This window comes from Nematolebias whitei, chromosome 21 (assembly GCF_014905685.2).
Source record: "Nematolebias whitei isolate Nwh7 chromosome 21, NemWhi1, whole genome shotgun sequence".
NCBI classification, from domain to species: Eukaryota; Metazoa; Chordata; class Actinopteri; order Cyprinodontiformes; family Rivulidae; genus Nematolebias; species Nematolebias whitei.
Genome location: NC_056518.1, coordinates 18,140,602 through 18,192,929, shown reverse-complemented (window position 1 = coordinate 18,192,929; position 52,328 = coordinate 18,140,602). Strand labels below are relative to the sequence as shown.

The following is a 52,328-nucleotide window of genomic DNA, read 5'->3' as shown; positions in this document are numbered from 1 at the left end:
CTGTTTCAATTTAGTCAGCAGCTTTAGATACTTTGGCACTTAATATTCATTGTTTCTGTCATCCTCCCAATTTCTCAATGCACATTGTCGGGCGATAAAGTGCTTTATCTTTCATGTAACTCTTTTTTTCAGGCAGCCCTCTGCAAGAGAAGTTAATTTTTAAACATAATTTGAAAAGGAATTAGCAATAAATGATAGGGATAGGGTTGGTTTTACAAAGCTGTATATTACAAGGATGACAACAAGCACTGCAAGGAAAATGTTCTCGGATTTTACAAAACTTACAACAAAATTGATATTTGAGTTGGAAATGCTACTCGTCTTATAAATGTAAAAATACAGAGTGTATGGTAAAAATGATGGTGATCAGTACTATGGGGTGCCATTTGTAAAGTTACACAGTCAAAAATTTACAGCAATATTTTTGGTTTATTTAGCCTTTCATAAGAAAAAAAACTTTTTTTTCAAAGTCATATTTTCACCATGTCATTCATATATTTATAACTGTCACAGTTCCCAACATAATTAGCTCCACGCTAAATATTTAGTTTACAAATTAAATGTTTATGTGCAAGATAAATGTTTAGTTAGTGTACTAAATATTCAGATGTAAATTAAATATTTATTTTCAAAACAAAACATTTACTTTCCAAACTAAATATTTATTGTCCAAGCTAAATATTTAATTTCCAAACTAAACATTTAAGTGCTAAGCTAAACATTTAATTCCTAAACTAATATTTAATTTGCTAACTAAATGTTTAGCTCAAACCTAAACATTTATTTTCAAAGCTAAACATTGAATTTACAACATAAATATTTAATTTACTAACTAAATATTTAGCTCAGACCTAAATATTTTTTTCCAAACTAAATATTTATTTTCCAAAATAAATATTTAATTTTCTATATAAATATTAAACTTGCAAGTTAAATATTTAGTTTGTAAATTACACATTTAGCTTGGACATAAACATTTAGCTTGCAAACTAAATATCTATCTTGCTAACTAAATATTTAGCTTGCAAGTTAAGTATTTAGTATGTAAACTAAATATTTATCTTGTAAATTAAATATTTAGTTTGGAACTATGACATTTATAAATGTATGAATGACATGGTGAAAATATGACTTTGAAAAAAAAATTTTTTTTCATGTGAAAGGCTAAATAGACCAAAATATTGCTGTTAATTTTTGACTGTGCAACTTTACAAACGGCACCCCATACATATCACACAAAAATGATTTGCACATTTGCTTTTACGTTGCATTTAGTACAACGAATACTGAAATAAAAACACTGTTATCATTAATTATTTGCCTGCATCCTCTGCATGGATTTAATAGCAAACGTTTCCTGGCTGTTTATTAAGCCAAACCACATATTGTGCCTCGAGGGGGGGAGCAGACTCACACTTATCTTCGTCTCCATAGAGCCTTTGTTTCAAAATCTCACCACTTCCATTCATTTTCCAATCAGCATTGTCTAATAGAAATAATTGATTTTTGCCTCTTCTTCACAAATGAAAAACGCTTGTGATTAAACATTTTGTCTCCAAATCTAAATTCCGAGATCACCATCAATACTTGAGAAAAATAGGCAACTCATTAAAGGAAAAAATAAAGTGGAGGGAAAAAAGTAGCCAAGTTGTGAAAAGAAGAGGCAGGAAATGAAATAATGAATGGAGTCCGAGCGAGCTATCTTTCCCAGGCAGAGTGCCACTAGGGATGCAAACTCTCCGCCACCAGAAATGAGCTACCTATCTGTGAAAAGAGTGACTGCTCCATCCTATTTGATTTGGCTTTCCTATCATCTCTTAAGAAGATGTCAGCCTTGCTTCTTCTATTGCTCTGAGCCTTTATCAACCCAGAGACGATTTCTCTGCTAAATAAAAAAGAGAAAAAGAGAGGGAGCAATGGGGGGGGAGTGAGGGAGAGACACATTTCAGCGCCTTTCAGGGTGCAACTAAAGAATAAGTGTTATGCGATAAAAAGAGGGTTGTTAAATAGATCTGTCTATTTGTATGGTAATAATGATCGCTTAAAGACTCGTCTCTCTGTGACTTGTAGAACAAGGAAATAAATCTGCATTCAGGTATTGTGTTAACATGTCTCTCCGAACGACCTTGTGAAACTTTCATACGGTAAAAAATGAGTTGGATTTGAGTTTCTTTTTGCTTTCTTTGGAGCATCCGTTCAAAGAGGAGGGGTTCCCCTCAGCAAGGAGCCGAACACCGCAGCTGTTTGTTTTAAATCACCTTTTCCACACCTTTTATAAGCACATTTAGAAGCCCAACTTGCTAATAAGCCAGCTTTATATCACAAGCAATCACATGCCAAATTAAATATTGGCATGGATACATGCATACAGTTTAATAAATTGATTTTCATTGTTGCTGCATTAACAAACAGTAATATAATCCTGCAGCTGAGCGAGCAAGTTTGGTGTTTTGTTTCTTTGAATGGAGCGTATTGTTTTTATTTTGTATGAGCAAAATGAAGCAAATGCAGGTTTAAATTACCTGGCTGGCTAAAACAGAGCATTTTCCCTCTGTGATGTGAGGCAGGGTTGACGTATAGAGCTTGTATAGGCAATCAAAATTACAGTTTTCACAAAACCAGTTAAGCCTGCAGTCTCAAATCAAGTTTGAACAGCTGTGATTTTTCAGTAACTCAAGACATTTGCAGAAGTTTCGAGACAACTGCTTCATCACACCTCAGGAGCGGTGTGGTTTCTTTGTTTTGCTGCAAACTAAAAGATGTTCTTATACGGTACATTGCATTATTAGTTTAGTACACAGTATTAGTTTATACATTTGTTTTGTCGTCTTTACTGAGGAGTCCAACAGGTTGGTTGAAGCAGATGTGGTTAAAATTAGAAATATTACTGCGTGGTTCTGCTGCATCTTCACCAGTCAGTGACCTTTTGAGTTTAAGAAATCGGTCTTGTGTTGCAAATGTATTAACTGATTGGTTTATTATTACAACTCCAAATGTTTTTAAGTAACTTAGAATGAAGGTGTGTAGCATGAAGATGTGCTCTGCTTGAGTGACACCTGTGTGTAAGTGCTTTGAGCTGGAAGCCGTTTACTTCAGAGGGGAGTCATAATGTCTGTGAGATCATTTGAATATTAGCCAAATGTTTCTAAGCAGCTATTCAGAATGTAGGTGTGAGAATGGATCAGGGTGATGTAAAGTTTTAATATATACAGATGAAATGTAGTAATATTTACTGAGTTAAGTGCAAAGATATGTGAGGTAACTACTTAAGTTGTAGCTTTTAACTTCAAATGAACATTTCATCCAAACCGAGGAAATGATCTCAAGGAATTCCTGAAATTCTGCATGACTTCTCTGCATCAGGGTTCCCTCAAACTTCTCAGCTTCATATCCAGAAAACAACAGTGGCAGAAACTTGTGGCTCCATCTCTCACTGGTTAAAGTAAAAAAAAAAAAAAAATGTTAAAAGCACAATGGCTTAACCATCTATGTATGACTATTGTTTTATCTCTCACTCATAGCAATTTTCATTAAAATACAGCATTAGTGTTCAGTTTAACCCTGCTCCCTACCCAAACTCAACCTGGCTGATGTGTTCTTTGACTGTGGGAGGGAAACAGACTCAAACTACTAAAAATTAAACCTTGAAGTGGGACACTTTCAGAAATATTGAAATTAGACGCACCCCCGTTTCTTTTTAGCCCAATTCTGATCCAACTCTGAACATTCCAGTAAGGCTGCAGTAATGTTTTACCAAAGCTGACTCTAAATTCATTAATTAAGGTTTCCATTCTCAGAAGGGATTGGACAGTTCAACTTATAGCATCAGCTTATCTCAGAAAGTCACAGCAGTAAGGCAGCATACTTTGTAACCATTTCATGGAATGGGAACATTTGGTAAAAGCATTTGGTTAATAATTAATAATAACATTTATATGTCTGCTTTTACTTCACATGAAAAAAAAAAATTCTTGAAGCTTGTAGGTCTGTTTCTCAACTGAACTTGTCCCCTCACTTGTCTCTGAGGCTTGACAGTGAAGAGTTACACAGCCTAAAGCTTAATTAAACTATTTTTATAATTTAGATTGTGTGTGTGTGTGTGTGCAATGAACAAACTTACATTTCTCTAAAACATTTGGGGGTTTAATCTAAAGCAATACACATTTCTTTATTTTCTAGCAAAAGTATTACTTATGAAGGATCAGAGCACTTAAACCAAACATTTGAACTTCCTAAAGACGTTTATAAAGAATCCTTAAACACGTCAGAAAATCACATCTGCAGGTCTTTTTGTTCATCTGTCATAACAGTATTTCTATCCACTGCTGCCCAGCAGAGGAGGAGGAGGAGGAAGAGGAGGAAAGGGGAAACAAGGATGCAGACGACATGTCGCTCTCCAGGCCCAGCGTGGAAAGCATTAGAGGCAGATTGATTAGTCTGCTCCACTTGGCTGATTAATCAGGACCTGTTAGGTGGAGACGAGGACCATTTATGGCTGATTATCTTCTCCAACAGCAAAAAAAGAAACGAAAAGAAAAAAAAAAAAACATAAGAGGCAATTCACAGAGGAACTTTTCCATCAAGAGAATTTCTGACTCTTTATTACAGTTTTGATGATTCTGGTTACATGTCTGGTTTTCAGAAGAGGACTGCTTGATCTTAGAGGAAAGATTTTAAATGTTTTACCTTCTTTTTTTTAAAAAGAATAATATTCAAAGAAAGAACTGGATGTGAAAATAGAAAAAAACAATCATCTGACATTTGTTATATTTAGGGGTTCAAATTATTTTTATTTCCAATACTTTATTCCAGCATGCAAAGCTTTTTGCGTGACTTTTTAAAGGTTAAAACACGCTATTTAGAATTTATTTTAAATTGTAATCATTTATATATATGTATATATATAATAGGTCTAAATGTTTGTAAAATATATCTACTTCCGCCCAAAGTACAAAAAAAAAGTTAAGTTTTGAAGTGTGAAAATCTGTTGCTTTTTTAAAAGTTTTGTTTAAACAAGATTTAATATTTCAAATATTTCTTTAGAAAAAGTACACCAGCAGTCAATTAATTAAATAATCAGATCAATTTATTGAAGTATTAGCTGCAACAAGATGTAATAAACCTATAAATGATGGACAGTTTAGCTCTGAGACAAGTAGGAAAAAAGCTTGAAACTTAAAACAACTTTGACTGAACATCGTTGGATTGTATACCTGGATTATTGAGCATGGGCTTTGGTGTTTTGAACCACTTTGACATGACTGTCGACGAGGGAGGGGGCGTGCCCCAGAGGCCATGTTAGCACCAACATAATTTTTTTTTTCCACTTTGGAATAAGCTGTTGGGGAAATATCAGTTGTGTTTGGAGGTTCCTCAGTCTGATGAAGCCTTCTGGATGAAGGGTGAAACGTCTCAGCACAAAAAAAAGAAACCGTCCAGATGACCTGACTGAACATTGTTGGATTTTATACCTGGATTATTTGGTGTTTAACAAACAGGATTTGCTTCAGTTTCAAAAAGTGAAAACCATTTTGCTAATTATTTGTGATATTTTACATTTAAAGGAGCTTATATTGAAGTAATACTGAAGGCAGCTGCACTCACACTTTTCATCTTTAAATTTCACTCGAGTCAGAACATTACCATACAAGTGTCTTTATAGTTCTGCTATTTTACTACTGCAGGAGTGAGGATCGTAGGTTTACTAACAAAAATCAAATCATATAAAGCTTAAGAATGACATATTTCACTCACCTTTAGACAATAATGCAATCACTTTTGTTTGTGTTTGTTTATGAGTAAATATCTCATGAACCAGTGAACTGTAATGGAACTGTGCTGCATCATGAAAACATTCATTGGTTGACTATAAACTTTAGAATCAGCTGGATTCAAGATGGCTGCCACAGCTAATTGACCTCAGCGAACACAAAAATGGTGATAAAGCAGTCAGTTTTAGAGATGAGCTCAAATTTGTAGTAGCTGAAAGTTACTCTTAAGCAGGGGCGCCACCAAAGGGGAACCAGGACGGGCAATGACCATGCCTATAAAAATAAAACTTGTCTCGAGAGAATATATTTCTAAATATAAATTTAAAAGAAAAGAAGACAGTCATCAGTAAATTGAATAATGACTGTGCAGTTATGATCTGTAAAATAAAAAAGTAGACAAGAAGAAGATAATGCCCTGATACTGTTTTTTTTTTTAATAGCGTTTATGTATCTATGACAACATAATACAAGTTTGGATGTGCCACCCCAAGATTATTTGTAACCTCCTTCTGGCCACCCCTTTGCAAACTCTCTGAAGACGCCCCTGTTCTCAACACTATCAAACTACATGACTAAAAAAGTTTAAAACTTCATTATTTCTTAGTGGGAGGGGGTTAATCCTGCCATCAATGAAAGCTATAGCCTGTGCAGTGAAACACTAGAAACAACTTTCACTCACAAGTTTTCTTCTCAACAGTATAAAAAAAAAGAAATTTGGCGACATCAGCATCCTCATCTGTGCACTCACAGCTTTACCACCCACACCCCATGTTTTATTGTGCAGGCTTGCAGCCCACTCTCAGCCGCAGAGTGGCCTTCCCCAGCCTGGTCACCCGTTTCCGTTTATCTGCTGGGATAACTATAAAAATCTGTCAGGAGGCAGGGGTGGGCTTTTTCGCTCAGCTCGGCCCTGCTGGCAGATTGAGAGCCCCCTGTAATGCACAAGTCTGTTTTTATTATTCTTGCTGAGGGAACACTATTTCATCAACTGCATGATTCCACAGAGGAGAGGAGATAGGCCCCAGCCCGGCTGTATTTCTTCCAATCAAACATTCCAAGGGGAAAAATGAGTGGGTGCCATCAAATCCCAGAATAATGCTGCCAGATTTTATGTAAAAAGAAGGACTGATGGACAAATACAGGAAGGCAAGACAAGTTTAATGACGTGTGTTCAGGAGCTGAGATTGGAAAACTGACAGAGAAAAGCAGCCTCTTTGCTAGAATATAAATTGTTGTGCGCTGTAAAAAGGCTTTTATCTGGAGTGAATATGGGACGTAATACACAGGTCAGGGTTAAGTCATTTTCTCCGGCAAGTTAAGCGAATAATGAAGGCGAGCCTGCACGGAGAGGAGCACTGCCGCTGCCAGTTTGTCTTCATTTATTATGCCAAATCTCATGATTTTGGCGTTGGCGCGGTGAGTGCTGTGGCGCGCACCGGTGGACGACATATCGCTTAATTTACACAAGGTAATGAAAGCAGGGAATGGGAGGACAAAACAATTTACCTGCTGACACAGGAAGAAGTGATTTGCGAACATGGGAGGGGGGTTGAGGCAGAGAGAGGGCCAGGGCCACGAGGTGGCAGAGCGGTGGAGGTAGGAGGGGGTGAGGTGAGGAGAAGGGAACAATCAAAGGGGTGAAGCTGACAGACAGGCGAGTCAGTGTCTGCTCCTCAGATGATGATAATGATGATGGCTTCAATGAGGCAACAGTAACACCCCCACCACCACCACCACACTCTGCTTCGTCAGTTTCCACACACACAGACTTCACAAAAATAGACGCAATCAAACGTCGAAATTGACCTCAGATCTGGAGGGTCTGCGCTGACAAGGTCCTCATTTTACCCCTCTATCCCCCCCAGTTGTAATCACTTATCCGAGAGCCACTTCTGAGGCAGAGACTGAGGCTTCACCCGCCTTTTTTTTTGGAACCGCAACAGGTTTTCTTACACAAAGACCAAATCTTGTAGTTGCTGCCCATGTCAATGCATGTCACGAATGTCTGGCTTCTCATGTAGACGTTATCTGACCTGTTTCTTTGTGTTCTCAGTACCGTGTATTCCGGCGTATAGGTCGCAGTTTTTGCATAGATTTGCCAGTCCAAGACATATACTTTTTTTTTCCATATTCATAACAACATTTTTGATTGACGCTTTAAATGTTCAGTCATATCGACATGAACCAGCGTAAACATTACCATTTGCAGCCGCTAGACGCACGAGAGGGCCCTCTAGACTTTTGACAACTACCGGTAGGCGTATATGTTGTTCCTGTACCCCCGCAGCCCCCCCTGCCAAACATTGACCATTAAAGTGCATTTATTAAGGAAAAAGTTCAACTGAGATACACCTTTGCAATAATGTCGAGCAAACAAATAATTGTTTTTAAGTGTTAATCTTGTTAAATTTCAATGAACTGCAACAGTGAGTCCTCCCGTGTCTGCTACCATGGCCGCCAATCAATTTTTGGCAGCCACTTGATTTTTGGCCCACGTTTCTTGGGGTCAGTGGTGACGCATAATAAACACGACTTACACGCCAAAGTGACTTATATATCCCCCCCCCCCCCCCTGTTGCTTTTTTGGGGGGGGAGATGGTGTAGAGGCAGGGCAGCTGACTCGGGACCTTCTGGGCTCGATCCCCGGTCATTGCACATCTCGTGGTGTCTCTGAGCAGGACACCTTATCCCCAGTTGCTCTCGGGCAGCTTTCAATAGCTGCCCACTGCTCCACCTGGTGGTGGATGGGTTAAAATCAGAGAACCAATGTCGCCATTGTATGGGAACATACAATGATGACAATACATAACACATTATAATAATTATTATTATTATTATTTGACTGATGCGACTTCTACGCCAGAAACAATGGTAATTCCCACATTAGAATAACCAGAAATGGTTCAATGAGGTGACGGCCATTTCAGTTTAGAAGTCTTTGACTTTCGTTCTGGCTGAGACTCCCTGACAACATGGCCGGAGCAGCACTGTAATTTTCCAATCACCAGCCCTTCAGGCCCGGCCACTCCTTAGGGCAGTAAGATCAGATGAGCTTGAGTATTTTCTTTTGTAAGAGGCCAAACTCTATTTGTCTGCTCACAGGAACAAAAACAATCAGGGAGCGGAGAGAGAAAACTGGCTTTTTGGTCTCTCTGGAAACAGGCCAAAGACGGAGCAGGGGGAGGAAGAATATGGGGGGGGGGGGGGGGGGGACACTGATAACCAAATCCCTCCTTCCTCCTTTTCTTGCCCTCTCGTAGGTGATGATGAAGAGGCGAGGCGGCCCTGCGCCGGGTCCCTGCTGTCAGGCCTCTCTGCAGGACGAGACACGGAGAGGAAGTGTCGCTCTCTGCAGGCCCGCTGCTCCAACCTGGACTCTGCTGGGTCCCGCTGCTCGAGTCTTCACAACAAATCAAACACCATCACACCCACCACCCTCCCCAAACGTGGCCACACACACATAAACCTCCATCTTTGTCTGCTAGAATGCATTAGTAAACACAAGCAGCATCTAAACATTTCCCTCGATTCATTCGACAGGGATCATATGCAGCTCGAACCTCCCCGCAAGATAAAATACAGTTCCCGGGCCGCGATTGTGAAAGAGGAGGGGGTTCCAGTTTTCTCCACAGGCTTACTTCCCCTCCGAATGAGAGGTGACAGTGAACAGTGGAACTCGTCAGTGTGAATAACACGCAGTTACGCCTGGTGACACCCTCTGGTGGAGCACGACACACTCACCCACGCACAGGCGCACACACCGAGGCTCAAGGGCCCCCGTGGCAGAGTTGCTGTCAGCCTTTCCATTACGGCTTAACTGGGGACAAATTGAGCAATCTGATGGGTTAAATTTGACACGTTTGTCTGTCCGATCCATGTTTCTGCTGCAGGACAGACACTCCCCGTAGCTCGGTGTGAATAAGACATATAGTAACATCCCAACAGCTCAGGCGGGCTCACTGATGTGTTCACCTCAGCCATGCAGTGTCCTTCAGTGGCACTTTAGAAGAGGAGCCCATAACACAACCAGTGGTCAGGCTTAATTTACCCACTTCTCCATCCACTGCTCCATCAGCATATCACATAACTGCTAATGGGCTAATGGAGGAAGAAGGGAGGGGAGCGAGCGTGAGAGGAAGAAAGCGATAGTTAGGGAAGTGGAACTCAGGTTCATCCAAACATTTAATAACTTATCCAATCTGGAGCGTTCACCCCGTAGGTGGGCTAATTACATCATTTAACTGGCCTGGACGAGGGGGCCCGGTGTGGACGCTCCGTCCCACAGTGTCATCACATAATTATGACTTATGCCGATGAGTCCTGGCAAGCTGGATGAAGTCAGCTCGTCATAAATTTTAATGATCACTTAGACAATGCGAACATTTGCGGGACCCGCGGTAAAATTAAAAGGTTTGTGCTGAAGCGTGGAAACACGGGGGGGTGGGGGGGGGGTGGAAGGAGAAAAGAGGCAGCCCAAGTAAAGTGTGTGTGACATGTTTGGGAACAGCAGCTTTAGAGCCAGCAGACACAGTTTGAGTGTTCGAGATCAGATTCTGTGGTTACTGGGCTGCTGGGAGGCCAGTGTCAGGCCTGTCAGAGTGTGGACTGGTTCAATGGAAAAACAGCAGCTGACACTCAACGCTCGCTGAGCTGATCTCACTCAGCGGATAAAACTGGGACGGAGAGATGTGGAATGGTGAATCTTAATTCAGTTCAGCCGAACTTTTAATTACAAATGCTTGAATTAAAAAAAAAGGCCATAATGTTTGAAAAATAGATGGAGCTTTTTAAAATCAGCTGTAAAACGGCTAATTAGCCTTCTGTGGCTGATCATTGTGGGAGCACACATGGGGAGGTCCGAGTCTCCTGGGTAGTGGTAGTTTTCTGGTAAAATAATTTTGCCTTTCTGAAGTGATGAGGAAACATTCTGTGACCTCCAGTTTTATGAATCAGCTTTGCTTCATTAAATGTCAATAGAAATGGCCTTTATTGAAAAATAAAAAGCTTAGCTTTAAAAGCATACGTGTAAATTTACACCACAAAGTAAGAAATATTGATTTGAAGATATTCTGCTCTTAAAAAAAAAAAAAAAAGGAGAAGGGGGAGTGAGCAGGAGAGAAGCTGATCTCCTCCACACTTAATATTAATGTCTGTTTGGGGTTCTCCTGTTTCTGGAGAAGCCGGCTCCTGCGGTGGAGCGATTGAATGACAGAGATTACCTGCGTGGAAAACCCCACGAGACAGTTGATAGATAATGCATGACAAAAATGTTTTTGTTTACGCCCAGATTTGGGTTCGAGCGAGGTTTCAGTTTCTTGTGTTGTTGTTGCTTTTGTTTTCTCCTCAGAAACCTGATTCTCTGAAGTGACATGGATTGATGAGGCAGTCACCCGTTAGGAGGTCTCGATTCGGAGTCGACTGTGGCGTCTGGCTCCCTGGCACCTCTGCAACCGCAGGTCATCCACGTCATCCTACTGAGGCTGCATCGTCCTACAGGGGATATAACATGAAAACATAATCTCACACCACTACTTCATTCCTTCAGCAGCATTAGATTAGATTGAAACTTCCCTGCACACTTTCCTGGGGCTGTCAAATGAGCTGTCAGTCATGTGTCAGAGCCAGCCCCCATTCATCTGCTCTAATACATCACACGAGCTTTTATATGGATCAGTGCGAGTGGGAATCTCTGCACAGATGCCAGCAGCTCCTCGGCAGAGATGGGTAATTTCTCAGCTCTTCAAACAAATTTGCGTTTGGATATTTGGTTTGAGAAGTGATTTCTTTTCACATTTTTACACATTTTTCAAGATGATTGTATTTTAGCTCATCAATGCTGCTGAGTCCAGCTTGACATCACTTAGGTACATCCTGATCCTGGTATTTTTAATTATTTTTTTGTGTACTGGCATCCTGACTCCGCTAATGGATACTTGGCACATAGACAGCTATCCATCCCAATCCCAGTTTTACTAATCCAGTTGAGGAAACCTGCTTGGCATAAAAGAGACACATCTGTCTTTACTGTTCATTAATAAGACTCCTCCATTCACATTCCTTGGGATCGGCTCAAAACCAAGCAAACGTTGGATCTAAGCTGGGGATCCCACAAGGACGGGAGGTAGATTTCGAGCATAATCACCTCTGAGATGCATAATCACTGCTGTGAGGGGTAAAGTACGAGAAAACATGACATACAGTATCTGAAAGCAACGAGACGTGCATTTGTACAGAAACCTGCTGTTTATACATTTAAACTGAGCAAAAAAGCTTTTATTGAACTGCCTTTTCTTTTTCTGCGGCAGGATTTTTATGTCCAGACAAGGAGAGATAATAATGTTTCTAATCTTGTTAGATTATGCACAGAATTGTCTCCCTTGTTATTATTGAAGCCCCCCCCCTCCCCCACCACCACCACCTTTCCTTGGTCTACTGAGATGCTTACTTTCAGTTTGTATACTGTCATTTCCTTGCCATGAAATTGATGATCCCTCTTCCTTTTAATTAAATACATAAAATAAAACACAAAAGTTCATGCAGGTAGAGGAGCCTGCACAGCCATAAAGACCTGGCTGACACCAGCTAGAACAATCTAACGTACACCCAACAAACTCTTTTTTTATTATAAATATGTAGTTCTAATCAACTGCTTTTATCCTGTTTGGTTTCCACTGAAAACTGACCGTGTTATTAATGTCACGAGAGCCAGTGGATATTTTTCCTGGTAAATAAATAAGTAACAATCCCTGGAATCTCTCTCTCTCAGGTGGGTCTGCCCTCAGGTGCAGCTGAAGCCCGAGTCTAAGAAATGAAAGCGTAAAAATTCCCACACATTAGAAGGCGGATAATTGGATTTCCTGTGTCCTGTATGGTGGGCGGTGTGGTTCTTGCAGCTGTGACATTATCAAAGTAACATAACCTGAAGGCTGCGGTGTAACAGCACAGGCCCCGCAAGGCCTGTCCTGCAGTTCCACTTCGCTGCCTGCTTGGCTATTCATCCTGTGGACCCTGCAAATGAAATTATGGGAGGAAGAGCAAAGGACATTCTTTGGAAATTAATCCAATTTATGCCTAAACCCACTTCAGATTTTTATAGTGAGGCCCTCTTCAGACACAAGGCGCATTTACAATTAGACAAGGCCTTTGAGGGGAGATTGAAAAATATTGTTCCTTTCTTTATTTGGTGGGTAATTTGTAGAAACAAACAGAATACTGAAACACTCTGGGAAAACTAGAGGAAGGTTGATTCATTACTATTAGAATCAACATTTAGACACAAAACTATCTGACATCTAAATATTCCATTACAGCCTTTACAAGATTTGTGTACAGTTTAGTTAGATCAGATAATAAAACATTACTGTTTCTGCACTGAAATTCAATTTCTACTTATAAACAGTGGATCAGAATCAAGCAAAAAAAAAAAAAGTGTTTTAATGTTTAAAGGGAACAATTCTGTAATTTGTTCAACGAGAGCGCTGTAAAGTTGGTATTCCAGTTTTACAGTAATACATCACAATTTCTAAAGCTAATCTTTATTTTTTTATTTTATTATTATTATTATTTTAAAGGACGACAGACATAAAAGAGAATTTCATGAAATACAGAAACTAGTTTTGGTGGTTAATGTTAACGTTGATTTTGTTTTTAAGAAAATAAAAAGACATGTTACATACATTAATTATTTGAGCTAAATATAAATTGTATTAATCTCTACTAAAGCAGATGACCGTCTCATAATATTCTCTTTTGTGTATCTGTTTAAATGAATGGCACAGGAAGCACCTGACCAATTAGTGCGGCCCGCACTGCAGATAAACACTGCCCCCTAGTGGCACAACTTTAACACAACAGCTCAAAATGACCAGCATGATAGTTCATAGAAAACAAATTAAGTGAAAAAAATACATAAAATAAAATTATAACTCACTGAAACCTTTTAAAGTTCATGATTATGATGTATTTTTAACAATATCTGTTTAAAAAGAACTTTTACATTGTTTGCACTACATTTATCAGCTGTTTTATTTTACTTTATGTCATTTTAACTGTAAAAATGCAAAGTGCTTTCTTATTCCAGTCTAAGCTTATTGTCTACAGTCACAATATTCTGTAAGGTAGATGTTCTCAGAGCTTGCTCTTCCTTTATGATGCACAGGTACAAATTTATCACAAGGGTCAGGCTGATTACAGCTCCTTCACGGTCCCAGACCAGCACACACTGCAGTCTTACATTAAAGGCCCCTAACACACAAAACCCTTCCTACTTACTGTACTTACTGACACACAAACAAACATTCAGACCAATATACACACACCCATTGACTGTCTCCTCAGCAGCCGCAAAGCACAAGCAAGTCCCTGCCATTACTCCGTCCTCTACCCTAAACACGCAGTTTTAATTTCAAAGCTCTGATTAGCTGATGATTGCATGACAGCCGCCGACCAGGTTCCCTTTTCGCCCAGCTCCCAGACTGCAACTCAATCATGCCCAATTAGTGGGTCCCCAAACACACTCTCTTATTAGAGGACTCATAATCGACTCATTGTGTCCTGATTTGGCAAATAAATCACTCTGGAGGCTGCTGACTCCCCCACCTCCTTCCCCTTTTTTCTCCCCCTACCCTGCCCCAACACCACTACTTCTCCCACTTTGTCTTTCGCTGCCTACTCCCCTTCTTTCCCTTGTCCAGGGGTTCAGTGACAACGTTTTCAGGCGTGCTTTTCATTGGAGCTGACACTTTGAGCAACGCCACACTCCCCCCCCCCCCTTTTTTTTTCCTTCCATTCCCCCCGAAGAATGAAGAATAATTTAGCAGCTAAGGCTATGTAGCCAGCATGCGGGCGTCCTTGTCCTACAAGGTTAAGAATCCATTCCATCTGAGCAAGAAAGGAGTGAATTAAAATAAATGATGGTCGGATATTTATTGCGAGTTTGCAGATGAAGTCAAGTCACCCCAGTGGACCAGTGGGGCCTGGACTGCCAGTGGCTCGGTGTAGCTGGGTGACCTCTCCCTATCTGAGAAATAACACCCAATGTCGTTCTAATTTATTAAATATATATATATATATATTTATATGCCTACTTATAATTATATCTATGCCAGCCTCAGTTAGAGAGTCGGAGGTAAATAAAATTGTGGTTGGAGGATGCTAAATGATGAATTTCTGAGAGAACAGAGAAGGGGCAGGAAGCATGAGAACAAAGTTCTTCAGTTCGGACACACTAGACTAGACTTTCACAAACAGCGCATGTTTTTGTGGATAATGTGAATTATTGACCTGGTTAAATTTGCGCCACATTTTCACCTCTTTGTGGAAAATGCTGCAAACCCAAATACAAGCAGGAGACCAGTGAACTGGACTTTGTGTCACTTTCTCCCAGTCATGCGAGCTTCCTTCCCACCTCAGAAGACTTTTGACCAAACCAAGCAAGTTATTTTCACCTACACTGTCTCCTTCTACATTCTACAAGATGAGAGTGCAGCGTGTGTGTTGAGTGGTCATTAGTCTCTGTTTACAGGGGAGAAAGTCTGGCCAGCTGGCAAGTGAAGTGTGATGTGCTGTGTGGTGGTCTACCACTGTGAGACCCCCGTGGCAGAGCTGTAGAGGCCCAGCAACCCCCTTCCCCTGGCGAGCAGCGGAGATCGTGTCGAGCCCTCGGCAGATGGAGCCCCCAGCGACTCTTGTCTTCCTTCCACAAGCTGAGAAGAGGTGGAGCACACGCTGGAGGTGGGGACTGGCCCCCGGCTCCGTTCACAGATGCCAGGAGAAGGCTGAGATCCTGACGAGGTCCTGCTGGGAGGGTGCTGGGCCGGAACAGGTGCAATCTCAGCCCCTCCATCCCCTCTGTCAGCACCTCAGCGGTGGAGCCCCGCACTCTCTTCCTGTTCCTCGTTCCTTCTCATTCACACACTAGAAAGGTGTTGAGGGACTGCGCCCAGCCCCTCCCTCCACCAACGAATCCAGAAATTACAACCAGACACAGTTCAACAAGACAATGGCTAATAAATGCAACTTGTGTCTTCCCTTCCAAAAGAGCCTAAGTTCACAGACTTGCCCCTCAGAGGACAAATTACAGAGTTGTGTTGACTCAGGCGTTTTCCTTTGATAAGCTTCTCAGCTGACCCCTCCACGGCCCGGGGGCCAACACAGCCACTGCTTTTCACCAGCAGCTTCAAGACAAAGAGCTTCTGGTGTGTACCTGCAACCAGCATCCTGCATGATGGAAAAAGTTTATGACTGAGGGTTGAAAGGGAAGGTGGGGCAGTGAGGCCCAACAGGCCACCTTGACCCACCCCTGCACCGACGACCTTGGTGAACCATGTCCTGCTGCCCCCAGCCCCCACAGCAACCTGGCTACTCCAACCGCCTCTGAGTTATTATCATAATTTCCCAGGGAGGCGTCCGTGTTTTACAGAATGTTTTGTGTTTTATTGCCTTTAAGTCACTCGTAGGCCAGCAGAGAGGGGCCGCAGTGATAAGAAAAGCAGTCATGTGAAAAATGAAGGACCTTGCCTACAAGACAGAGAGGTGAAGAAGGGGCAATAATAAAATACATGACGAATGTAGAGCCTGACTGGATGTCATGTTCAAACCTTCTCGCCTTCCAACGCACCTGAAACGCAAAAGAGGGAGTAATGCTTATGGATTCAGAGCTCACTTAAACTCTTTTACTCTTTTCTGCTCTCAGTTAGCTCTTTGACAACGCAACAGCGGCGAGATGCCCAGGGGCTTTCCAAGCTGCCACCAGCCCAACCATTTTATGTCCAGGACCACCTGGGGTAAATAAAACAGGACTTAGAGCGACAGAATATTAACTAAAGTTTTTAAAAAAAAGGGGGGTGGACTAAAACCTCTTTTCAGCACGTCAAACTTTCAGTCTTAAAAAAAAAAAAGCTTTTTTATTATCTCCTTTGTGGAGTTAATTCCCCTCCTTTGCCACAATCCCCCCCTGAAGGCTTTAAAAGGTGCAGGGTAACTGATGAAAAATAAAACATCTGTTTAATCTGTACTTCAAACGCAAATTTGCTTTTGATCACAAAAATGATATTGATCTGACTGCCTTAGTTGTGTGTCGAGGAGTTCTCCTTTAAACTTGAAATATCGTGGAGTCTTTGTTGCAAATCAATACGGTGGCTGTTTGAGGTTTGTTTCAAAGCGCTCCGTTTGGGCGCATTTGCATGAATTATGCGTGGCGTCAGGTTACAAATTGACCTTGCAAATATTTACGTTGGAACTTAATGATTTGATTTTTGTTCTGCGCGTTTTTTGAACCGCTTGTCATGGCTCCTCACAGATTATTGCAGCCCTGGCCAGGTCAGTGACAGGTAACCTGTGACAGGCACGTGGCCCCCGGTGAAAATAACAGGGCCTAATATTTCTTGAGCTTTAGCGTGTCTGTCTTCACCCCTCACTCTGTGCATGAGCAGCCCCCCAACTATCTCTACATCTCCCTATTTTCTTTAATTACACCTAAGCATATTGGTTTTTGGGTCATATGGAGGAGAGATATTACGAACAGATAAGATGTATAAACTTCTGTCAACACCACAGCATATTAGGCGGACTTGGAAGCATATTATCTGTACTGTGCTTCCAATTAGTGCTCTGTATCAAAAGACTTTAAGACAAGCCTGTCAACAAAAAGCAGGAAAAAGCAATACGTAAACCGGTCCTTCGTTAAGATTTTTATTAAAACTAATACTTTCCTGAGTTAGTTTTCTTTAAAACTAAATTGAAAGACACATACTTCAAAGGATGGGTAAATTGCCAATTAAAAACTTATACTGGTCCTTACAGGGCTCATAGTTTTACGTAAATAACCTACTTTAGTGTAAATTTGCACGAGAAAACTTGTTTATCTTTGTACGCTTTTGAGTTTATGTAGTTACTGATTTATTAATGTCTTGTGTGGATTTTTGTTGTAGCAATAGCTGCATAACAATCGCCCGCCACCAAAAGGAGATGGCAGGCGATGATGTTTTTACCTGTGTCTTTATCAGATTATCTCATGAACGCAGAGAGTAATCACAGGTAGTACACCTTCAGCTGATTAACTTTTGGAGCAGATCCAATTCAAGATGACCGCCACAGCTAGATGACCTTGGCAAACACAAAATTGGCTATGATTAAGTCAGTTTTACAGATTTTGAGCTAAAGTCTGGTGTGGTAGTAGCTAAGCATATCTTCCAGCACAAGCTTGAGCACAATATACTGTGTGGTGTATTTGCTGAAAATCTTGGCATTGAACTCTGAAATCAGCCGGTTGTTAGCAGAATATCTCATGAACCACTGAATAATTTCAATGGAACTCTGAAAAAGTAATCTTTGGATGGACATCTACAACTGATTAACTTTTGGAGTCAACGCAATTCAAAATGGCCACCACAGCTATCTGTCCTCAACCTAAACGAAAAGGGCTATAGGTCAGTGAATTTTACAGAGATGGCATTTAGTTGGTAGTAACTGAGAGTCTTTCACTACACACACTTCAAAGCACTAACGCACTGTGTTGTAAAATCCCTCAAGATTCATTCATTCAACCTTTATTTAAACAGGTTAGTCTCACTGAGCCTCGAGGACTCATTTACAAGAGACCTGTTTTTTTAACAAAGAGTGATGACAACAGTGGACAGCAATGACAACAATAGACAATCATAAAAGAAAGCAAGTAAATTGAGAAGAATAAATGAAAAAAATGCAAGAAAATTGTATTAAAAATTAACAAAATCAGCTAGGTTGTAAAGCGATGTAGAAAACTAAAAACAGGAACAAGTCTGCATTGGTTTATGCCATGAACTTAGCAGATGTTTAAAGTCAGAGGTCAAGGTTGAGAGCTTCAGATCTTTTTGCAAGATATTCCAGGAAACAGGAGCAGAGTAGGAGAATGCCCTTTGGTCAAGTTCAGTCCTCACTGAGGAAACACTGCAGGTAATAATGTCCTGAGAGCGCACGCTGTAGCTGCACTCACACAGTGACATGTAGGAGGAGATGTATGAAGGCAACAGACCAAGAAGTGATTTAAAGATGAAAATGTACCAATGAGAGTTTGCGTGAAGTTAGTGATGACCAGTTAACCAGTGAATACAGGGTGTAGTGGTGGGTACAATAGTTACAGCCAGTTATGAATCTTAGTGCACCGAGATAGGCAGCGTCCAACATCTGCAGGGTGCGTGTAGGAGCATTTTTGTAAATAATGTCACTGTAGTCAATGGAGGGAAGGAAAGTAGCAGTTACAAGGTGTTTCCTAGTATTCAGAGTTAAGCCGGACCTATTTCTGAAAAAAAATAAAAAATAAAAATAATAATAATAATCTTTCAGTTTCTTTACCAAGTTTTCCATGTGAAGCTTAAAAGAGAGGTGCGAACAGACCAAGATACCCAAATACTGTATTTGTAGGAATCAACAAACCCAACAGGAATACCATTCAAAGAAAAAATTGAGGGAAGGACTGCTGGGACCGACTTCCTGTTTGAAAACAATATCCCTTTGGTTTTGTCAGCGTTTAGGACCAGTTTGAGACGGAACAAATCTGACTGGATGATGTCAAAAGCGGATTGCAAAACCTGGAAAACCTTAGCAACTGTTTTAGCTTGACAATAAACAACTGTATCATCAGCATAGAAATGTAAGGATGCATCAGGGTTGATCAGACCTACATTAGCTATTGTGAAGAGGGTGTGTCCCAGTACTGAGCCTTGTGGTACACCACTGTTAACCGTTAAATAACTGGAAGTACCGTTATGTTGAACGCATTGCCTCTGATCTGAGAGGTAGTTAGTGAACCAACCAATGGTATGATCTGAGAAACCAATTTCTGAGAGCTTATGACACAAGATGTTATGATCCACAGCGTGAAAAAGCTTTGGACAGGTCTAAGAAAAGTGCAACACAATAATCCTGAGCATCCAGTGCTTCAATGACGTAAATGAAAACATTCAGTGAAGCAGTCATTGTGCTGTGTTGTTCCCTGAAGCCAGATTGATGGGGAGGTGAAATGTTAAATGAGCCTAAATACTTTTTTTTTTATTTGAGAAGATATCACGTGAAATTGTCCATATTGTTATTTTCTTCATTTCTGAACATAAATTGGTCTTAGTCGAAACTCTGGCATGAAAGGCAGCAGGTGATATGCATTTCTTCAAGGAATGCTAGGCCTTCAATTTAAATAGTAATAGCTCCATTGTTTTTAATACCAAAAATCAATAAATGATGGCAGAAGGTCAGTGTATTAAGAATCAACAGGGCCTCAAACTCAGCTCAAGTCAGTGATGGTTTGAAAGCCACAGTCACAAAGCTTTCCCAGAACACAGCCGTCTTCCTCACAACAAATGTTGATGTTGTAGTTGTTCTGATGTGATTGAATTCACTTCACCCAGACAGTGAGAGGTCATTCTCTGCCTCGCTGCAGCATACGGATGTGCTGCAGACACGGAGAGACATGAAGAGAATAAAGGAGAAGAAGGGAGCAGCAGGCAGAGGCAGCAGAGAGGTCACTTTGAGAATCTGGATGCGAGTGTATGGCAAACAGCGTCTCTGGATCTCTTTCTCGCTCTAATCCGCTTTCTGATCCACCGACGCCTGGCCCAGTCATTTGAGGCTGTCCACAACCGCTGATCGCTGGGCCCTAATCTGAGTCCTCGGTCCGTCCACGGTCCACCTCAGACAGCACCGGCTGGCTGCCAGCAGAGGAGTGGCAGGCTTAGCCTTCTCCAGAGAGACAGCTAGAGGTTGTCTCTACATGGATGGGCACTTCGCAGCTCAGCGGGGGCAGGAGGAAGGGGCAACATAGCAGCTGCTCAGGGCATATGGGCAGAATTCATTAAGTCTGGCAAAACAAGGCAATTGTGGAGGCGGTTTAAAAAAAAAAGCTGCACGTGTATGTCTGACTGAGGCACAAAGATCATCACTGAATTTCAGTGCAGAGCTCAAATATTGTGGCGCATATAAATATTCTGAGCACAAATATCCCTTGTGATAGCTTCATCCTGAGGTATTACACTTGATGAAGTTGATTCAAGGCCCACCAAATGGGAAAAAAAATATCTGGATCTATTTGTGATGGGCAGAGATTGAGCTGTTAGATGCGTATGTCGTGTGTCCTTGAGGACTTTGCTGTGCATTTCCAAATGTCATGAGACCAATGTCTGCCACAGAAATAAACCTAATCACAATCTGTAAATGTTACAGCTGTTTCCTTAATAGACCCAGACGGACTTTGGAGGCCTGCGTTTATATTCACACACATGAACTAAAGACAAAACTGAATGCTGATACATGAGTGGATGTTCAAACCTTTGCAAACAATGCATTTTTAAAATTATTACCGGTACTAATTTAGTGCCTAAAATGTGCTATTTTCACAACAAAACATTTCTTTACATGTCCTAATTTACTCCTCACATGACAAAATTGGCTTTTTTTGGTTCCAGATTTACTTCCTCTTAATTCCGTAAAAGGGATAATGTATGCAAATCCCCCAGGTGTCAAAAGAAACTTTGTTCAATGCATTTGAGATAATAGTGAAGAAGGGGTTGCTCCTATCGAGGAGCTGCAAGATAAAGTCAATGGCAGAGTCAATAACAATAAGGTTGCAGGCTTTAATGAGGAATGTTAATTTGAACACAATCAACTGGATTTCAGCTTAGCTGATTATCAACCTTGGACTTGTATGTGGATGTTGATTATGTTGCAAGTAGGACATTTTTATCTGAAACAAGTATTTTCAGAGTGGCTTTTCGAATGAACATTTCGGTTATTTAGATTCAAATTAAAACTGAATCAAAGAGGTATTCATACATTCAGATAAAGACTTATTAAAACAACACAACTATCATTTCTATACAAAAAACACTGTGTGGAAATTTAAGAAAAAACACAAATACATTAGCAAAAATTGTATATTTTACAACAAACTAAACTTGAAATAACCAGAGTCATTGACCCTTTGGTTCCAACTCTTCACTCTCTCCTTGATCCCATTCCATCAGGAGCTCTGAGGACACCTCTGTAAACAGATGACCCCAGCTCCAGCTCTCATCATCCTGCAGAGCAAAGGAGTCACAGAAGAGAGGGAGAAAAGACGAATTAGAGACAGATACACAGCAAGAAAGGGAGCACAGGGAATAGAAGAAGCAAAGACAGAAGAATGGGAGGAGGAGAGCAGAGGGTGTTAATGTACACATCATAAATCTTGATTACCTGGGAGACAAGAGTGGCAACCTCCCCTGGTGCTCTAGAAACAGCTGGACAGGTCTGCACTGGGAGCTCACAAGCTATATTTACTAAGAATTCACTCACCTCTTGAACCTCCTGCTCTGGTGCTAAAACCTTGGTGATGAGCTTCAAGTCAATCTCTCCATCCTGAAGAGAGATTGCAGTGAAATTCCCTTAGCTTGCACAAACTGAGGTGATACTGGTCACAAACTGAACAGACCACCTTGAGGAAAAGAGGAGAAGGGGCATAGAAATATAAAAATAAACGCCCTTGACTTACTAAGGTTTGGAAAGCAGAAAAATGCTTCAGATCATTGTCTAGATCTCTGTAGGTCATCACTCGATTCACCTGGATGCTAAGAGACAGACAAGGAATAAGAAAAGGTGGAGAAAACGAAGCTTCTTGAACATTTATACAATAAAAAATAAAAAAACCACTCATATTTCAGTGAAAGATATTTCACATTACATGCAACGCAAAACTGAGAAGTGGCTTCAGATAAGTTTGAAGTTTGTGCACAATTAGGCAGTAAGACTTCAAGCAAAGACCTCAGAGAGCAGGAGATGGTTGCCAAGTGTTAAACGCCTCAAATTGAAACCCAGCTGCTTATCTGTGGGTTGGAATTAAGTGGGGGGTGGGGGGGAGGTTCTCGAAGTGGCCAGGGCCTAGCAGTGCATGCCAGTCCTACTTACTGCACATTACACGCTACATTGCCCCTGCAATGAGTTCAATGTGGATATTATCTCGCACAAAGTGCAAGCCCCTGCCTAATAACCTCCACCACTGTCACAGCCTTGCTACATAGTCGACACATGTCGCCGAGTCCCTCACTGGCCTGTAAATCAAAGAGCCAAGTCGGTATGGACTCTGGAAACAGAGTCGCGTAAATCATACCAAACTGTTACTTCTCCATTTCAGTCACATACAGGAAGGCACGGTGCTACGGGATGATCAGAGGACAGGTAACGTCAAAGTCATCAGAGCACGCTCCGGTGTCCTGTCCGTGGTCAGAGGTTACCTGTCACTCACCTGTTTGAGGGGGAAAAATCCTGGAGGGATGAGAACAAACTGGGATTTTTAAAGAGATCGCTACCTTGGTGGAACGGCAATTTGCATTGTAAGATCTTCTTCCTGCACTTCGTCTAAGTCTGGTATCACTGGAATATCTACAAACAGAAAACAGAAACCATTATATAATGTCTGAATAGGCGTAAAAACAATAAGACACTCAAATAAATCTGTCAGTTGACAACTTAAAACAAAAAACACACCACGTCCCTTGAGCATGGCTCTCAGAGGTGTGTGCGTTTGTACAACGGTGTGTGATCATATCAGTGTGGCGCTTCCTTCCCTCCCTCTTGCTGGCTACATTCTCGTAAGAGCTGCCCTGTCATAGCCATGCGGCCATGAATATTCAAAAGGCAAGGCGGCAGCTCATCCTGCTGTGAGATGGGGCGCTGGTGAGGAGCTCCCGAGAAAGCACCCCCTGCTACCTTAGCATTTGGGCCCTGTCAGCGCTGCCCACCCCTAGGACCCGCAATGGCCAGTAGGCCGACCTCCATGTCCACTCTGCCACTCCAACTGGGGCTGCACTGAGCCATGTGCAAGAGTATTTGCTTGCATGCCCATCTGTGTGAGGTCGGAAGTCACAGTGCAGCCTGGCAGGGGCCGGCGTGCCAGGAGCCACCAGCCCGTTGCTCAAACAGTGGGAACCCGCTTTAATTGGCAAAACGCAACAGGACAGAGGATGGCTCCACTCCCAAGAAGGACAGGGCAAACGTTCACAGCATTTTTCAGATTGACATGTGAAGGCACTGAAATGAAAGAGAAATAATGAGGGATGAAGAGGCACTGCTACTGAATAAAGACACAAGAAATACATCATAGGACATGAAGAAGATTAAGTTGCTGTAGATACAAACAGCAGAACACTGTGCCACAAACAGCTGAAGTGTGATACAGGTTTAACAGAGTCCTCGATTTTTTTTTTTTGTCAGAATAAATTGTTCTGAATTGGTAAGAGGCAAAATGTGCTTCTTAGCTCTACAGCTGCAAGTTGACAGAAACGGGAAGAGAGAAAGAATTGGCTGCAAGCGAGAAAAAGACTGACAAATAGAAAAGAGCTGGACTGCAAGAAGAAGGTTGTCAGTAATCTCTAACCACAGTTCTGCGCCCAGAGGGGAAAGTCAATACAGGAGCTAAATAGAGGTGAGGAGATGGAAGTCTGAATCTGATGTGAGGAAATATCTTGGCATCTTTGTCACCGTTTCTTAAAAATAACCCTCAAAGTAAACCGAGTTGACATAAACATTGATCTCTGGTGGAACAAAGAAAATACTATGATTCCAAGACATATTTCTGGGATGGAGAAAATGTTGAACAAAAAAATATATATATATATTTCAATACATAACCCATCAAGTTTTGCTCGATACCAAAGCCCCACTTTCTACTGATAACTTCTTTCTTTCTCTTTTTTAATTAAACCAAATTAAAAATGCCACGCTCGTTTAGCCGCTGACAAGATTCATCTGCGTTTCTGATATCCAAATAAATGCAGGCGTGGGTATTTCATATTCATGAGGCCCGGTGACACTTTGTCCTCTCATTTACAAAGCACAGCGTTCAGCAGAATCCGTCCCCCCTGGACTCCCAATCAAATTTAATGGTCTTAGTGCAATGACATCAAAAAGCTTTGCCGTCCGGCTCTGCAAACAGCTTTCTGGGTTGTCTATCTGCGCACACACACACACACACACTCCCTTTTTCACTTTGACCGGTAATGCGCTATTAACACACTCTGTGAGAGTCCAGTATGAAGCATGGAGGCGTATGCTGTTTATATGCAAACTCTATTATTAAGTGAAAAACAGAACAACAGTTTTAAATGGGTCTTAAATTCAACCTATTACTGGAGGTCAATGGGGGCATCGAAGCAGCTGCAAACAAGCCGGTGTTTTCTCCCGATGCAAAGGGCAACTCCATCAGGAGGAGCCTACAATGACTTCCTGCGCTCAGCTGGACATGCATCAAGGTGGCTTTTGTCTGGCAGGTCACGTGTGTCCTTATTACACGGCAGCGTCCGGCTTCCTCGCTGAAGCATGTAAATATCAAAAGGGGATAATTTGCTGTGAATGTAGACATATTCCTGACGCGTGCATGCCAGTCAGCAACTTTAACAAACAGCACGGCGCTCCACATCACTTAGGCTGCTATAATCTACGCAGGGGTCCGGTCATATGACTCTAAAGAGGCACGGATTCCTGTGAAAGGACAATATTTTACAGTTTAAAGGAAACGTGTGTTTGTGATACTGGTGCTATTTTACGTGACCAGCAGGAAGCTGTGGGGGCAGCTGATAGAGAGCTGGGAGCAGGGGACTGGGCAAGGCTTCTCTCTGTGGGACTCTCTCTGCACTTGTAGCCAGTGGACATAAGGGATAAGGGTAGGGGACATAATCAAGATTGCAGGGGCTATCTCAGTAACCCTCAGCACTGTAATTTCCACTGCCCCTGCCTCCAGCTCTGTATTAAGAGGTCTCCCTTCACAGAGCAATAATCTTTCTGGTGGCATTAACTGCAAAAGAACTAAATCTCTGTGCTCAACATTTTAGTCGAGATTTTCGCCTTTGAGCTGACGATATGTGCAAAAATATACATAAAATACTAAAAGGTCCAGAAACGTTTAGGTTACTATAGACCCAACACTTTCTGTTTGGAAGTGTTGGCAATTTATCACTACAAACTTACACATTCTTGGAAATGATTTATGTTTTTGAAGCTGCATTTTTTATTGATTCAGTATAAAATAAATAACCGAGTTAGAACATTGATAGCAGCAAATCACAAAATCTTTAGGCTGAAGTAAAAACTTCAGTTTCATTTGCTCTGTATATTACAAATGTTTAGAAAAGGAATAAAGAGGCTTTGAATTTGTTTTCCAGGATTTGAAATGTCATTATTTATTTGTAAATTGAATGTACTGTTTTCTTAGTCATCCTACTTAGAAGCTAACCTAAGAAGCTCAAAAAAACAAAAAAACAAACAAAAAAAAAAAAAAAAAAAAAATATATATATATATATATATATATATATATATACATATATATATATATATATATATATATATATATACTTTGAGACGGTCTACAGATTTTTCGTCATGGGAAGTCAGCAGTGCACATGAAAAAGATTTAATTGTGATATTTAACCACGAGGACGAGGCTGCTAAAGAATTAACTCCATGATCTCAGATCTCTGATTTTTATTTCGCACATATTTGCCACTTATTGTTTTAATGATTTCTAAAAGCCTCACTTTACTTGTTTCTTTTATTAAATTATTTTGAACACTCTTTGAACTAAAAAAAAAAAGCTTACTTTTTACAAGTTTCATAAGAATATTTAGGATTATCTATTTATAGGGAGGTGGGTAAAGAAAATGAATGGACTTAATTGATTTAATTGTTTAATTTTTTTGGACCAGCCCTGTGTGAGTGTTTATACTTGGCCGTACGATCGGTGGTCAAAGGCAGACTTCTAACATGAGTTCAGACTGAAGCGGGGAGAAATATGGTTTGAGCATCAGTGAAAAGCAATGATCTGACTGCCGGCTTATCTGCTCTACTTTCAGACGATAGATGTGCAGGAGAGGCACAGGAGGACTCTTTACCCGTGAGAAGACACAAAGAGTGGGGTACTGCAAGGGTGCTCTTACCTCCTTCATCATCTGATCCTTGGGGAGTTTGCGGTCGCAGGCGACGGCTATAGAAACAGGAAGAGGATGAATTATTTAACGCTTTCTAAACCCAGCCTGTTGGTGAGAGCATCATAAACAGAGAGTGAGCTGGCTTCAGGACTTTACTTTGATGATGAGCCTGCTTTTGTTTATTCGTCACTGTAGGTAGGAAACATCAGTTTTCCAATAGCCACTAAAGAACAGCACCTTTTCACAACGCTTCTGTCAGAGACTGTATTTATTTAAGAAGTGAACCCAGCTGGATGCTCAGCCCAAATAAGTACTAGAAGAACTGTGACAGAAGCACATCAGAAGAGACTTTCTTCAAGTTATCCTCATCAATTTCATATAAAGTATGTTTGATTACAGCCACTCAGACACCATGCATGACGGTGCGCTCCACCTGCATGTCCACAGTCCGCTCTGAGCAGGACAGCAATAAAAGGTACCACAGATCAGTCAGGCTACAATTAAGTTACCGTATTTTTCGGAGTATAAGGCGCACTGGATTATAAGGCTCATCAAGTGAAACAAAACAGTCAGATAAGTCAAACTTTATTCAACTCATTCACAATAACCACATAAAATTGGTTTGAGGTCAGTGAGCACAACTAGAATTAACATCAGATTATAAGGCTCACTGTCGATTTTTGAGAAGATTAAAAGGATTTTAAGTGCACCTTATAGTCCGAAAAATACGGTAACTGTTGTTTTTAATTTAAGTGGATTCATTCTTATTACACAGAATTCAGATTTAATGTTTTAAAAGGTCGCTTTCCATATACACAACAGTGGAAAAGGCATCAAACTTGGACTATTAACTCAAACAGGGCATTAAAGATAATTGTGGTGTCTGAGTCAACTTACTCCTCCAGGTCTTCAGGTGGTCTTCTTGAAGATCTGTAAATTAAATAAAAGAACAACTTTTTTAAATAAAACAAATAATTAGATTAAAATGTTTTTTTTTCTCCACATACTACAGTAACCTCAGAAGTTTGTCACAAACATATCCTCTTATTTTGTTTCTACTATTAGAAGTCGTGTGAAATAAAATATCTTCTGGTCTCCACTCTGCTTTTTCAGCCTTGTGTGTGTATTATGTAACTTTTCAGCCTTTTTTAAGTTCATATAGATGTGAGAAAAAATACAAAAATAGTGCTTGATTTTTGATCAAAGCTGAAAATATCTTCATATCCAGATACATATATATCTCTATGCAGACAAAACCTTCTTTTTTTACATTTTCCCAGTTTTTCTTATTAAGTACTGCCCCCTAGTGGTCATTTATTTGTGTATTAATCTTTTTCCCTTGATCTTATTTTTATTCTTTGATGCTCACATTTTAACAGACATAATTATATCAGACACAACAAGAAAAAACAAAGAATTGTACGAGACACGATGAGACTCAGATAATATTCATCCCATCTTTGTTTATCTTTTGAACGCAGTCTGACACCAGACTAAAAACTATAAATGGACTCGAGTAGAACCGGGAAAGGCAGAGATGGGCAAAGGAAGCCCACCTGCCTGCCCTTGGACAGTGTCCTGTCTGAGGGGCGGGGGTGGCGACACTTAAGACACATTACAGGCTCCTTGATTAAGACTCATGTAAGGCAAAGCGATAGACATGGTAAAACTGTCTGGAAAAAGTTGTTAGGGATAAAATATATTGTGACAACCTGGTTTCAAAGGTTCATCAATAAACTGACACATCATTTAGTGTCAATTAGAAGTGATAGATCGACAAATCCAGGGATTTCTGCGCTGGGATTAGTGGGAGGAGGGCAGTGGTGATTGAGCATGAGGGGTGACATTGAAAGGAAAAGTCCTTGTCGGTTCCAGGGGGGACCATTACTTACTTTGTTTCAGAAAGGATCAATGCACATGCAAACCCCTTTTACACCTCCTGTATTTGAATCACTCTGAGACCGAGAATCAAACGGGGGGTTACGCAAAGGCGGAGACGTAACTCCCTGACCTTCCGCGTGAAAGAAAAGATCTGTTGAAATTGCTGTTTTCCCTGCTTGCACTGATGGTGCAGCAAACGACGCAAATAAGCACAACTGACTCCGCCTGCTCATTTCATCCTCTGTGCTCTAATCTCCTCAGAGACTGAGGAAAAGGAACATAGTGACAGAAGGAAAAAAGAATTGTTCAGTCAGTCATGTGCAGTATTGCAATTTAAATTTGCTTGTTGCGAATCAGAACTTCTGGCAAACGCTTTCCATCTGTTTCTGATGTTTTATGAATTTTCCATGTTGTGCTCCCTGTGTAAATAGCACACTGCAGTGGTAAGGGGTGATGAAGTGGCTTGAACCCTGGTGATGAAGTGGCGAGCTGACTAACAGTGCCCTCCTGTGGCTGATGCATTAACCATGTCAATTACCGCCTTGCTTGCAGATGAAGACGAATGGAGAGTTGCCTGCTCAGACAGGCTCCCTCTAACCTTGTTGATTCGCAGTCTGAGTGCCAAATATGCACTGATAAATAAGCTCATTCAACAGCATGAGAGTTCATTAATAACATAACACAAGCTTGTGCACCCCCCCGACTTTCTATGTTGCCACAGGAGATTGGGAGAAAAGGCGACGATACATACTTGGCAGAACCAGGTCCAGGGTTTTCCTCTGCCCAGCCACCTTGCCGCCGGGTTGGTTTAGAAGTTGCTCCCTGGAGCAAAACAGAACTTTATCAGTAAGCAGTTTAAACGAAAGCTTTTATACCACAACAAACAGAATAGCTTAGCAGTAAATGACATTATAAATACAGGGATTTTTGTATGTATTAAATGTATTTAATCCACAAACAAGACATAAACTGAGTTTATGAGTACCCCTGCATCAGTTGTAGGCTCCAGCTGCAAAATCACGTGCCAGTTCAATAACAATATGGTAGTTATTTTATTTAAAATTAAGTGCCAGTGCATCCTTTTATTCTGTAAATTTAAAAAAAAAAAAGGTTGTCCTGTATCTTATCATGCAGCTTTGACATAAAACGTACAAATATACACCAAAATGTGGGGAGTAACTGGGAGCAGTGTGCTATGGCTTTCGGTAGTGGTACGTTACACACACGTAAACAAAAGTAACAAACATCTGAAAGTAAAAAAATGATGGAGATCAGTGGGGTTTGGATAAAACACATGCTCAGGTAAACTTCACAACATAAACACAATTCAAAGTTTAAACAATTCATAGATAGCTGGACTTCACATGACTTAACTGGTATTTTGATTCTTTACTGATTTTTTTTTTTTTTTTTTAAACAAAATCACAGTTTATGTTTGATTTTTACAGATTTTTCCAAAGGGCGTTCAACTGATAGTTGATGTCACACAGTATACTTTGAGCAAACAAGATTTGCCTTATTCTCAGATTCCTTTTTGGTACATATACAAATTATACATCAAAATGTAGGAGTATTTCTTAGATCTGACAATCTTCTCTCAAACCCCCAGGAAGCAGAATGTGCAAGGATTCATTGAACTTCAGCTATTTTTTTTAGCCCAAATTTTTCTCCTCAAAACTGGTAGTGAAGAGTTTTTTTAACTTTTTTTTACTTGTCTTATTTCCTACATAAAACACTGTATAAACATTGCATTCCACAAGAATGACCATCAGTGTCTTATGCTGCTCATGGTTCAAAAAATGTCAAAGATTTATAGTTGATGCACACTTTAATTTGAGGATTACTTTTCCATCTGTGTTTCTTCCTGCCTCTCTAATGGCAGTCTAGAGGTAACAATAGGTGTGTGCATTTACCATGTTCTCAAATTAAGTCCCCTAATGCAAATGGCAAGCTACCAAAAAGATTATTGAAAAAAAAAAAATCACCTGCATACGAGTTAAAATACAGTTTGTATTATTAGACTATTTAAATGAAAAGGAGTGTGGGAACAGTTTGACCCTGAAATAGTTTCAGACGAGGAGGGAATAAATACATGCACCTCCCATTTCTTTCACTGTAAAAAATAGCAAACTATGCATCTCGATGCTGAGACTTGAATGGATGAATTCCTTTAAAGTGCATTTGGGTGAACACTAGACAAATGAATTAGGGAAGAAGAAAAAACGACAACATTTTTCTCATTACTAAATTAGGTCTGTAGAGGACAAAGTGTTCGTGACAAATTCCCTTCATTTGTGATAAAAGAGGAAATAATCATTTATAGCTGGTTCTTTTACCAAAGCCATTTATAAACTGAATGTCACCATTAAACAGGGCAGAAAGGTGGGGGAAAAGGGGGGGGCACTTTGCTTCGCTGTATATTACCATTAAACCAGAGAGCTGAGACTAAACGAGATCCCTTAACTTTATATAATTAGTAACCGACTCTTTAATAAGAACAGAAATTATTACGGCGGCAAATGGCTTTCTAGGAATTTACAGAATTCTATCAGTTGATGTGAAACCTCTGTGCTTTGATATTTGAGGTGTCTCACAACAAAGTTTTCACGACAGACAAAATAATAAAGTGTTAGCAACATTACTTTCATTGAGCAAAGACGGAAAGGACCTTGTGTCCTGAGAAACAAAACAATTCTTGGCCCACAATTCTTCACGACCAAATATGAACCTGACAGTCGTAGTAAAATAGGCGGGGCTGTTAGGACAATTAGCTTAGCCTTCATGGTTTCTAATTTAGGATTCTGTAATGGTCTCTGGGGCAAGGAACTTGTGGTGGCCAAACCTTATGAGTCTATAAAAGCATCTGGTTTTTGCTTAAAGGGACGCCAAGAATGTGGCCAATCAGTTGGGTATTTAAGGCAGAAGAGGGCAAGAATGATAAACAACGACGGCAGAGAGGAAGAGAAAAACACTGATTTGAACGACACCACAGAAAAATGTATCGCATGCACACAGCAGGTCAGAGAGGGCGTGAGAATATCAGATCATACATTAGGGGAAGTTGTCCTAATTTGGGAAGATTAGTCTAAAGCAAAAGCACTGCTGGAATTTTTTTATATATTTTTTTTAACTTTGGAATCATTGGCTGGTTGAAGTTTGCCAAAGCAGGAGATGGGACTCATTCCAGAAATGTCAGGGAGAGCAAAATGAGCTTATTTTGAACATGTCAGAGGTGGCCTTCAATTGGACTTCTCTCATATTTTTGTCTCTTTCTAATCATTTTACAATCACAGTGTCCAGCATGTTTCTCTTTACTACAAAAACTCTTCATGGTGTTCCTTCTGTCATAAGGTACTCATATCCAATTTGGTTGCGCTTGAGAGACTTTACCCCGTGAGTGACTGATAAGTGCTCATTGTTCTGATACACTGAAAGAGTTGTAGAATGAGACACAGCAGAACCAACTAACACAAACACACAGGGAAATATTGGAGAAAAAAAAAGTAGTTTTTCTAAATATTTTAGAACATAAACTGTGTGCTTTAAAGATACTCATTGCAAAGTATGAAATCAAACAGGAAAGAGTTTACTCCACTAAACTCAACTGTTGGGCTCATGGTCCTCCATGTGAACAACTACAGTAGTTTTGGTTGTCACCAGCAGACCGGCTGATCCACTTTGAAAAGGTGCCGTTTATAAGAATGAGTTTGTTTAAGTGCCTCAGACTGAAGAAGCATTTCGGATAAAAGATGAAACGTTTGAACAAAGAAGAATCCAACCTTGTTGGATTTATCTACCTGGATTACTGAGCATGCATCAGGACATTTAGTCCACTAGTTTCCCACATATACTGATATGCAATTTTGAAATGCAGGTCCACTCTCAATGTGAACAATGCACTTGATGAATCCACTGAAAACCAGCTTGAGTCACATGATTCACCTACGTTAAGTTGGCTGTACAGTAGTTTAGATAAACAAAAAATAATAGTAAGTTTAATGTTTGACATGTTTTCTGTTACGCTTTTTCTGTATGTAATCAAACAGTTCACATCCAGTCATAAATTTGGACATAGACGGACACATTAACCAGAAACGTGAGAAAAACAGTGTTTTTTTTTTGTTTATTACTTTATATATTTTTCTTTCTCCAGCCTTCATAAATTTGCAATGACCACCTTTAAAATCTACTAAAAATGAAAAATGACAAGTGAACTATTTCATTAACCACCTAAATCTGACCACTATAGAAACCTCCATAAACCCTCTGTATGCTGGTAATTGAGAGGCAATTAATATTTTGGAAAATTGAACTTAAGTGAAGCAAACAAGTACAAACAAAAACCGTGTCAAATAGCCCCAACAACTGTAAAACGGTAAAAAAAAGTTGGAGCACATCGGAAAAAGAAGCAGCAGAATTCATGCAAAGTCAAACCACCCACCTCATAATCATCATTATCATCATCATCAACATCATCCTGTAATTCACGTATAAGACGAAAACACAATCTGCATTTATGACACTTATTGTAAAATTAAATTGTAACATGAAGATAAACATCGGTTATCAGAAGATCGCATACCTCTCCTAATGAAGCGGTGGTGGAAGACTTTCTTGTGTGGCGAGACTCTTCAAATGACTGGTCCACTGGCAGACGAGCTCTTCGTCCAGACTTGGCAACCTGGAATATGTGAAGGATTTTTGAAAAATTTAATTGTGATTAGTTAGTCAAAGCTAGAATTACTAAATACATTTTTGTTTTGCATAAAATCCTGTAATGCAACAGCATTTTTCACACAAAGTTAATCTCACTCGGCATGCATAAACCCACCAGTTAAAAAAATTATCTTTTTGAATTTGATACTAAATCAAACAATAAAGCAGAAAGTAGAAGGTTGTCGGTGCTAAAATAGTATCTTACTGAAATTCTCACACTTGGGTTTAGGTAAATGAGTAAAGGCAGGGGGACAGAATCTTTGGGAACGATTGGAAATGGGTCCAAAGCTCCTGAAAGACTGGAAATATGTAGTTCAACAATTTAGGATCTATATTTCCTAATAAAAAAAATTATACAAAAATAAAAAAGTTCCCTAATTTTCACAAATCTCTAAAAACAAGCAACAAGAAATTAATATTAATTGTGTTGATGTTCTTGCCATTAGACAGTGCACTGATTTAATCTTCCACACACAATTCAAGTCTGCTGTGCAAAACAATAAGAAATGGAACAAGATCCAGAAATTCTTATTATGTTTTGTTCATCAGACTCTTATAAGACAATAACATTGCAACATTGGTAGTTTCATGTATCAATTCAATTCAATAATATTTTATTAATCCCAAAGGGAAATTATTTGTTGTTGTAACTCGTTATCCTCATTTCATTAAGAGATGTTATAGATGCTGATGGCTGTAGACAGGAAGGATCTCTTGTAAAGGTCCATCCCACAGTGGATCCTAAGAAACTGGCTGCAGATGCCGTCTGATCCGTCCACCCAGACTCGGCTGGCATCTCGGTTCCCCTGGACTGTAGGACCGCTTGAATGCTGGGCAGAACTCCTCCCAGAGCAATGGCCTCTCCTCCCAGCAGTCTGCTGAGCTCCTCATCGCTGCGGACAGTCAACTGTAGGTGCCGAGGGACGATCCTGTCTATCCGCTGTCGTGAGCTGTGTTTCCTGCTAGTTCCAGGATCTCAGTGGTCAGGCACTCCAACACAGCTGGCAGGTAGATGAGAATGCATCCACAGAACATCTTTTTCAACTCATTTGAGATTTGGGGCTGTAGTTGAGATATTATATGAGCTTTTGAGATATTAATCAGCTGCTGTTGTTGTTGAAAACTGCCTTGTTGCCATGGTTACGCATCATAACAAATGTCCAAAACCAAAAAAATTTCAGTAAAAAATCCTTACGGCTGCACAGCGTCTGATACCAGAGGAAACACTCATCCAAAAAATGTGATTTACATCCACAAAACCAGGAATTAAAGTTTCCAAAAGCAAAATCTCAGAATGAAAGTAACAGAGCTGCTCCAACATGCAGCCACCTTGAGCGGCGCAATTCTAGAACTATTAGTATTAATTTAAAGGTGAATTCACTGGGTAAGTTTCCCTTTGGCATCAAAACACTTCTGACAAGTCAGGATAGGTTTAAAAAAACAAAAAAAACATTAAACAGCAGAATAAGCTCTGCAGTAACTTTTAGCTAGCGTGACTAACCACAAAGCTAACCTTAGCTGGACATTCAAAAACAAATCTGCTGTTCTACAAAACTGGCAAAAGATGATGTATCCTTGACGGTAGTTTATGAGTTAAACATCAATCACTATAATATAACCGAGTGTTTAAGTCTGGTGTTAGCTCTAACTTAGCTAAAGCTAACACTAGCCTCACCGAAAACACAATAATGGCGACAGCTTCTTTTACAGCAGAAAATAATAATTTTCTGTCTCCTACCGTTAACTCCCAAAACAAGACACTTACATTTTTTGCAGGTCCCCCATCTTCGAGCTGAAAGTTATCGTCGGTTTCTCTCCTCATTGCTGCAGCTTGGTTGCACCGTCTTCCGGTAACACGAGCGTTGCATAGCAACGCAGAGGACCAATGCCACTTTAAACGATTTCCTGCTTTTATTATTATTATTTTTTTTTAATAAACTTTATTTTTACACAACTTTCTCGCATTTAGACCCCCGATCAAATGAATAATAGCTTTTTCAAATAATTTTTGTCCCTCGGCTTTTATTTGTTTTAATTAAATAGATATGCAGTTACACACATTGCCCACCAGATGTCAGCATTGTGTCTGTTTTTGTTTACACGCAACGAACGTAGCAGGATGCAGCAGTGCAAGTAGCTGACACATCTCTTGTTTATCAATCCCAGTAGTTAACTTGATCTTTTATCTGCATTAAATCCTTTACTGTATCAATTTAATACAGTCTTTTCTTTTTTTTTTTTTTTTTTTTACCTAAAACGCATGTTTGTATTTTATCCAAACTTTATTTCTGTACCCAGTGAACACCAATCAATTTGCATTCCTTAAAAGATATGATAATACAACGAAACATATTCCCATATGTTTGTGTTTCACTCTTGGCATTTATACACAATCCAAGGAGTTTTCAGTTCGTAGATATTGCGAAACTCACATTGTCATTTATTAACGCAAAAAACAGATCCAACAAAAACAACTCGAACTGTTGTTTTTTTTTTAAACACATTTCGTGATGGGGCCATTGTCCGAACAAGGTTTAGAATGAGCTACCCCGCCCTCAGAAACGTCACAGGCAGTATAAAGTATGAGACTGAGCGCAGGGAGCCAGAGTGTGTCTGAGGTTGGACCACAGGGAGGAATCAGAGGCGCACTGACTCCACACAGTGGATGAAAAGAGTCCCGTGGAATGGAGGAAGCGAACCAAGGCGCAAAAACGGGCTCCTTTTGAAATATAACAACATGGAAGAGATGCGTGAATGAGACCAGAGGTGATGAAGAGTGCAATTACGGGTTAAGGTTGTTTTCCAAAATGGCACGGATTTGCGCCCATCCAAATGCGCACTTTGCAAAGATGACATAGCGCTTGAGAAAATGGGATTCTTCCAGGAAAAGAACTCACTCACGACCTGAATGAAAGTAGGATAAGGGATTCTATTCAGATCGGATTTTTGTTTTGCTCTTTTTAAAAAAATCTTTATTTACTTGACAAGCTTTGGTTGTGAGTGAACTAATAGTGAAACATGAATCTGGGCAAAGCACTTCTGTTTTTTCTCCTCTCGAGTTGTGTGACAATGACTTTCTCGCTTTCCACTTGCACCACTGTGGACATCGACCACATAAAGAAAAAGAGGGTGGAGGCGGTCCGGGGACAGATTCTGAGTAAACTACGGATGACCAGTCCGCCTCAGGCAACAGGTCCGAGCCAGGTGCCGTTTCAGGTCCTGGCCCTGTACAACAGCACCAGGGAGCTCATTGAGGAGCTTGGGAGAGACCGGCAGCAGAGTTGCGGACAGGATAACACAGAGACTGAGTATTACGCCAAAGAGATTTACAAGTTCAACATGGTCAATGGTCTACCAGAAAACAGTGAGTTTTTATCATTAAAATCCATCTTTTTTCACATCTTTGTTTACATTCTCATGGAAACTGTTCCCTTATAAATGCAGGTATTTGGAATTTTGCCATTCAACAAATGATCGTTTCCAAAAATATACAAAAGACTTGCTATATCACGTACTTCTGCTCATAAAACAAGTCCAAAATGTTGAGGAGAAGAAGAAGAAGAAGAAAAGAAGGAACCAGGTGCGCTGGAGTCCGTGCGCATTTTACGCACAGACGCGCCAGTGATCAGGGGAGCGTTGCGCAAAGGAGAGCGCAAAGTAAACAGTCTAATTGGAATGAGCACCATTCCACATCCATACCTCACACTGAAGCCATGGGAACTCCAGCTTATGTCTGACACATTCCTGAGCGCGGAAAATTCTCAGGCTGTTAAATTGAGTATTTCTTGCCAACTTTAATACCTCATTTCCATTTTCTGGCCCCAATATTTTTCATCCTCTGCAGCTCACTTCTATTTCCCCCCCTCCGGTTTTTCTTTTGAGTAGCACCGTATTATGATCTAATTCCCTTGTTCACTCATATTGGTATTTCCTGTATAAACTATGGGCCATTGATTGTTCCATAAATCAGTAGCAGGAGCTCACTGAGAGGCGGATTCTCCAGAGGGGAGGCTGTTTTAGGTGGAGCGCTTGGATTTGTGTCAATTCACGGTCAAAGGTTGGCGGGCGTAAACGCCTTCACCGTTTTAGACATCAACAGGTGTTTATGCTGTGCTGTGACACTGAGCAGAACCACAGCCTAAGCCCTGAATCAGTTCTATTTCATGGGTCCCACAAAGTGCTCCTGACAGTCAAAATACACAGTTTGGGGTTTATCCGCTGGTCAGAGGTAGCCAAAGCTCCCAAAACAAACAGAGGTCTAAAGAGTGGAATCAGAGATGGCCAGGTGCCCAGGACACATCATACTGTAGGCCATAGGTGATAAAAATATGAAGTTAACTTAAAAGTGACAACATTTTCTGCCCATAAATCAAAGAAGATATTACTCACATAAAAATATGCCTAAAAAACTAGTTGTTTTTTTTTGTCCCATTATGTAATTTTAAGGAGAGCTGGACTTGTTCAGATTGTGTGTCACCCTGATAATTTTGCAGTGTAGCTCATTTTCTAGCAGGATATAATGACTTTTACATGCACTGCTTTTTGGAAGGTGGGAGTGTTTGGGAACATGGTCAAGTTTTACTTTTCTTTCCTTTTTTTCTCTCTTTCAAGCACAGTTAAGAAGTTAAACAGAAACTTTCTTTCAAACTTCAATGCACCACTTGCTCCGGACTACTTTGCTAGAGACTATGGTCCGAGTCATCGATGAGTCGAGGCAGAATGCAGACATGGCAGTCGTTTGGGGCTGCTGTCAGAACTTGACCTTACACTGTGAACTGGATCATGCTTCAGAGAAATTTCAAGCCAATCACTGACTCGGTGTAAAAAATGGGGACTAGCGCTGAGGACAGCAGGGTGTCTGATATATGGGATAGACAAAAGATGATGTCATCTGAACAAACAGAGACAGAGGTCCTTGGCCTGCTCCCAGGGAAACAGCATCTCTCCAACCAACTCCCACACATTCACAATTTTGCTTCCTCTCGTTCAATCAAGGGGGGAAAAAAGTTGTTTTTCCTCAGAGCAAGGAGCCGTCACATTAGCTCATCCACAGCAGTCAATGTCTGACAAATGAAGAGCAATGCATTTTTTTTTTCATTTAAAGTTTGATTGCTCTATGTTAGAACATTAATTTATTTGTGAGTATAAACCAAATTGTTCCAAAAAGCTGATGCAAACTAATACAAATTCCAGATGCTGACGTTAAAGTAGGTTTAAAATTAAAATAAAAAGGCTCAAGTTAAACTCAAAAACATTTCCAAAGAGGCTGCTGCTATCTTTATGAGATCTAGCCACTTCAGCAGCTGGCTCGCACCTGCAGACTTGTGCTTCCTATTTCCTTTGTTTACCTCCTCAAAGCTCTGAAGAGACTGACATCACCTAATTCTTTGCACAAAAGGGCAAAGAGAAGTGATTCCTGGGAGCACATACCATCAGGGAGCTGCTGTGTAATAAGCAGATGAGCATTTTCTTAGGCTGTGAGTTGACAGACAGCGTCGGGGCGTGGTGACGAATGTGAGGCTTTGCATCAATTGCCTGTTCTTATCTGGGTATCTTTAATTTCTGTTTCCTCATTTAAAATCAAAATGTGTTCAAATTAGTTGAGTGATTCAATTCAGTTACAGAAACATTCACATATATTTTTTAAAAAGCCAATTGCGGTAGTAAAGTTCTCTAAGGAAGCCAGCAGACTCGTTGGATCTTCACTTTGTCGCAGTCTCCCATCCTGAGCAAGCACAGTGGCAACAGTGGAAAGGAAAAACTCTCTTTTAACAGGAAGAAACCTCCAGCAGAACCAGGGGCCATCTGCTTTGACCGGCTGGGATTGAGAGGACGGGACGGAGAGACAAACGAATACAGAATGACAGGTCCAGATGTTGGTGCAGGTGTACCTGAAAGACGAAAACACATGTTAAGATAGAAAAAATAATTACAAATACAAAACAGGTTGAGCAGAGTAAGTAAAGACAGTATATGAAGAAATGTGGTCTGTTGTCCTCCAGCAGTCTAAGTCTATAGCAGCATAACTAAGGGATAGCTCAGGAAACCCAAGCCGACCCTAACTATTAGTTTAAAACTGGACAATGTGTCGGCCTCACAGACAGAAACTGGAAGTTGCTTCCAAAAGGGAGGGGCCTGATGATGAGTGATGACACCATAAAGCATCAAAATGGTCATCTTGTTGTCCAATATCCTACATGTAGCTTTGAGTAAATGTTTTATTATAAATTCTTGAATTTGCTAATATAAATGTAATCCATCTGTGTAATTTTAGGGATGACAGTAGGCATGACTCATTACTTAAAAATGGAGTTATCAGGAAAGTTTGCCCCAGAGGAAGCTTGTTTCCAGGTTTAGCTTGTGTCAGCATCCTGATGCCCATTCTGACAATCTGCATCCTAATAATAGAAGGATGCATTAATTTTATTTTCTATTAATTACACAAGCAATTCCCTCCACACACCAAGATGGAACAAATTACCTTTCAGACTATTTGGCAAAAATAAGCCGTAATGTGAAATCCTAAAGCCGTTGCAATGGGAAAAATGAGGTCATCCAAAAGGAAACTAAAGACTTGATTAGAATTTCAAATCTCCGCTCATAGTGGGGTTTCAACCTTCTGTGGGGGAGGCCGAGCAGGAGGAAGGAGGGGGGGTGGGGGGACAGAGCGGTAAATGAAGGGAGGAAAAAAGCTACTGAGGTTTCCTCCTCACAGATTGCATGGAAACACTGGACAGATATCTGGCCGAGGATGAACACTGAAAAGGTCACCTATAAATAGGGAAAGTTGAAAAAGAAAAAAAATAACACGTGGAAACAACAGGGAATCACAGGGAGGACACTGAAATAGGATTATGGGTCAAATGAAGTACAGATACTTGGAGATGTGCGAGTTCCTTTCGCGTGACACAGAGACAGCTTCTGAGTTTCCATTCGCCTTCAAATTGCTCGAGGTGCAAATCAGCTAAAGGTGCATTGCGCCTTTCAACCAGCAGCAAATCTGAGGCCTGGTAATAAAGCTTAAGCTTGAGGTAATAAATTAGCTATAGCTTGGCTGTAAAGGACTGTTTCCACTTGCCTCATAAAAAGTTTGCTATGTGCTTGTTTTGCTTAATGCTGCATGTGCTTTGCCTGTTAAAATAATAAACTCCTTTGTGGTATAATGGAATAGAAAAAAGGGGGAAGGCTTCAGTGTAACAGGAAGCTTTTCTAATAGGATCACAAAAAAAAAACTTTATTAAGCTTAGACTGGACGCAGTGACACACACACACCTTTAAAAATGCAGAGCATCAGGCTTTCTGCCATACTCTTATTTGAGGTTGTTCTGCAACAGCACATGAGCACACAGTTTCCTGACTAAACCTCTGGGTTCAAGGAAACGTGGCTTCTGTCTGAGCTTCAGAGCACCTGTTAGGCTAAAGTGCTGCCGAGAGGAGAAGGAGGTGCACGTTGCTGTCCCACTGAAGCCTGGCCACAACCAAATGGGCCATTTGGTTCTCATTTCATGACCTCAACTTGTTGCTAAATCGTACGGCGCAAAGCATAAGCAGATGGTTGGTGATAATGGGCCCGCAGAATGAAATAGTTAAAAAGATGAGGCATTCATTTTTTTTTTCTGCAAACAATTTAAACTTATTGAAAAAGGCTCTAATAACGCCTATAATGGGACAAGAGATGAATAACAGTTTAAATAGATAGAACATTGAGAGTCCTATCTGATCAGGTTTGAAGAAATAAAGTCCAGTTGTTTTTGTATTAAACGCTTTTTGAATTCATCATGTCCTGGATGACTGAGAATCTTCACCAGCAAAAAGAAAAACAGTTTTAAAAGCACTGCTGAGTCCTTGTTTTCTCCTCTTTACCTGCAGATGACCTCCCCCACTGCACTAAGAGTATAACCTCCAAGGTATTCCGCTTCAACGTGTCAATCCTAGAAAAGAATGCCACCAACTTGTTCCGGGCCGAGTTTCGAGCCCTGAGGATCCCCAACCCCAGTGCCAAGAAAAACGAGCAAAGGATTGAGCTCTATCAGGTGCGTGAACTGACCATTCATTTCCACTGTTAGCAGAGCTTGGGGGGGGGGGGGTGTTCTGTGTCTTTGATTTCTCTCCAAAGTCCTGTGCTGGACAGAGAGAAGGTTGAAAATATTCACATCAGGGCGTCCAACGTCTTCTCTTCTTTTCATGCAGTGATCCTTACTCCATGTGCTTTTAGTTTGATGGAATCAACATTAGGACTAATTTAAAATCTGCATGGGTTTCAATCAAAAAGCTTCTGTCCGTACATGTTCGATCAAGAGAAGCTTTAATATTTGCATGTTTAAGATAATTTATGTAGACATCCGGTTGATGTGTGTGTAGGGTGGCAGGAGTGGTTTTTGTCCGCTTCCTCATTAATCTCCCATGAGAGACTGGGAGTAATGATCAGGTTCGAACGTTTCCTGCCAGTGAGACAAGCGGACTACATAGGGTCTCTGAGGCAAAGCTCTGGCCAGTGCTTGAATACAGCCTGTCAGGCCCCCAGGATTGTTTCCAGGGGTCTGGGAGGAGATAGAGGCAAGGTTACCCCTGCCCCTGGGAGTAAACGGAGCCATTCACTCGCCCCCACAATTTTCAGACTAGATCTGATTGTCAGTGCTGTGGTCCCTCATTCCCACAGGAAGGTAGATTAGATGCTGACAATGTTCAGGAACCTGGTTATCCACAGCCCTTGCTGTAGGGCCAAGGGCTCCATACCCACCACCCAAACACGTTTCTCACTCCAGATAAACACCTTTGTCCAGAGAGGTGCTGGTGCAGATACAAGTGTCTGCTCTTGTACGTTCCTCTATTGTCAGTTCTGAGCAGTTATCGCAACACAAATTCCTTCTGGGATACTTATTTTTGAACTGAGTGACACTGAATCTGAGAGGTTTCAGTCAAAGTTTGAATGGTTGATGGGAAGAACAGCCAGTTTCCCATTGGCAGGAGGGAACCACACAGGCATTAACTTGCAAAATGGGGATATCAACACTGGGAGTCACTTTTTCCATGAAGAGTAGACATTTGGCCTAAGGCATACTGGAGAGTCTGGCTCCAACAGACAGCCGTGGTTCTATGAGTATGTATATGTGTATGTGTGTGTGCAGCCAGGTCACATTTTAATTTTTCCTCACAGATCCTCCAGAAAGACGACCCCAAAGCTAAACAACGCTACATTGGGGGTAAGAATGTCCTGACCAAGGGGACACCTGAGTGGGTCTCCTTTGACGTGACGGAGACAGTGAGGGAGTGGCTGATGTACCGACGTGAGTGGGAAACTTCAGATCTTCATCTCTTCACACCTTATTACATTCCCTGGTGAAAAAAAAAGCTTTATGAAGAAATGAAAGAGAATAGCCTTAGGAAAAAAAATGTCATCCCTGTAATCTTGATTTTTCCCTCAGAGACCAATCTTGGCCTGGAGATCAGCGTGCATTGTCCCTGCCACACTTTCAGGCCTAACGGAGATATCATTGAGAACACCAACGAGGTGCTGGAAGTCAGGTTCAAAGGTAAGATCATTTTAGATGATTCACTAATGTGACAGGTTTATGTATTTTAGCATTGTTCAGCAAGCTTTCCCTCTACAACTTCTTGTGGCTCTGCTGCTTTGAGCTGGATTTATTTTGAACAAGTGGAAAATAATGTGATTTTTCAAGTAGATGTACAGTAATTATAGTTTCAGATCAGTAGCTACAACCTAACCCATAAAAAATAGATTTGATGTGGTGATATAAACTCATTAAATTATACCATCGTGCACATTGAATGTAGAGCTGAAAGTGGAGGGAAACAACATTCCAACAGCACTACTCCATCCTTATTTATTGAACGAGTACAAAAATCAAAGTGGTGATTTTAGGGTGGCTTAATGCTCAGAAAGAGTGAGCTCATAAAAATAAAATTAAAAGATTGCTGGCTTTATTGCTGGCTATAGTTTCTCATTTAGGAGGTTAATATACTGTAGGATGTAAGGAAGTACAATTTAATTAAACATTTAATAAAATGTTGACCTCACTGGCGTTGGTTTTAATTTCAGTGGTCTTATCTAACAGGTTTACATGGTAGGAAATTCAAAAACTGATTATTTTATGCATCAACTCTAGCACCTCTCATGTTGCTGCATTTTACTGGGATTCCTCCACGCACAAATCAACACCAACTGTTATTAAAGTTCATCTCAAACTCTTTTTAGTTATAAGCTTAAGGGTTGAACTAGACCATCCGATAGTTTGGGGAACTATAGATTAGGACAACTTTGAAAGATTACAAGAAACACTCTAATTTACTTTATATAGAGTCTGCATTAAAAAACACCACTCAGTCGTAATGTTGTGCATTCAGCCCGGTCTCTTGATATCTTTTCTTTTGTGATGTCCTGTCTCCACAGACAGACTGTGGTCGTCGGGTCTGCCTTTGGTCAGGATGTGTCTCTGCTTTTGATCTCAGCCTCAGAGTAAAGGGATGCCCTGCTAGTTCCAGCTCACAGTCAAACGGAGCCGGATAATGTTTCAGTTTGCTTCAGTTTTGCTTGATTTGTATAATAATCAAGATAAGCATCTCGTCCAGTTAAAGACTTTGGTTTGCTCTGATTAGCACTCTGCATTTTGTGCCAGTTCTTTGGATGACTGACATTTATGAGTTCAAGGCTGGTTTATTAAAGAATCCATTTAGGCTCTTTTTTTCTTACAAAGAAAAAATGTTTAAAAGTTTCTACATTTGCTTATTTTGGGTCTATAATTAAAGGTGTCCATAATAATTAGTGCATTTCTCTATATGTCTAATAAAATACCAATAATAAATGGTTAAAATTTTAATCTGGTATTGTCATGTTGCCAGAGAGGTCTCCAAGTTTTATTTGTAGACAAATCAGTGGATTATAGATTAAACTTAATTTGATTATGATCATTTGGATTATTCTCTGCTACTCTAAACTGGAGCCTCTGTGTCGGTGAAGCTCTAATACAATAACGCTCAACTGGTCTTAAAAAGTGACATCCTCCTTGATCATCATGTTCTTTGTGCAGAGACTCACTAAAGGTGTTTTTGTGAAGATGATGGGTTTCCTTTCCTAAAAGAAGAGACACAGGGTATGGGAATATAGTCGATCTGGTTTCTCACTTAGCACCGGGGCCCCTAGGCCCTCAGTCCTGGGAACACTCTCGACTGGCCTGGCCACAAGGAATGTGCAGCGATGGGGCTCAGACGTTTGGCCCCAAATTAAAGACGGCCGTACACATCTACCAGCATCCCTCCTGAGATATCAACTGCTTTAGCTATCAGGGACAGATTGGACAAGCAGACACAGGCCTGTTGGTGAGAATAAAGAAAAAAGGGGAAGTTAAACAGAGCAGTGTTAAATGTGGAAGGGGATAAAGAGCGAGCTAGAGTAAAAAAATGTTCCTACTCGGCTCTTCAACCAAAGATGTCTTTGAAAATGTCCTGATTTCCTCCTGCAGGTGTGGAAGGAGACTTTGACGAGCTGAGCCGTGCGAAGAAACAAAAAGAGCAGCTGTACCCTCACCTCATCCTCATGATGCTTCCTCCTCACAGACTGGACGCCCATTCCTCCTCCCGCCGCCGTAAGCGGGCACTTGACACCAATTACTGCTTCAAGTAAGACCAAATCCCTCAATCTGGAAAAGCAGCACTGCTTGCACTGATGTTTCAATTTGTGAAATATTCCTGATGGCTCGAATGCCGGTTTGAAAATGTAACGACTGGAGGAGTCTAAATGTTGGACATAAACAGCCCTTTCAAATAAATTACTATTCTTTGTAAAAGTCAAAGCAGCAAAAATGAATACGATCAACTGTCACATCTAGAAAATATGACAGGTAAGAACAGAATACAAAGAATAAGCTTGTTAATTACCCAGATAAGCATGACAGAGGTATTAGCTGATGCAAGTCAGGATCTGTCCCAGGACTAGCAAATGCCACCTCCTCTCATGCACGGTCTCCTCAGCTTTCGATTTCCTCCATCAGGCTGACAGGCGAGTACCAAATACACCTGGTCTGACTCCAAGAGAGAAAATAGGGGCACACCTAAGAGTGGAATTTCTGAACTCCTCTCTCCTCCCTGACTGAGGCCATGGGGAGGACATCTATACAACTCTTGAGCGCATGTTATGCATAAATTAAAGGCAATCTTGTTTCTTATTTCTGGTCTGCAGTAATTATGAGGAGAACTGCTGCGTGCGACCACTATATATTAATTTTCGTCAGGATTTGGGCTGGAGGTGGATCCACCAGCCTGAAGGGTACTACGCCAACTTCTGCTCTGGTCCGTGTCCCTACCTACGCAGTGCGGACACCACCCACAGCTCGGTGAGGCAAAGACTCCTGAAATCCCAGATCTGTTTAGAAATCTATAACTGACCCTCATCTCTTTTTTGCTCTTCTTTCCGCAGCTGCTGAGCCTCTACAACACTTTAAACCCCGAAGCATCCGCCTCCCCCTGCTGTGTTCCTCAGGACCTGGAGCCCCTCACCATCCTCTACTATGTTGGACGCTCTCCAAAAGTCGAGCAGCTCTCAAACATGGTCGTCAAGTCCTGCAAATGCAGCTAAACGTTAGGGACTCCAGGCCCTGATGAGACATGCGATGAGAAAGCTTGGAGCAGGAGGATGCAATTTATCTTTGACGAGAACCCCAATCACCTGCTCTCCCCCTTAAAGAAAGAAAAAGAAGTCCACCACCCCGCACACAATTATTGGCAACGTTTAACAAGACTCATCAAACCCCACTTCACCAACACTGACATAGTTATTACTCATGTTTTGTAATTTTACAACAGTTTAAAAAAGCCTGTACCTCACATGACTCAAAGCCTGTTCTCACTGAACGAGGAACAGAACATTAGCGGTCTTGAAATGACCGAGGCATTCTGAAAGATGTAAACTAATCACAATCGAGAAGAGACTGGGAACTCAGCATGCATCAAAGAGGGTAGGATAAGCGTGATCCGTTTGCTGAGAGAAATATGATCTCTTGGCCTCGAAACACAGGACACATTTCAATGTCCGAGCTGGAAGCCTGACGCTGTGGACGCCACTGCTCTCTACACTGTTAAAGATTTAATGCTGTTGAATAAAAGTGACAGGAAACAAGAAAACATGCTGGAACCCAACTTTTATCTCAACATAGTACTTCTATGGTTTATGTTTACTTCTGTTATGCAGCAGCATGGTTATTCCAGGGATTGTTTCATTTTAAAGTGAAACCTTTCTGTTGCATGAGATGTATGTCACTAAGTGAAACCAACTAGATCACAAACTGTAAATGTTTTTATTACTCTTGAAAACTCTTTTTTTTTTTTTTTATTAAAAAGATGGACAGTTGGATAGATCTGTTTAATTCTTCATTATTTCTGGACAAATACATGTGACGCGAATGTACAACATTTTAATGCTTTTATCGTTTTCTAGATACTCAGCTCAGTGTTGATGCTACAAACTGCATACATGGCTCTCAAAGTAACACTTTTTCATGCATGTATACTGTAACAATCACAAGGTAAACGTATTACAGTACAACATCAAGTATTGCGACACAGCATGCACCAGTAACTCCACAGCTTGATGTTCATTACATCTTGCAAAACACATCAAATGTATTTTGTTGCACTGCACTGGAAACTACGACGTGTGCAAAATTGCCACAATGATGATCACCAGTTGAGAGAACTCATGCAAAAAATTCAAGTATTTCAGATAAGTCATTATTAATGACAAGTTTAACTCTATAATACGCCCTGAGTGAACTCTCATCGTGGTCCCGAGTAACAAAATATCCATAAAGTTTTGATTTGCTGGTGCAGCTTTTAGACTAAGTCTAAGCAAGACCAAAATTTTTCTTTATGTTCTGCTTTGAGTTACAAAAAACCCACCAAATTGACAATTTTTGGACAATGTACACTAAGAAAATCATGTCCATTATGATTTGTTTACCTGTTAACACAAATACAACTAATTGGTCCACCCAAGGAAAATAATATTTCCATCTTAATGGTTTACAGCAAACGACAACTTCTGAGCGTAAAAACTTAACTGATATTAAAACAGAAAACAAGCTGCTCACGTTTAAACTTTTACCATCAGAATATTCAAGCTCACAACCGAAAGATGCTGCACTTTCAGTCACTTTCAGGCAATGGGCGGAGATTTGGCAACTGCACGGCTTCCAGCATGGAGTCAGGAATGTCTAGTGTTGGAAGCCACACATGAAAGGATCTTTTATGCTCAAAAACCACCACAGTAAGATGAGAAAATATGTATGAACTAAACAATAAGTGTCAAAGTCGTGAGAAGTTTCTCACTGCGCCCATTCAGGGGTTGGGAGGGGGGTGTAGCTACACACACCTCTGCCTAAGTGGAGAATTAAACACTGTACTTGTTGAAATACCAGCAGGTCTTGAGGAGCCATCTGCTGCAGGCTATCTATCAGTAAAATCTTGCTGTGGCATCAGTAGCATGGAGGGAATGAGAGCGGACAGCTGTTGGGATGTAGACTGATTGTAGCCAAGGGCAATGAAGGGAGATGGGGGGGGGACTGAAGCAACTAAACCCCAACCTGCGTCAAGGCTCGACATTCCAGGCCTGGCATATTATCCGCTTGCATGACCGTGGCTGCATCGTATAGAAATTATTAGGATGCTGCTCGATGTTTGGCAGACTTTCATCTGTTGTCCTTTCCCAGAATATAACCCTGTGAGATGTAGTTACATGCACAGACACCTGTCGGGCCTGCAGAGTGGCAGGATGTGTCCCGAGTCTCCTTCACGTCATCTGTGAGAGGAATCCTGGCCCTGGAGCGGCTTGGAAACACCTGAGAAACAACAAAAGAAACGTGTTGTTTTGTTTGTTTGTTCCAAAGATAAGTGAAAAGGGATTCACTAATAAAAACTTTTGCCAAACCAGAAAGTGTTTTTCTCCGAGGAGTTCATTAAAACTAGGTGGTGACGATGTTTCTCACTCATGGTTGAGGCTGCTACTAAGTGGTTTTCTTTGTAAGCTGACGTGTTAGTCCGATGTCTGTTTCCTCGCCTGCAGCCCCCAAATCCTTCATCTTATCGCCTGGCATTCAGCCAGGTATCCAGCAGAAAATGACATTCCAAGTCAAATTAGAGCTGCTGTGTTTGTGCTCCCCAACAGTATTCCCTTTCATTCCCTTTCTGCAAAATGTTTGTTTTGGTGCTCTTTTACACTTTGAGGTCTGACTGAGCAGGAAAATGAAAACATCTCTCTGACTTTGAATGCGATGATATGACCACGGAAGAGGGTTCCTCCAGATCAGCAAAGCAAAGAAAGAAGGGGCAGTATTAACTTTTATCCTCCAAATGACTCCAGAAGGATTGCTGCACATATCAAATACTATAAGGTGCATTTTAAAGAGAGTATTTTAGGGATTATTGAAACTTCCAGAAAATTGCATAATATATCTAAAAAAAAAAAAAAGAATATCTGTCAGTAACTATCCTTCTTTTCAAATGCTTTGCACAGACTCACTGCCAAAAACAGAAGGTGGACGATAAAGTTTTTTGTTTGTGTCTGCCTGTTAGCAAAATATTTCATGGACCAATGCACAAATTTTAATGCAACTTGCAGAAAATATTAATTTAATTGACGTCCACAGCTGATTACGTTTGTCAGTTTAGTTTAAGATGGCTGCCGCCGCCAACTGACCTTAGAAAACACGAGTTTTACAACTACTGACCTAAAACTTGAAGTGGTAGTAGCTGAGACTGATCTCTAAAATATATATATATATATTCAGCTCTAACAGATCATGGTGAAAAATTTGATCCACTAACTATTTGGAGTCAACTCTGCTCAACTCTAGGCAGAACATCTCATGAACCATCTAATTAACTTTAATGAACATTTCAGAAAGTAATTACTGAATGTACATCTAAAACGGATTAACTTGTAAAGATCTCACTCAATTCAAGATGGCCGCCACAGACAACTGACTTCAGAAAACACAAGAATGACTAATGCAGTCATTTTTACAGATACTGTATCTTGCTAAAATCTGATGTGGTATAAGTTGCTGCCTTTCAGCGAGATGGTCGCCGGACCGAATCCCGGCTGGGGGACTATTCTGGGTGGAGTTTGCATGTTCTCTCCATGTATGCATGGGTTTTCTCCAGGTACTCCACTCTCCTCACACTTAAAATCATGCATGTTAGGCTGATTGGTAATTAAATTGTCCCTAGGTGTGAGTGAGAGAGTGAATGGTTGTTTGTTTGTCTCTATGTGTCCCTGTGATGGACTGGAGACCTGTCCAGGGTGTACCCCACCTCTCGCACAGTGACTGCAGGATATGGGCACCAATGACCCTCATGACCCAAAAAGGAAGAAGCGAGTATTAGGTAAAGGATGGATGGATGGATAAGCAGAGTCATTCACACAACCCTGCTTTATCATTTTCAGCTGCCTCTTTCTGCAGGGGTCACCACGGTAAACTAACTTGCATGGAAGATTTCATAATAGTTTTATGCCAAATGCTCCTCCTGATGCAACCTGGGCTTGAACTGACAGCCTCAGGATAACAAGGCTGCTGCACTGACCACTGAACTACAGCAGCCCCTGTTAGTCACAACACATGCCGTATTTTTTGGACTATAAGGCGTACCGGATTATAAGATGCATTAAGCGAAACTAAAACATTGACAGATTTTTGAGCGTCGTGTACCACACTAAATCAATTCGAGGTCAGTAAGTACAACCAGAATTAATACATAAGGTGCGCTGGTTTATAAGACTCACTACTGATTTTTGAGAACATTAAAGGATTTCAAGTGTGCCTTATAGTCCAAAAAAAATACAGTACATCTTGAATTATTGCATCAAATTGCATGCTACATCAAGGCTTGACCAAAATGACTACAACTCGTTTTTCAGCACAAGAGGATCTTCGTCTAAATCTCTGGCATTATAGCATCAAAAGATATAGACTCCTTGAAGGAATGCTTGGTCTTTAATTTTGATAGCGAGAGGCCTGGGCTTTCCGTCCTGACATGGTCGGACTCCTATTAAAGTGGCACAAGCGCTGCATTCATTTCCTTCTCAGACTCGAGCAATAAATCTCCACACAGTCACCAACTGTGGAGCCCTGAGAACCTCAAGGAAACCTCAAGGGAACCCTTGTAAAACACATCTGGTGAATATAATGCAGTTTTGTAAGCTTTGGTAGGTCCTCATCAGAACCGGGCCCCTCGCGTCAAGTCAAAAATCAACACAGAAAGGGGGTGGGGGTGGGTGGGGGTTGGGTGAGCGAGCGGGAGAAGTTTTCATTTGAGCAACAAGAGGAAAAGATTAAAAGAGCGCTCAGGAGAGAGATAAAGGGGGAGTGTGATTAACGATGGGTGACAGCTGATCATAGAGAATGTTCTCCATTTGGACTCGCTCTAACTGCCTGTCAGAGTCAATCAGGGCAGCTCAGTCATCTTGCTACAAAGGCAAAGAGACCTGATGCACTTCTGTGCTTCACAAAGGCTGTGCCCATTCTAACAACACCCTCCTCCTCCTCAAATCTCCAGTCTCTGATTAACTCCCAGTTCTTTTCCTGTTACACGTCTAAATACCTTTTATATTTTAAGATATTTTTGTAGTCAACAGAGAGGCTTTTCCTCTCCACCATGTGCACTCTGAATGATGGAAAAAATGCATTCATGAAATTCAGAAGCTGCTCCCAAAGGATCCAGTTACAGTAATTGATGAGTTTATAAGATGTTTGCTAAACGAAGCCAGCTTTCATATTTTCAGGGCACAGGAAAAGGGGTTTGGGAGACAAAAAAAATTAAATCACCAAGACAGACGCACAGTTTGGTTTGAAAATGTGTGTTTGTGTGGGGTAGGAGGGTCTTTATGCAGCTACTGTAGTTTCCTAACATGATGATCTCAGTGGCGGCTTGACTTTGACATTGACATGATGCATAATCTGCTAATACTAATGTACAGCAGATTCTTGGAAAAGTTTATAATCAGACAAACAGATGTGTGCAAACTGCTTAACATTATAGTGACTGCAATGACAGGAAGGACTGTGGTAATAAGTCAGGATGACAGGGCACACGTGAGCAGATGAACCCAAAAAGTCTGCATTTGTCCTGAGAGAAGAGTTTCTTCAGTGCAGCATCTGGTGGATGGACAGGAACTGTGCATGTATGGGAATGATCTACACATGGAACGCCCGAACAGTTCCCACTACTGGAACTCATTAAAACCAAAAAATACAAGATGTCTTCACTGTTATGGCTTTTTATCCTTCAGCTACAAGCTGACCTTGAGTCCTGGGTGCATGCAGAAAATACAATCACACGGAAAACTCTTCTCGGAACAAACTATTTAGAGAACTTAAAGCACATGAAGTACTACTTTCTTTGTAAAAAAAAAAAAAAAGATAAAAATTTGGAAATAATTGTAAAAAAAATAAAAAAATAAATAAATAAAAGAACTCATAAAAGATTATGCTTTTTGTGTTTAATTGTTTCTAAACTGTAAGTAATTCAAAGGAGTGAGAATATAACATGTACAAATTTAAAAGGTTGCATTTTAATTTTGGGGAAAAAAGTTTTTGAATTGAGATTAAATGTAAAAATATTTTAAACATTTTAAAAGGCAAAACATTTAATACTTTGTTGCAAGTGCTTAAACTAGAGATGCTTCTTCTTTCGGCTGCTCCCTTCTTCAGGGATCACCACAGCGAACTAAGTAACACAAAGACTTGGCAATGGTTTTTACGCCGGACGTCCTTCCTGACACAACCACAGACCACTGACCTACCACAGCCCTCTGTGTGGAGCAGAGAGCTGCCATCTTGGGCACCCAGGGGAGCAGAAAGGGGGAGTAAGGGACTTGCTCAAGGGCCCAAAGTGGGGCAAATGAGGGTGGAAGCAGGTGTGGGTGCTTCACCTATCCCACCCACATTTTGATGCTGTCAGTACCGGGAGTTGAACCAGCGATCTTCTAATCACAGGCCCACCTTCTCTAACCTCTGTGCCACCACT

The 52,328-nt window shown here is 40.8% G+C and overlaps 2 protein-coding genes across 3 annotated transcripts; one reads left to right on the top strand and one right to left on the bottom strand.

The window, feature by feature from the left end:
- Positions 1–21,709: 21,709 nt before the first annotated feature.
- Positions 21,710–35,115, bottom strand: LOC119427168 (intraflagellar transport protein 43 homolog A). The gene is made up of 9 exons (XM_037694749.1): positions 35,059–35,115; positions 33,136–33,258; positions 29,329–29,399; positions 27,594–27,626; positions 26,706–26,752; positions 23,084–23,156; positions 22,270–22,345; positions 22,074–22,136; positions 21,710–21,817 (listed from the first exon to the last, which is right to left on the bottom strand). The coding sequence occupies exons 1-9, from the start codon at positions 35,113–35,115 to the stop codon at positions 21,710–21,712; spliced, it is 651 nt and encodes a 216-aa protein (XP_037550677.1).
- A 788-nt stretch (positions 35,116–35,903) lies between these two features.
- tgfb3 (transforming growth factor, beta 3) lies at positions 35,904–46,121 on the top strand. 2 transcript variants are annotated; one of them, XM_037695542.1, is made up of 7 exons: positions 35,904–36,657; positions 41,163–41,326; positions 42,451–42,580; positions 42,719–42,826; positions 44,774–44,930; positions 45,490–45,643; positions 45,727–46,121. In XM_037695542.1, the coding sequence occupies exons 1-7, from the start codon at positions 36,312–36,314 to the stop codon at positions 45,883–45,885; spliced, it is 1,218 nt and encodes a 405-aa protein (XP_037551470.1). In that variant the 5' UTR covers positions 35,904–36,311; the 3' UTR covers positions 45,886–46,121. The 2 variants fall into 2 exon arrangements, with proteins under 2 accessions (XP_037551470.1, XP_037551471.1); XM_037695543.1 differs by having other exon boundaries at positions 44,774–44,896; positions 45,727–45,801.
- The last annotated feature ends 6,207 nt before the right edge of the window (positions 46,122–52,328 follow it).

Coding starts and splice junctions, on each gene's coding strand:
- LOC119427168 (XM_037694749.1), bottom strand. CDS start 35,115: ATGAGGAGAGAAACCGACGATAACTTTCAGCTCGAAGATGGGGGACCT. Junction 26,753..27,593: donor CCACCTGAAGACCTGGAGGA/GTAAGTTGACTC, acceptor CTGTTTCTATAG/CCGTCGCCTGCGACCGCAAA. Junction 21,818..22,073: donor CAGAGCAGGAGGTTCAAGAG/GTGAGTGAATTC, acceptor TTTGCTCTGCAG/GATGATGAGAGCTGGAGCTG.
- tgfb3 (XM_037695542.1), top strand. CDS start 36,312: ATGAATCTGGGCAAAGCACTTCTGTTTTTTCTCCTCTCGAGTTGTGTG. Junction 42,827..44,773: donor GCTGGAAGTCAGGTTCAAAG/GTAAGATCATTT, acceptor TTCCTCCTGCAG/GTGTGGAAGGAGACTTTGAC. Junction 45,644..45,726: donor CGGACACCACCCACAGCTCG/GTGAGGCAAAGA, acceptor TTCTTTCCGCAG/CTGCTGAGCCTCTACAACAC.